The 58129-nt window shown below is 25.8% G+C and overlaps 6 protein-coding genes across 9 annotated transcripts in view; 5 read left to right on the top strand and 1 right to left on the bottom strand.

The window, feature by feature from the left end:
• Positions 1-366: 366 nt before the first annotated feature.
• LOC142645180 (uncharacterized) lies at positions 367-2224 on the top strand. Its single transcript, XM_075820814.1, has 2 exons — positions 367-1238; positions 1317-2224. Exons 1-2 carry the CDS (start codon positions 368-370, stop codon positions 2138-2140), a joined length of 1695 nt encoding a protein of 564 aa, XP_075676929.1. The 5' UTR covers position 367; the 3' UTR covers positions 2141-2224.
• Positions 2225-6589: 4365 nt separating this feature from the next.
• On the top strand, positions 6590-13969 carry LOC142645179 (uncharacterized). Its single transcript, XM_075820813.1, has 2 exons — positions 6590-7079; positions 12419-13969. Exons 1-2 carry the CDS (start codon positions 6629-6631, stop codon positions 13948-13950), a joined length of 1983 nt encoding a protein of 660 aa, XP_075676928.1. The 5' UTR covers positions 6590-6628; the 3' UTR covers positions 13951-13969.
• A 5003-nt stretch (positions 13970-18972) lies between these two features.
• LOC142645204 (uncharacterized) lies at positions 18973-22050 on the top strand. 4 transcript variants are annotated; one of them, XM_075820934.1, is made up of 3 exons: positions 18973-20788; positions 21203-21302; positions 21405-22050. In XM_075820934.1, the coding sequence occupies exon 1, from the start codon at positions 19005-19007 to the stop codon at positions 20463-20465; it is 1461 nt and encodes a 486-aa protein (XP_075677049.1). In that variant the 5' UTR covers positions 18973-19004; the 3' UTR covers positions 20466-20788; positions 21203-21302; positions 21405-22050. The 4 variants fall into 4 exon arrangements, with proteins under 4 accessions (XP_075677049.1, XP_075677051.1, XP_075677050.1 ...); XM_075820936.1 differs by having other exon boundaries at positions 21203-21277; XM_075820935.1 differs by having other exon boundaries at positions 18973-20760.
• Positions 22051-38246: 16196 nt separating this feature from the next.
• LOC142645211 (uncharacterized) lies at positions 38247-39208 on the bottom strand. Its single transcript, XM_075820945.1, has 2 exons — positions 39015-39208; positions 38247-38931 (listed from the first exon to the last, which is right to left on the bottom strand). The coding sequence occupies exons 1-2, from the start codon at positions 39080-39082 to the stop codon at positions 38625-38627; spliced, it is 375 nt and encodes a 124-aa protein (XP_075677060.1). The 5' UTR covers positions 39083-39208; the 3' UTR covers positions 38247-38624.
• Positions 39209-43296: 4088 nt separating this feature from the next.
• On the top strand, positions 43297-47730 carry LOC113795257 (uncharacterized). Its single transcript, XM_027345449.2, has 9 exons — positions 43297-43757; positions 43831-44956; positions 45031-45188; positions 45683-45749; positions 45907-45984; positions 46114-46874; positions 46958-46985; positions 47092-47192; positions 47284-47730. Exons 1-9 carry the CDS (start codon positions 43593-43595, stop codon positions 47401-47403), a joined length of 2604 nt encoding a protein of 867 aa, XP_027201250.2. The 5' UTR covers positions 43297-43592; the 3' UTR covers positions 47404-47730.
• Positions 47731-57406: 9676 nt separating this feature from the next.
• Positions 57407-58129, top strand: part of LOC113795267 (uncharacterized) — a 13010-nt gene continuing 12287 nt past the window's right edge. The window contains exon 1 of the mRNA XM_075820897.1: positions 57407-58129. This exon is cut by the window's right edge and continues 1518 nt beyond it. The gene's annotated coding sequence lies outside the window, so the exon portion shown is untranslated.

Consider the following 58129-nt stretch of genomic DNA (forward strand, 5'->3'; position numbering starts at 1 on the left):
TCAAAAAGGAAAACAAACAAGCAAAACAAATCTTATATCGACAAAATCATATTTTAGAAAATAGGTCGATCGCATTATCAATTTTATTATCTGTTATTTTTTTCCTATTTTTTTGTCAATTAAAAATTTTGTAAAATTTTTGTAAATTTTTTTTGTTTTTTAAAAAATTACAGAAAAAAAAAAGAAGCTAAGATTCTAACAGAGTGAAAAACCGAATTTTTCAAAAAAAATTAATTAAATTTTTGTAAAAAAAATTACAAAAATTACAAAAAAATTCTAGAAATTCGTCTTTCACTATAAAAATTTATTTAATAAAATTGTTTATTCAATGCTTTATTGATTTTTTTTTTTGATTGATTGAAAAAAAATGTCAACAAGTGTTAATATAGCCGCCATTATCTTATTATTGATTCAAACATCAACAACATTTGCAAACGATGGTGATTTATGGTTTCCAAAAGAATTACCCGAAGAAAAACTTGTTAAATGTGGTTTGGAATATGAAATATATGGATTATCCATTGTTAATGATTATATATTTCAATTTGAAAAATGTTCAGTTATTATTTATCCACCACCATTGAATAAATATTTTATTGAAAATTTTAATCATTTAAATTTAGAAATGGGTTATCGTTTTACATTCGATGAATTACAACCAAATTGGCAACCAAATTATTGTGAATATGCAAAAAAATCCATAAATATACCACAATATTCATTGATACGATTAAGAATACCAAACAATATACATAGATATCATATTTTATTATATTTTACAGGCATTTTTCATACAAATCAATCAAATCAATATTATTTATATGATTTTGATCAAAATTTACATATGGAAAATAAACGTAAATTTTATCGTAATTTTGTACATTATTCATTTATAAGTGATGGTAATGAACAATTTTTATTACATAATGAATTACAAGATGATCAATATGAAATAATAAAAGATCCATTAATACATATGGATAATATTACAATGGGTAAAATTTGTATTATGAAAATGGATAATGATGATGATGATGATAGTGATAGTTCATCAAATTATTATGCTATTAAAAGACAAAAAAATGAAAAATGTGATGAAAAAATTCGTACATTAACCCGATCATTATTGAAAACAATACATTTATCATATACAATAGATGGTGATATATATCTGTTATCATTACAAGATAATCTAGTATTAATAATTGAACCGAAATTTTTAAAAACAGAAAATTTAGGTAAAGAATTTATTTTACAAAAAAAATTATTACCCGAATATTTTGTTTGTAAATCTAAACCAATCCATGTGATTCAAGCACCAACCGTACGACCAAAAAAAACTACAACAACAGCAACAACAAAAACAACTACAACAACAACAACAACAACAGCAACAACAACAGTAGAATCAATAACAACAACAGCACCAACTGTAGAATCAAAAACAACAACAACAAAAATCGTAGAATCGAAAACAACAGCAGCACCAACCGTAGAATCAAAAACAACAACAACAGCAGCACCAACTGTAGAATCAAAAACAACAACACCAATCGCAAAATCAAAAACCACAACAACACCAATCGCAAAATCAAAAACAACAACAACACCAATCGCAAAATCAAAAACAACAACAACACCAATCGCAAAATCAAAAACAACAACAACACCAATCGCAAAATCAAAAACAACAACAACACCAATCGCAAAATCAAAAACAACAACAACACCAATCGCAAAATCAAAAACAACAACAACACCAATCGCAAAATCAAAAACAACAACAACAATAACAATTATAACAAATGAATTACAATCGGATAAAAATTTTTTAATGATAATATTATGGATTATAATTATAATAATTTGTATTTTTATTGGAATATTTATTTATTTTAAATGGAAAAACAAGTTCAAAAATGTTAAATTACAAACAAAAACAACGTCATTACCAAAAACACCATTATCACCCACAATAACAACAACATCATCATCATCATTGAATGTTATTGAACGAAAGAAAGGTAAAAATAAACGAAAAAAAGATATTCGTACAAGAACAATTCGATCTGATCTTGACACTTATTCCACCACCACCACCACCACCACTACCACACCACGATCGACAGAACTAAATTAATAATTAAATAATTAACTAATTAATTAATTAATCATTGTTTTCTCGATTATAATTTAAAATTAATAAATTAAATTTAAATTTAAATTTTATTATAATTTATAATTTTCAAAATCCAAAATCACTATAAAAATTCATTGAAATTTTTTTACAAACATAGTATTTTTATTTATTTAAAAGTTTTGTTTTGATTATTTTTTATTTTTATTTGATTTCAAAATCAACACACTGGTGCCCAATAAGGAATTTTGTTTTGATCAATCGAGATATTAATGAAAATAATGCCAACAAGTGTTAATATAGTCGCCATTTTTATTATCATCCTGTTATTTCAATCAACATTTGCATCCGATGATAATTTATGGTTTCCAAAAGAATTTCCCATGAATAAATTAGTAAAATGTGGTTTGGAACATGAAATGTATGGATTATCCATTGTTAATGATCATATATTTCAATTTGAAAAATGTTCAGTTATTATTTATCCACCACCATTGAATCAATATTTTATTGAAAATTTTAATCAATTAAATTTAGAAAATGGTTATCGTTTTACATTCGATGAAATACAACCAAATTGGCGACCAAATTATTGTCAATATGCAAAACAATCAATCAATATACCACAATATTCATTGATACGTTTGAAAATATCAAACAATAAACATGGATATGATATACTATTATATTTTACCGGTCAATTTCATAAAAATCAATCAAATCAATATTATTTATATGATTTTAATCAAAATTTACATTTGGAAAGTAAACGTAAATTTTATCGTAATTCTGTTCATTATTTACTTATTACTGATGGTTATGAACAATTTATATTACAAAATGAATTACAAGATGATCAATATGAAATAATAAATGATGGATTAATACAAATGAACAATACAATGGGTAAAGTTTGTATTTTGAATAGAGATAATGATGGCTCATCAAACAATTATTTTATTATTAAAAGACAATCAAATAAACAATGTGATAAAAAAATTCGTACATTAACTCGATCATTATTGAAAACAATACATTTATCATTTACATTAAATGGTGATATATATCTGTTATCATTACAAGATAATCTATTATTAATAATTGAACCAAAATTTTTACAATCAGAAAATATAGGTAAAGATTTTATTTTACAAAAAAAATTATTATCCAATTTTTTGATTTGTAAATCAAAACCATCGATTAAATTACCAACAGTACAACCATCAATAATTACAACTACAATATCGAAAATAACAACAACAACTACAGCTAAAGAATTAAATTTTTTTGAAAATTTTTTAAATATAATATTATTGATTATAATTATAATTAGTTGTATGTTTTGTGGAATATTTATCTGTTTTAAATGTAATAAGAAATCTAATAAATATATTGTATCACAAAGAAAAACAACGAAATTATCACATAAAGAATCATTATTATCACGATCATCACTATCATCATCATCAGGTATTGAAGAAAAGAAAAGTGAAAGTGTTAATAAAACAATTCGTTCTGATATTGGCACTAAGTCCAACAGCACAGAAAAAACGAACTAAATTAATTTAATAGTTTTTTTTTCTTTGATGATAATTAAATTTTTAAACAAAATTAAAAATTTTACTATAAAAATTCATTGAAAATTTTTTATAAACATTGTAATTTTTTTAATTTATTTAAAAGTTTTTTGCTTTGTAAATTGTGATTTATAAAAAAAATTATGACAACTAGTGTGAATATAGTCGTTATCCTAACGTTATTGTTTCGGTCAACATTTACAACCGATAGTGATTTATGGTTTCCAAAAGAATTTCCCCATGAACAATTTATTAAATGCGGTATGGATCATGAAATGTTTGGTTTTTCAATTGTCGATGCACATATTTATCAATTTGATAAATGTTCAGTTATAATTTATCCACCACCATTATATAAATATATAGATGAACATCTGAATCAATTTAATTTAGAAAATGGTTATCGTTATCAATTTGATAAAATACAACCAAATTGGCAACCAAATTATTGTCAACAAGCAAAACAATCAATAATTAAACCACAATATTCATTAATACGTTTGAATGTACCGAATAATGAACATGATAAACATATTTTATTATATTTTACTGGATTATTAAGCAAAAATGAAACAAATCTTTATTATGCATATGATTTTGATTTACATTTGAATGTTATAAAAAATAGTGACACTTTTTTTCGATCATATACAAAATATTTATTTATAAATAATGGTAATGAAATATTTTTCATTGAAAATGAATATAAAAAAGATGAATTTGATATTACAAAAGATAAAGTTATTGGATTTAATAGTATTTATTTGGGTACTATTTGTATTAAAAAATCAACTGGCGATGATAAAAACAAGAATATTATTTATAGGCAAAAATCTAAACGTTGTGAACCAGATTCAATAAGACAATATACTGAATCATTATTAAAAAATATTGATTTATCATTTACATTTAATGAAAAATTAACGTTAATATCGACAAAAGATAAAATTGTTTTACAAACAAATGTTGATTATCTGAATATAAATAGTAAAAAAAAAGAATTTTCATTGGAAATAATATCATTATCGAATTATTTTGTTTGTAAAACTAAATCAATAGATGAAAAAATAACATTAAAACCAATAATAACAACTGAAATAAAGGAATTAAAAACAAAAAATAAATTATTAATAATATTGATTCCAATTATAATTATAATTATTTGTTTATTTATTGGAATATTTATTTATTTTAAACCATGGAAAAAGAAATTAAATAATTCTAAATTACCAAAAACAACAACAACAACAACAACATCGTCAACAACAAAAACAACAACAACAACAGCAACTCCATTATTTTCACCATCAAAATCAGCATTGAAGAATAATATTGGTAAAAAGAAAATTCGTAAAGAATTTCTTGCCAAAACAATTCGATCTAATTTAAGTCCATAAAATTACCAATTATAATTTAATTTTAAAAATTAAAATTTTTTTTGCACTATAAAAATTCATTGAAAATTTTTAACAAACATTGTAATTTTTAATTTATTTTAAAGTTTTTGCTTTGTAAATTGTGATTTATAAAAAAAATTATGACAACTAGTGTGAATATAGTCGTTATCCTCACGTTATTGTTTCGATCAACATTCGCAACCGATAGTGATTTATGGTTTCCAAAAGAATTTCCCCATGAACAATTGATTAAATGTGGTATGGATCATGAAATGTATGGTTTTTCAATTGTCGATGCACATATATATCAATTTGATAAATGTTCAGTTATAATTTATCCACCACCATTATATAAATATATAGATGAACATCTGAATCAATTTAATTTAGAAAATGGTTATCGTTATCAATTTGATAAAATACAACCAAATTGGCAACCAAATTATTGTCAACAAGCAAAACAATCAATAATTAAACCACAATATTCATTAATACGTTTAAATGTACCGAATAATGAACATGATAAACATATTTTATTATATTTTACCGGTTTATTGAACAAAAATGAAACAAATCTTTATTATGCATATGATTTTGATTTACATTTGAATAGTATAAAAAAATTTTTTTGTTCATATGCAAAATATTTATTTATTAATAATGGTAATGAAATATTTTTCATTGAAAATGAATATAAAAAAGATAAATTTGATATTACAAAAGATAAAGTTCTTGGATTTGATTGGTTTTATTTCGGTACTATTTGTATTAAAAAATCTACTGGCGATGATAAAAATAAGAATATTATTTACAGGCATGAAATATCAAAACCTTGTGAACCGGATTCAACAAGACAATATACAGAATCATTATTGAAAAATATTGATTTATCATTTACATTTAATGAAAAATTAATGTTAATTTCGACAAAAGATAAAATTGTTTTACAAACAAATGTTGATTATTTGAATAGAAGTAGTAAAAAAAAAGAATTTTCATTGGAAATAATATCATTAACAAATTATTTTGTTTGTAAAACTAAACAAATAGTTGAAAAAATAACATTACAACCAATTACAATGACAACTGAAATAAAGGAATTAAAAACAAAAAATAAATTATTAATAATATTGATTCCAATTATAATTATAATTTTATGTTTATTTATTGGAATATTTTTCTATTTTAAACCATGGAAAAAGAAATTGAATAATTCTAAATTACCAAAAACAACAACAACAGCAACAACATCGTCAACAACAAAAACAACAACAACAACAGCAACAACAGCAACTCCATTATTTTCACCATCAAAATCAGCATTGAAGAATAATATTGGTAAAAAGAAAATTCGTAAAGAATTTCTTGCAAAAACAATTAGATCAAATTTAAGTCCATAAAATTACCAATTATAATTTAATTTTAAAAATTAAAATTTTTTTTTTTGCACTATAAAAATTCATTGAAAATTTTTAACAAACATTGTAATTTTTATTTATTTAAAAGTTTTGAAAATAATGACAAGTGTTGAAATAGTCGCCATTATTGTTCTGATCATAACGTTATTGATTCAAACAACATTTGAAACTGATGGTGATTTATGGTTTCCAAAAGAATTTCCCAATGATAAATTAGTAAAATGTGGTTTGGATCATGAAATGTATGGATTATCCATAGTGGATGATTATATATTTCAATTTGATAAATGTTCAGTTATTATTTATCCACCACCAATTGATAAATATTTAAATAAAAATTTAACTGAATTAAATTTAGAAAATGGTTATCATTATCAATTTAATGAAATACAACCAAATTGGTGGCCAAGTTATTGTGAACAAGCAAAACGATCAATAATTACACCACAATATGTATTAATACGTTTAAATGTACCGAATAAAGAATATAATAATCATATTTTTATCTATTTTACCGGATTATTAAGTCAAAATGAAACAAATCTTTATTATATATGTAAAAACATACAAAAATACGACTTGTCAAGTGAGAGTCAAAAACCAGACTGATTCATTTTTATTCATTTCTTTTAAAGTATTTTAAATAAATTCTTTTCATAAATAACGTGATGTTTTTCATCCATTTACATCCCCCCGCTTTAAGATTGTAGATTAGGGGAAATTTTGATTATTACAATAGTGTTTTGGGTATTATACAATAATTTTTTTTTGTTTTTGTTTAAATGACAGAAATAAATGATATTACATTTGTATGTTGAATAAGAAATTATGTATTAATAATTTTTATAATTGTTATGGATGTAATTGTTATTTTTATCGTTAAAAGAAAGAAATGTTATTTTGATGTACATTTTTTTTATCATGAATAGTACTGGTTGATTCTTTTATTTTTTTTTTTTTTTAATATTTTTTTTTTATATTCTTTTGATATTTTTTTTTTTTTATATTCTTTTGATTTTTTTTTTTTTTTTTTTTTTTAATATTCTTTTGATATTTTTTTTTATAATTTTTTTATTTATGTTTTTTTTTTGTGTTTGTGGTTTTTTTTTTTTAATAATTTCTTTTATCTAACTTAACTTTACAACTTTCTAGATTACTAACTAACAACAAGATTTGTCATTCTAATCAACTGACTAGTTTCATTATTACTATCTCTTTTTTTAACTAAAAATTGATCATAATTGAATAAAACAAAGGACTTTGATTTTGATTATTAATCTATCTATTGATTCTTCATGTTAAAAACTAAAAAGGTCATCTTTTTCTCTAAACTGCAAATTTAATTGAGAAATTGTTATTTTTTTTCTAAACTATTACTAATTATCGTTGCTACGCATAAACGAAACGCTAACATTCTGTACATTATTTAAATGTCTGTTTTGTTTGTGTTTTTGTTATGAATGTTGAACAATTTTTTTCACTTAACAGATTGCAGTTTTGTGTAAAACAATTTCATTGTAGTTGCCATATCGATGGTGAATTGAATTGAATTCATTTTAAAATCGTTGGTTTTAAAAAATTTGACAATTTGTATTTTAATTTTTTCTTCATTCTTTTCGAATTAATTTCATATGCTTCTTGCCCGTTAGAAAATAAAATGATTCGTTAGTTGCTTCTTGGGTACTTATTGCCCGTTAGAAAAAGAATGGATCTTTATATATTTTTAGGTGCTTCTTGCCCGTTAGAAAAAAAAATTAGTTCTTCGGCATTCTAAATAATCATTCAGCATTGATAGATCTTGAGGAATGTCACGGAATCAACTTAAATAATATTCTTCAAAGGTATTTTTCCACAAATTTTCGACAATTGATGTACTTATTGTAATTTACATTAGCACCATAGTGGATTGAAATTGATTGTTATTGATAATGAACAACATTGTTTCACAATAAGGTCAAGAATAGATCATAAACACATTCAAAAAAAATAGGCAGTTAAAACTTGATAATATTTGGACAACTTATTTGTGGTAGTTAAATTATCATCGGTTAAAACTTCAAACACTATTTTTTTTTTAACGGTTGAATCGGATTGTGTTCTGCAAATTTAGACATAATATTCCATCCAAATTTTTTCTGATGTTATCAACAACAAATGATTTTTTTTTTCTTCAAGTTATGCTGGCCATGTTATGTAATGCACATTGAGATGTTAATTTGTTATCTGTTTTAAAATTGGTGCACGAGTTTGATTACAATTTTCAAATGCTGCAAATGCCACCAAACAGATAACAAGATCATGTTCATCAAATCTTTGTAAAACCACAACATTTTCGAGATTCTGATTGTTATTTGACAATAGTTGAAGGGGGAATAGATAAATTTCAAATATTAGAAATTTGATTCGGATTATGGAAGGTATAATAAATTTGATCATTAAATTTATGTTTTAGTTGCTGTTTCTGGATATGATTTTTTTTATGGATCATATGATTGATGATGTAATAGTTATTATTGTTGATTAGATTTTGTATCAATCAATGATAATTGTTTTGTGAATTTTTGAATTAATAACTTGAAATAATTGATGATGAACAACATTTGTGTTCTATTATATTCACCATAAACACATTCAATGTGTGTATTTACATTGATAATGTTTGAAGCACTTGTAATGATTAAGCTGCTCTTGGTCAAACAGTTTTTTCAACAATGTATACTGATTTAATTTTCAATCGATTCAGTTAACCACATAGCTACCGGAAACAAAGCTATAATTTCACCGGAATTATGTTTGGAATATTTCATTCAAATATTTAATGCAAAGCAAATAATTTTGTTGTAATGGCCATATTATCTGGAAGAGGGATATTACTTTTTTCTTATATAACCGAATAAATAACAAATTCATGTGCAACCAGAATTTTGATTGTCGTACCACCATATTTTTTTAAAGTTCAAATTGCTGTTGATGATGAATTTGTTGAATCATTTTTTTTTTGTGGATTTTTGTGATTAATGTTGTAATTGTTGTGGTTGAATCTGATTAATAACAGTTTAGCCATCATCATTTTGTTGCCAAATTTTCATTTTCATTTTGTTTTGTTGTTGAATAATGATAAAGTAATAATACTCGAATCACTTTGAAAATTTGAAAATCATTTCGAATTACATATTTTATAATGTATGTACGAATACAATGATTTTTTTTCTCGGAACTTTGTTTTCAAATATTTTGATTTGTTGTTCATATTTTCTTTGATTTAGAAAAGGCATTTGATGATGTTATTACACGTGCTAAATGTTCATCTTCACGTAGATAATTTGCATTTAGATAATATAATGTATTATGCTGTGATTGTTGTTTGATGGAACGAATGATATTTTATTGTTATTATTATTATTATTATCATGCATCAATCATTAATTGATTGCTATTGGTGTTGATCTGATCAGCTTGAATCACTTGTTGTGGTTGTTGTTTGACAACATTATGAACGATGACAAGATAAAGGACAGTAAATTTGTTGTTTTAATTGTTATTATTATTATTATTATTTTTCAATTTACATTTGATTGATAATTATTGAATCGGGTATGTTTGATCAACACCGAATATTTTTTTTTTTTGTTCAACGGCTAATAGGCGGTTGAGAATGTATCCGAATCTTGTTGCGATTTTTTTTTTTGTTTTAGTTGCAATATAGAAAATATTCTTGAAGTAATTCTGGAAAAGATTTGCGAACCAATCAATAGATTTGGTTGTCGTTGATAATAATTGTTTTCTCATTCAAATACTACTGTTGATCATTATCGATAGTAATAACAAATTTCAAGCACAGCAATCATATTGATAATGTAAAAACTTCAAAGAAATAAGAACAGCAAATAATAGTTGCCAACCTTCATCCCCCCATTTGTGAAATGTCATCTGATTGATCGGATTTAAAATTCGTTTTTTTTTTTTTTTGCAACATGTGTCACATAATTTCTGGAATAAAAAAAGTGATGAATCAAATATTTCATCTTCGTTAAAAAAAAACCACATATACGAATCATATCCGATTATTCTTGTCGGTTGTCTGATTTTGAATCATTGTTAGTCATGAATACATCTGAAAATGATTTAAAATTTTCTAAACATAATTTATGAAATATCTTCAGCCAATATTGGTAATAATTTTTATTGTATTCGATATTCATATTTGTCCACCATGTTTATTATGGTTAATTTGAATTTCGTCATCGTATAGTTTATTTTGACAACTTTCAATAAAAATTTTGAAATGTTTGAGATAAAATTACTCATGGATATCATTCGATGTATTCATACATGAAATATGCATTCGATTTTTTTTTTTTTTTATAACAGTTTCAATTGTTCAATACCATTTCCTTCATTATCGAGTTGTCCAACCATATTCTTGACAAATAATATTATGATGTTAAACCATCGGTTACAATGATATGATGGAAGAAATCAAAATTATGATGTTCTTTAGTCATTTCGGATACTTTAATGTTGACATTGAATTCGATAGATTATTATTAAAATTTATAATCAAGTATAGATTCTGAAATAATTTGATAATTTCTTGAATATATTTTAAAGATAAAATTTAGATTTTGACCATTATGATGATGATGTTGATACATCTTGGTTCAATGATAGTGGATTATTCAATGAAATTGAAATGGGTATTTTGATTAATTAATTCACTTTGGAGAAAACAGGTAGTAAACAATCGATTGTTTTTTTTTTTTTTTTTTTTTGTTTATTCGGTTCTCCGTATGTGACATGTAAAAAAAATTTGATAGTAAATTTGCCCTTAGTTGTTTTCATTTTCACCTCTCTGTTTGCTGTTGATCATCATGATCTTAACATTGTTAACAAGGGCATTTTAATTAAGATCCAAATGGAATATTCAATAAGGTCATAAATCTATCAATTGCTTGATGCATTTCTCAGCGATTCATCGGTTTAAAATTCTTTTTTTTTCAGAATATACTGAATTAAGCACAAGATAAAAACGAAATTCACTGTAGATGAGTGTGACTTATGAGTCAACAATGATCATCAAAATAAACAGTGAAGCTGATGAGGTGGTTTAATTTGATTTTTTTTTTTTTGTGTTATGGAACTTATTGAATTGAGCACAAGATAAAAGGAAATTCACTGTAGATTAATGTGACTATGAGTCAGCAATGACTGTCGATTTTGGTAGTGAAGTTGGTGAGATGAATAGATTTGGTTATTTGTATTTGTAAAAAAATGTTTATGAATGAATGTCATTTGAATGTCAAATGTGTCACCAAAATTTTATGTTAATATAAAATAACTTTTTTATGAGTTGGTGATGATGGGTTTTGAGTTTGTTGGCCACGTGGTTTTATCCAACGTGGAAATTGTTTTTCATGCATAAGTTGGTATCGAATAATTATTTTTTTTTTTAAAAAAATGGATAGGTATTGGGAAATATTGGATTTTTTTCTCTGACACATTCTTCCCCCCACTTGGATAGCTGTTTTCTAAGAAAAAAAAAAAAAAAAAAGAAAAGAGAAAAAAAAATAGAAAGAAAAAAGAAAAGGGAGAGAAGAAAAAAAAAAAAAAACTCATTTGGGAAAGTGTAGTTTATTTTATTAAAAAAAAGAATCATATCTTAGCTGATGGATTGGAAATCCTGATGAAAAATTCATCTGAAATGATGAAATGGACCAAGGGTAATTGTGAGGTTTCGGTGAAATAATCCTACTGGCTTGTAAAAACATACAAAAATACGACTTGTCAAGTGAGAGTCAAAAACCAGACTGATTCATTTTTATTCATTTCTTTTAAAGTATTTTAAATAAATTCTTTTCATAAATAACGTGATGTTTTTCATCCATTTACATATACATGATTTTGATACACGATTAGGTGAAGAAAAAAATAGTTATCAATATAAAAGACCATTAACAAAATTTATATTTATAAATAATGGTTATGAAATATTTTTTATTGAAAATGAAAATTCAGAATATGAATTTGAATTGAACAAAGATAGATTTATTGGAAAGGATAGTGTTTATATGGGTACTGTTTGTATTGATAATAAAACAAATATTAATGCTTATGAATATTATAATCATTATAATAACAGTAACAATAATAATCAACATGATATTTATCGAAGAATACCGCAAATATGTGAACCGGATTCAATTAGAAATTATACACATTCATTATTTGAATATATTGATTCATCATTTACATATAATGGAAAATTATTTTTTATATCAACCGAAAAACAATTTATTTTAAAAACTGATATTGAATTTTTAGATTTAGGTAATGAACATAAAGTATTTCCTGCCGAAAGGATAACATTTTCAAAATTTTTTACTTGTAAAACGAAACCAACAATTAAATCAACAACATTACAACAATCAAATATAACATTAATAACAACAACAATGATGACAATAATAACAACTACTGAATCATATTTGGATAATAATTTATTAATTATAATTATAATTATAATTATTATTTCAATTATAATTATTTGTATTTTGATTGGAATATTTATATATTTTAAACAAAAAAAGAAATTAAAAGATACTGTTGAAACATCATCGGAAGAATCAGCATCATTAACAAAATCAAAATCAATAATACCTGAAACAACAACAAATTTACAACTAACACTAACAACAACAACAACAACATCGAAATTACCACCGACACCAACAACCGCAACATCAAAATTAACACCACCATATCCACCACCACCACCAACATCTAAATTACAGCCGACAATATCAAAATCAAAATCAAATATAATACCATTAAAATCAAGATCAAAAATAATACCATTTTTCATAAAATCAATATTATCACGTAAAGCACCATCAAAAATAACACCAGTATTATCAAAAACAACAAAATCACCTGAAGCAACATCAAAAATAACACCAGTATCACCATTATCACGGAAAGAAACATCAAAAATAATACGACCATTATCATGGAAAGAAACATCAAAAATAATACGACCATTATCATGGAAAGAAACATCAAAAATAATAAGACCATTATCATGGAAAGCAACAACAAAAATAACACCAGTATCACCATTATCATGGAAAGCAACATCAAAAATAACAGCACCATTATCACGGAAAGCAATATCAAAAATAACAGCACCATTATCACGGAAAGCAATATCAAAAATAACAGCACCCACAACAACAACAACATCATCATCAAAAACAGAATCAGTATCAACATCAAGATCAAAATCATTATCATCGGATGTTTTAAGAAAGAAAAAACAAAAAGATCTTCATATGGATACAGTTAGATCCAGTTTTGATCCGATGAATCATTTCAAACATATACCTAAAAAAAGTAAAAAAAATAAATATTATCCTCGAATATAACGAATTTTTTTACAACAAAAAAAAATTGTAATAAACAAAAATAAAAATTTAATTACAAAATTTTTAAAAATTTATATTTTTTGATGAAATATTCTAGAAGTTTAGTTTTCCGCTATAAAAATTCATTGAAAATTTTTTACAAACATTGTAATTTTTATTTTAAAAGTTTTGTAAATTGGTGTAATTGAAAGAATTAAGAAACAATGACAACAACAACATCGACTAATGTAAAAATAGTCGCCATTATTGTTATTATCATGTTATTATTATTGATTCAATCAACAATGGAAACTGATGGTGATTTATGGTTTCCAAAACAATTTCCAAAAGATAAATTAATAAAATGTGGTCTTGATTATGAAATGTATGGATTATCCATAGTGGATGATTATATATTTCAATTTGAAAAATGTTCAGTTATTATTTATCCACCACCAATATATAAATATTTTAATGAAAATTTTACAAAATTAAAATTAGAAAATGGTTATCGTTATCAATTTGATGAAATACAACCAGATTGGCTGGAAAATTATTGTCAATATGCTAAACGATCGATTATAATACCACAATATTCATTAATACGTTTACGAGTACAGGAAGAAAAACAACATTATAATCATATTTTATTATATTTTATCGGTCAATATCATTTGAATCAATCGATTCAATCATATGCATATGATTTTGATCAGAATTATGATATAAAAAAACGTTCAATATTTCATAGACAATATGTACAATATTTATTTATAAATAATGGTAATGAACATTTTTTATTACATAATGAATTACAAGATGATTGTTATGATTTATCAAAAGATATAATATTTGGTAAAGGTGGTTATTCATTTGGTGATATTTGTATTGAACCATTGAATGAAAACACAACAACAACAACAACCGAACAATCAAAAAATTATGAATATATTATTCTAAGACAAAAAAATCAACAATGTAAACCAAAAATTCGTAAATTAACCCATTCATTACTAAAACAAATTCATATATCATTTACAATAAATGGTAATCTATATCTTATTTCTAAACAAGATCAAATTGTATTGATTGTTGATGAAAATTTTTTAAAAATAGAAAATATTTATACTGAATATTTATTGGATAAATTATTTTATAATGATTTTTTTATTGGTTGTCATTCAATAAAACCAATTATCGAAACAGAATCATATTTTGGTAAAAAATATTATTCAATATTATTATTATTAATAATGATAATTATTTGTATTTTGATTGGAATATTTATATATTTGAGAAGAAATTATCGTTCGGATACTATGAAAAAATCATTACAAAGAAAAAAATCCATTTCAAAATCATCATCAACATCATTATCATCGAATGTTGATAAAAAGAAAAATCAGATGGAAAGTTTTCTTAAAAAAACAATGAGATCTGATTTGGAAATTACCGAAAAAACTACTCCCACCACCGACAGTGTTACCAATACAAAAATCACCAACAAACCACCGGCCAAGAACATCGCTAAGAGCGTGGACAAGAACACCGCAAAGGATACCGGCAAAGACACTGACAAAAAAATCACCAACGCCGGAATAAAAGACACCAATAATAGCGACAAAGATCGTGACATTAGCGCAAAAATCACTAAAGCAGCTACCGATACTGTTAAAAATATTGGTACAACAGCAGCCAATACTGGTAAAAAAATCTATAAAATTAGATTAAAATTTGTAAAAAAGAAAATAAATAAATAAAATGAAACTAAAAAATAAAAAAAAATTTGTAATTCTATCCAAAATTTGATTAAAATTTGTTCGAGAAAAATTTTAATTGAAATTTTCCCACTATAAAAGTAGACGAAATTTGTTTGAAATAAAATCAATCAAAGTTTTGAATTTTATTACTTGTTTTTGTTTGTTTTATCAATATTTTTATTTGTGAAATTTTTTTTTGTTGTAAAAAGGCCTATTATTACAAATCGATCTGAAATTGTTAACAAATATTATGACTAAAAATTTGAATATAATTTTGGCCATTATATTAATAATATTTTATTTACAAACAACATTATCAAATAAAGATATTGATATTGTAAAATTATGGTTTCCAACAAAATTACCTGAAGAAAAATCCGTTGTATGCGGTCTTGATTATGATATTAGTGGAATATCAGTTGTTGATGATTATTTATTTCAATTTCAAAAATGTGCTGTTATTATTTATCCACCACCATTAGAAAAATATTTAGATGAATCATTTAATCATTTAAAATTAGATAATGGTTATCGTTATTTATTTAAAGAAGTATTAGTAAATGAAGAATTAATAATGTGTTCATCTAAATCCGATACACCAATGTTTTCAATGATTCGTAGAAAAACAACCAATGATGAACGATATGATCATGTTTTGGTATATCGTCATCAATATCATAAAGTAGATATATATGATCTTGAAAAATATCTTGATGAAAATCCTATCCATCCAAATTATGATGATGATTCAAATTCAATAATGAAAATAGTGACTGATGGTGAGGAATTTTATCGTCTAGTAAATGATCAATATGAACATAAAGCATATCGAATATTAGGTGATGAAGCAACTGAAAAAAAAGTTATTGATTTTGGTATTTTTTGTGTTAAAAAAAATAATAATAGTGATGGTTATTCTATTTTAAAAACTGATTTTGATAGTTGTGGTGAAGAGAATTTAAATTTAACAAGAGCAATAATTGAAAATATTTATATAACATTTGCTGCACATAAAAAAGCAATAATATTTACCGGACATGAAAATATGGTTTTAATATTTGATATAAAATTATTTTTACCAAACAATAATGATGAATTACCATTGGAAATAAAAACAAAGAAAGATTTTTTAATTTGTAGTCGATCTGATCAACCGAAAACCGAAAAAACAAAAATAATGAAATTTTTAAAAGATAATATATTTATTATAATACCAGTTATAAGTGTTATTTTAATTATAATAATTGGTGGTATTATATTTACTGTTTATATGAAACGTAAAAAGAAAAATCCAATCAATAAAAAAGATGCCTTAATGAAATCTAAATCATCATTATTAACAACAACAGGTTTAAATAAAAAAACTACAACTAGTAATACATTTAGTTCAAAGATTTTTAACAAGATTACAAGTATCACAATTCCAACTAACAATAGTATCACAACAACAACAACTGGTAAAACTATTAATCGATAATCGATTATTATCGATTTTTTGATTTTTTATTAAACAAAACAAACAATTAAAAAAACATTCACCCTTTAATGGAATTGAATTTTTTTTTAATACTTCTCTTTTATTGAATTTAAACAACAAAAACAACAACAACAACAACAAACAAACAAAAATATTTGTAAATTGATTGCAAAAATTGAAATTAAAATTTATTAAAAAAACAGAACAAAACAGAAATTTTTAATTAATTTTCTTTTCACTATAAAAAAGTGGGCAAAAAAAATTTCTTTGACGAATCAAGTGTTGAATTTCTTCTTTCGAAAAAATAACTAATTACAAATCTATGATGACTATGAATATTGTTTTGGCCATTTTGTTGTTGTTGTATTTTCAAACAACATTATCCGATAATGATCAATTAGCAAAATTATGGTTTCCAACAAAATTACCCGAAGAAAAACTTGTTAAATGTGGTCTTGATTATGATATTTATGGAATATCAATAGTCGATGATTATTTATATCAATTTCAAAAATGTTCAGTGATAATTTATCCACCACCATTGAAAAAATATTTAAATAAATCAATGAATCATTTAAATCTGGATAATGGTTATTATTATTCATTTGAAGAATTATTATCTGGTGTTCATACAAGATTATGTGCAGAAGCAAGTCAATCATCATCATCTGAAATATCAACATTTTCATTAATACATAGAAAATTATCAGATGATGAATTGAATGATCATATTTTATTATATCATATTAATTATCAACATAAAATAGAAATATTTGATCTTAGTAAAAATATTAATAGTCATATTGATTATAATGTACATTATAAAGAAAATTATAAAGAACAATCAAAAATTAAATTATTAACAAATGGTTATGAACAATATCGTTTACAAAATGATCATTATGATGCATATCGTTTACGTGGTGATCCATCAACCGATAAAAAAACTATTGATTATGGTTTTGTTTGTATCAGGAAAACTGATAAGGATAAATATTTTATTTCCAAAACTGAATATGATAATTGTGAAAAGCTGAATTTAAATTTAACACAATCATTATTGAATAATATACATTTATCATTTAGTGTTTATAAAAAATTAATAATGATTTCACAACAAGATAACCATGTTTTAATAACCGATATAAAATTATTTGAACCAAAAAATTCGGATGAAGAATTTCAATTACAAATAAAATCGATGAATGATTTTTTTGTTTGTAGTAGTAGACCTAAACAAAATAATAATACAAATAATACAAGCAACGAAATAATGTTTAAAGATAATATTTTTATTATAATACCTGTTATTATAATCATTATTATTATTATTATTATAATCGCAACTGTTGTTTATATAAAAAAATATAAAAAGAAAAAACTAAACAAAAAAAATATATTAATGAAATCTAAATCATCATTAACATCATGTGTTGGTGCAAAAATTGATAATAAATTGGATACAGATAATACTTCAGATACGCTAAGTTTAAAGATTTTAAACAAAATTAATAATAATACATTTCCAACAAACAAAAGTATCACAATAAGATCACCAACAACAACCGCTAAAACTATCAATCGATAATGATTATTTTACCCCAATAGATTACAATCAGAAAAGAAAAATTGATTAAAATTTTTATGAATTTTTTTAATTTTTTTTTCTTCAACAGAATAAATATTCGCAAATTAAATGAATTTTTTTTCCCTACTATAAATGTTGAGAAAATTTATTTATTCGCGAATAAAATCAATCAAGTTTTGAATTTATTTTTTGTTGTTATTATTATTATTTTTTTGAAATTTTGAAAGTGCTACTAAATCAATCGAAAAAAATGACTAAAACAAGTTCAACTATTTCTGTCATCATTCTTATGCTGATATTTCGATCAACATTTGCAGCATCCGATGTTGATTATTTGTTTCCAAAAGAATTTCCCGAAGAAAGATTAGTTAAATGTGGTTTAAAGCATGATATATTTGGAATTTCCATACTCGATGGTTATCTATATCAATTTGGAAGATGTTCAATGGTTATTTATCCACCACCATTGGATCAATATTTGGATGAAAATTTGGAACATATAAATTTCGATAATGGTTATCGATATAATTACAGTGAAATTATACCGAAAACAAAAGCAGACATATGTATGATGGCAGGTCCTGAAGTTCAGGATGAAGAAGGTCCAATTTTATTATTAAATCATCTGAAAATGCCAAACGATGGACGTAATCAACATAATAAAAAACAGAGAGAACAACATGATAATCATTATATATTATATTTTGTTGGAAAGGTTAATGGCAAATGGGCATATCGTACATATGATTTCAATACAATCACTTACCAAGATTGCAGAATATTCTCTGAGGGAAGCGAATATCATCACATAATGCTCACTAATGGTGATGAAGTAAAGCAAATAGTTAATGAGATGTTGAAACTCGATGGTTATGGTTTAAGAGGAGATCCTTTAACTAATAACGAAGGTGTTGTACACGGTTATATGTGTATGAGACAAGCTGATGATGGTATAAATTATATAATAAAGTTAAAACTTTTTCATTATGATTGTGAAAAGTCACAATTACAAATAGCTGAATCATTTGTCAAAAAAATTTCCTTTACAATAACTGCACATAACAAAGTAATATTTATTTCGAAGATCGAACAAAGAATGTATATTACCAATATTACATTTGTACAATGGACGCATAGAACAGAAGAATTTTATTTAGAAGTAAAACCATTGAAAGATTTTTTTGTTTGTAGTAAATCACCATCAAAAATTACACATGAACCAATTGTAGTGATCAAAACAACAACTACCATTGAACCATTTGAATCAAAATTAAAAAGAAATATGCATATTATAATACCGGTAATAATTGTTCTGTTCCTTATCGGTATTCTTGTTGCTGCTATTGTGGCTTCTAAAAATCCGGCAGTAAGAAATGCAATACATACAATTAGAACTAGACTATCGACAAGAGTTACTAAAAAAAGAGATCCATTTAATGCAACTATTAGATCCAAATTGAGTAATAGTACTCTCACCATCAGCAGCAGTAAAACCAAAAATCAACCATCATTATCATTGTTAGAAACAAAAAAGAAAAATAAATTCGATAAAACTATTAGATCTGCATACAGTGATCGTCATCTTTCAAGCACATCCACTAACACTGATAAAAACAATCAATCATTATTATCGTTGAAAACAAAAAAGAAAGATAAATTCAATAAAACAATTAGATCTGTATTCAGTTATCCTCATCTTTCAAGCCATTAATGGTGACACACTAAAGGTCCCATTACACGAGCGCAATTGCCTCAGAGATTTTACTTGAGATGTGGGCGGAGCGAGATGGCCTCATCGGTCGGTCTCATTCGAGCTATTACACGGTCAAATGTTGTTGTTGAGATCGTTCTTCGTTGCGACACCAAGAATAATAATTTCTTGTTTCGTCGTAATGTTAATGAACGGAAAATTGACGCAAAGCATTCAAATTGTTTTCAAATTTATCTTTCTGTTTATTTTGATTTATTTTTGATTTCCGTTTGTTCTTTATTCGTTGTTTAATAAGGTATAATAATTAATTTCTCTATAAAAAGGTATTTTTATTTATTCAAATTGATTCAATTCAATTCAATTTATTGAAAAGACGTTTATCCGAGATTTCGGATATTCACGTCGAATAAAAAAGTTACAAAAAATTAATTTTAAAATTTACAATTAATGTGTGTGTTGCCTTGGTATAGATAAATGTATTTATTCAAATTAAAAAAAAAACTTCAATTATAATTTTGGTTCTGTTTTCGTTCTGTTTATCTCGTTCGTTCGTTTTATCAACGCTTCACAGTTCTTGATGATGGATTATTAAAATTAATCTTTTTTAAACTTTTTTATTCGACGTAAATATCCGAAATCTCGGATAAGCGTCTTTTCAATAATTGAATTGAATTGAATTGAAGAATAATAATTTCTTGTTTCGTCGTAATGTTAATGAACGGAAAATTGACGCAAAGCATTCGAATTGTTTTCAAATTTATCTTTCTGTTTATTTTTGGTTTCCGTTTGTTCTTTATTCGTTGTTTAATAAGGTATAATAATTTATTTATAAAAAAGGTATTTTTATTCATTCTAATTATAAAAAAAAACTTAAATTATGATTGCTAATTTGTTTTCGTTATGTTTATCTCGTTCGTTCGTTTTATCTTCACATCACAGTTCTTGATGGATTGTGAAGAACGAAGAATTGGAAGAAGTTATGGTGCTTTTTGGACTGATTTTGTTATCATCCTCTTGAAAAAAGAAAAGAATTTGGTACAATAGATGGTTTGTTAATCGAAAGAGATATTTTCGAATTCGCATCATCGACCAATATCTTCTGTGCCAAAGATAATCTTCGAAATATCCATTATCAATTGAAAATAAATAAATAATAATCCATTATCAATTGAAAATATATAAGAATCGGTGGAAACAATTCAAAAAATTAATTTGAATTGCTTAAAAAAATAAACATTATATATTTCGTAAAAACTTTTTCTTGTTTTTTATGCAACTTTTCCGAAAACTTCCCAAAATCTCAACTTTTTTGTGATCGACACAGGCCTACTTGGCTGTGGCGGTCGATGAAAAAACTCATTCGAGCTGAGGCACAGCAAAAACATAGGAACTTTTTTTTCTGCAGACGGCCTCAACACAATTTATGCTGGCCGCCTCAGCGGCAATTGCGCTCGTGTAATGGGACCTTAAATGTTACCAGAAAGTCTGCTGTCGCTAGACGAGCCAATAACACTAATTAATAAAAATAAAATAAATCAAATTCAAAATCGTTTACTGCAGTAGTTTTTATTATTATTATTATTACAATTCAACATTTGTATATCGTTTAACATGTTTGCTAACCGATGCTTTGAGAAAATCCTAATCAAAGCCAAAAGAATTTTTTCAACATTGTTCGCAAATTAAAATGTTCTAGAAAAAAAATTTAATAAGAATTTTTTTTTCTACTATAAAAGTCAATAAAATTTATTCATGAATAAAGTTTTGAATTTTATCATTATTATTTTTGAAATTTTCAAAAGTGTTACTAAATCCGATTGAAAAAAAATGACTAAAACAAGGGTAAATATTTCTGTCATCATTCTTATGCTGATATTTCGATCAACATTTGCATCCGATGTTAATGTGTTGTTTCCAAAAGAATTTCCTAAAGAAAGATTAGTTCAATGTGGTTTAGAGCATGATATATTTGGAATTTCCATACTTGATGGTTATCTATATCAATTTGGAAGATGTTCAATGGTTATTTATCCACCACCATTGGATCAATATTTGGATGAAAATTTGGAACATATAAAATTCGATAATGGTTATCGTTATAATTACAGTGAAATTATACCGACAACAAAAGCAGACATATGTTCAATGGCAGCTGCTGAAGTTCACGATGACCGTGATCCAATTTTATTAATAAATCATCTGAAAATGCCAAACGATGGACGTAATCAACATAATAAAAAACAGAGAGAACAACATGATAATCATTATATATTATATTTTGTTGGAAAGGTTAATGGCAATTGGACATATCGTACATATGATTTCAATACACTCACTTACGAAGCTTGCAAAATATTCTCTGAGGGACCCGAATATTATCACATAATGCTCACTAATGGTGATGAAGTAAAGCAAATAGTTAATGAGATGTTGAAACTCGATGGTTATGGTTTAAAAGGAGATCCTTTAACTAATAACGAAGGTGTTGTACACGGTTATATGTGTATGAGACAAGCTGATGATGGTGTAAATTATATAATAACGTTAAAATTTATGCATTCTGATTGTGAAAAGTCACAATTAAAAATAGCTGAATCATTTGTCAAAAAAATTTCCTTTACAATAACTGCACATAACAAAGTAATATTTATTGCGAAGATCGAACAAAGAATGTATATTACCAATATTACATTTGTACAATTTTCGCATAGAACAGAAGAATTTCATTTAGAAGTAAAACCATTGAAAGATTTTTTTGTTTGTAGTAAATCACCATCAAAAATTACAGATGAACCAATTACAAAAACATCGAATACTACTAATATCACTGAATCAAACAAACCGAAAGCAAAAAGCGAAATTTTAATAATAATACCTATAATAATTGTAATTGTTTTTATTAGTATTATTATTGGTATTATTATTTTCAATTTGAAACGTAAAAAGAAAATTAAAAAAATCAATAATAATGATATAATGAAAGCTAAATCATCATCAAAGCTATTGTTAAATGTAACTAAAAATTTGGATAATAAAAAAGCTATTCGATCCAATCATGGTAACAGCAGCAGTAGTACTATAAGTACAACCTCCACCACCACCACCACCGCCGCTAGCATCACTACAAGTAAAACAAATATTCAATCATTATTGTTGAAAGGAAATTTGACTAAAAATAAAGATATTAGTACAAATAAACATTAATAATAGTTCAAAGAACAAAACAACGTGTTGAACATCACCAATAAAACCAAAAAATCAATCATTATATCGATGAATTAAAAATTTTTATTCCTAAAATGAAATATTTGAATAACAATCACAATAAAAAACAAACACAAATAATATTTCAAAAAAAAAAAATACATTCAAATTCAAAATAATAATAAAAAAAAATTATAAACACTATTCAAATACAATCTTCTATTATTCATAATTTATAATTTGTAATTTTTATTATAAATATGGCCAAAGAGATTTATGATGGAGGTGCCAGGTAAAACAAATATCAAATTAAATAATATTTACAATCAATTGAACAATGCAAAAAACTTTGACCAAAAAAAATAACTGAATTTATCGGTTTTGATTATTACAAATTATTTCATTCAATTAATTAATTATTTTTCTTTTCGAATTATTTATATGCTAACAATATTTAATTGTTTATAATAGTCAAAAATGTTGTTGTTGTTGTTGTTGTTGTTAATAATCATGGATTTTAATTGAATTTTGTAAAAAAAAATAAATAAAAATTCTTTGTTTACAAATTAAATGTTCGAGAAAAAAATTTTCAACTTTTCAATAATAATGAATTTTTTTCTACTATAAATGTTGAGAAAATTTATTTGAATAAAGTCAATCAAGTTTTGAATTTATTTTTTTTTGTTGTTATTATTATTATTATTTTTTTGAAATTTTGAAACTGCGACTTATCTATCGAAAAAAAAACAACAAGAAATGACTTTAACAAGTGTAAATATTTCTGTCATCATTCTTATGCTGATATTTCGATCAACATTTGCAGCATCCGATGTTGATTATTTGTTTCCAAAAGAATTTCCCAAAGAAAGATTAGTTCAATGTGGTTTAAAGCATGATTTATTTGGAATTTCCATACTTGATGGATATTTATATCAACTTGGAAGATGTTCAATGGTTATTTATCCACCACCATTGGATCAATATTTGGATGAAAATTTGGAACATATAAATTTCGATAATGGTTATCGATATAATTACAGTGAAATTATACCGAAAACAAAAGCAGACATATGTATGATGGCAGGTCCTGAAGTTCAGGATGAAGAAGGTCCAATTTTATTATTAAATCATCTGAAAATGCCAAACGATGGACGTAATCAACATAATAAAAAACAGAGAGAACAACATGATAATCATTATATATTATATTTTGTTGGAAAGGTTAATGGCAAATGGGCATATCGTACATATGATTTCAATACAATCACTTACCAAGATTGCAGAATATTCTCTGAGGGAAGCGAATATCATCACATAATGCTCACTAATGGTGATGAAGTAAAGCAAATAGTTAATGAGATGTTGCAACTCGATGGTTATCGTTTAAGAGGAGATCCTTTAACTAATAACGAAGGTGTTGAACACGGTTATATGTGCATGAGACAAGCTGATGATGGTGTAAATTATATAATAACGTTAAAATTTATGCATTCTGATTGTGAAAAGTCACAATTAAAAATAGCTGAATCATTTGTCAAAAAAATTTCCTTTACATTAACTGCATATAACAAAGTAATATTTATTTCGAAGAGCGAACAAAGAATGTATATTACCAATATTACATTTGTACAATGGACGCATAGAACAGAAGAATTTCATTTAGAAGTAAAACCATTGAAAGATTTTTTTGTTTGTAGTAAATCACCAAAAATTACATATGGACCAATTGTGGAGATAAAAACAACAACTACCATTGAACCATTCGAATCAAAATTGAAAAGAAATATGCATATTATAATACCGGTAATAATTGTTCTGGTCCTTATCGGTATTCTTGTTGCTGCTACTGTTGCTTCAAAAAATCCGGCAGTAAGAAGTGCAATACATACAATTCGATCTAGACTATCGACAAGAGTTACTAAAAAAAGAGATATATTCAATAAAACTATTAGATCCAAATTGAGTAATAGTACTCTTACCACCAGCAGCAGTAGTAAAACCAACAATCAATCATCATCATCGTTGGGAATTAAAAAGAAAGATAAATTCAATAAAACTATTAGATCTGCATACAGTGATCCTCATCTTTTAAGCAAAACAAGTAAAACTAACAATTTTTCTAAAATTATATTGAAATTTAAATGAAATGATGAAATTTTTAATTTTCTAATTTAAAAAAAAAAATAAATAAATAAATTCTATGAATTAAATTTTATTAAAAAAAAAGTTTTTTTGTAGTTTTTTTTAATTACAATTCAATATTTGTACATCCCGTTTAACGGGAAATAATTTGTACATAATGTTAGAGTAAGCAAGAAATTAATTGTTCCCAAATCAAGTGTTCTAGAAAAAAAAAATTTCCAATAATAAGAATATTTTTCACTATAAAATTTGTTAGAATTTTTATTCGAAAATAGAGTCAATCAAGTTTTAAATTTTTTTATTATTTAAAACTTTGAAAGTACGACTAGAATGACTTTAACAAGTGTGAATATTTCTGTCATCATCCTAATGCTGATATTTCAATCAACATTTGCATCAGATTCTCATTTGTTGTTTCCAAAAGAATTTCCCAAAGAAAGATTAGTTAAATGTGGTTTTGATCATGAAATATATGGAATTTCTATACTCGATGATTATTTATATCAACTTGGAAGATGTTCAATGGTTATTTATCCACCACCATTGGATCAATATTTGGATGAAAATTTGGATCATTTAAAATTTGATAATGGTTATCGATATAATTACAGTGAAATTATATCGAAAACATCGGTAGACATTTGTGAAATGGCAACAAGTGTAGATATTTACGATAACAATGAACCAATTTTGTTATTGAATCATTTGAAAATGCCCGATGATAATCGTAATCAACATAATGAAATAGCAAGAGAATTACATGATAATCATTATATGTTATATTTTATTGGATCAATTAATGATCAATGGGTATATCGTATATATGATTTTGATACAGTTACATTTGAAAATTGTTCACAATCAACTACAGAAATAGGATTTCATTATATAATGTTTACTGATGGTAATGAAATATTTCATTCACTAAATGAAAAATTAATGCCAGAAATTTTTGCCTTGAAAGGCGATTGTATAACAAATACACAGAGTTTGGTAAATGGTTTTATTTGTATTCGTCAAACTGATAATGGTAAAAGTTATTTAATATCAACAAAAATTCGTTATCAAGAATGTGAACTATTGAATGTAAAATTAACAAAATCATTTTTGAATACAATTTCATTTACATTCACTGCATTCAACAAAATAATAATGATTTCAAAAAATGATGAAAGAGTTTTAATTACTGATATTACATTTTTAAGATGGAGAAATAGAGATGAACATCCATTACAAATAAAATCATTAAATGATTTTTTTTATTTGTAATAATTTACCAAATGATGCGATTATAAATGGAGAAAAAACATCAAGTACAACTGAATCATTCGGATCGAAATTAAAAAGTAAAATTTTTATAATAATACCTGTTGTAATTGTAATCGTTATTATTATTATTGGTATTATAATTATCGTTATTTATATGAAACGACATAAAAAAATTAAAAAATCAATTGATATAGCGAAAGCTAAATCACCATTATTGTTGAATGTTACAAAGGATTTTTCATCCATTAGTTCCAAGCTTAGTAACATCAGTGTCCAAACAACCAACACCAGTGACACTAGTAAAACCAACATTCAATCATTATCACCGAAAGAAATTCCTCAAATTTTTGATCCTAAATGTAATTAACACGTTCAAAAAATACAATAATAATAATATTCAGAAAAAAAATACAACCAAATAAATTAAAAATCATAAACACACACACTATTTAGTTATTTTCATTTTGAAATTTGATTTTTTGTTATATGGTTATGATGACCAGGAAACATCAAATAAATCGATCAAAGGTTAACACGTTTGGAAAAACACATTGAACAAGCGAGCGTGTTAACAATGCAAAAAAGGTGATTGTTTGCAAATTAAATGTTCTAGAAAAAAAAATTATCGAATAATAAGAATTTTTTTTCACTATAAAAGTTAACAACATTTATTCATGAATAAAGTCGATCAAGTTTTGAATTTTATTATTTTTATTTCAAAATTTTGAAAGTGTGACTAATAAGCGATCAACAACAAAAAAAATGGCTACAACAAGTGTGAATTTTTCTGTCATCATCCTGATACTAATATTTCAATCAACATTTGCATCAGATTCTCATTTGTTGTTTCCCGAAGAATTTCCCAAAGAAAGATTAGTTAAATGTGGTTTTGATCATGAAATATATGGAATTTCTATACTCGATGGTTATTTATATCAATTTGAACGATGTGCAATGATTATTTATCCACCACCATTGAATCAACGATTGAATGAAAATTTGGATCATTTAAAATTCGATAATGGTTATCGATATAATTACAGTGAAATTATACCGATAACAAAAGCAAACATTTGTGAAATGGCATCACTTGTAAATATTTACGAAAACAATGCACCAATTTTTTTATTAAATCATTTGATAATGCCAAACAATACTCATAATCAACAAAATAAAAAAGAAAGAGAACAACATGATAATCATTATATATTATATTTTGTTGGAGCAATTTATGGCCAATGGGTATATCGTACATATGATTTCAATACAATGACTTATGAAGGTTGTCAACAATGGACTGATGAAAATGAATTTCATTATATAATGCTCACTAATGGTAATGAAGTAATGCAAATAGTTAATGATAGATTTATGAAAGAGGCTTATGCTTTAAAAGGAGATTGTATAACTAATACACAAGGTAAAGAACATGGTTACATTTGTATGAGACAAGCTGATGATGGTAAAAATTATCTAATATCATTAAAATTTAATTTTCAAGAATGTGAAGAATCAAATTTACAATTAGCTGCATCAATTATGGATTCAATTGCATTTACATTGACTGCATATAACAAAATAATATTTATTTCAAAAATTGAACAAAAAGTTTATATTACCGATTTTGCATTTTTACAATGGTTAAATAGAAATGAACTTTTATTACAAATAAAATCATTAAAAGATTTTTTCATTTGTACTGAACAAAAAAATCCTACAAATATTCAACCATCTAAACAAGAAAATACTACTACTACCAAAGAAGAAAAACCAAAAATAATTACAAAGTTTAAAAACAAAATTTTCATAATAATAACTGTTTTGATTGTTATTATTGTTATTTTGATTAATGGTATTATTATCGTTATTTATATGAATCGTGATGAAAAAATTAAAAAATCAAATGTTAAAATGAAAACAAAATCATTATTATCATTAAATCTTATTACAAATAAAGAAAAATATAGAAATACTATTAGATCAAAGTTAAGTCAAAGTAATAGTGAAACAAGTAGCAGTGATAAATCGAATTCAATTGAATCATCATTATTAATGAGTAAAAAATATATTACAAAAAATAAAGAAAAATTCATAAAAATGATTAGTCCAAAGCTTAGTAAAAGTACACCGGACACAAGTAAAACTAACATTCAATCATTATCGTTTGGAAAAAATGTTATAAAAAATAAATTTTTTATAAATATTAGTCCAAAGCTTAGTAAAAGCATCAGTCCAACCACCACCACCACCACCAGTAAAACCAACATTCAATCAACAACATTATCGTGGAAAAGAAATTTTAATAAAATTATTAGTCCTCCTCCCAAGCTTATTAGTAACAGTACAACAAGTAAAACAAGTATCAAATCATTATCGTTTGGAAAAAATGTTACAAAAAATAAAATTATCAGTCCAAAGCTTTGTAAAACCAGTCCAAGCACCACCAGTAAAACCAGAATTCAATCATTATCATCGATGAAAAAAAAATCAAAAAAAATTTTTAAAAATCCTAAATGAAATTGAACGCAACAACCGAAAACGCAATAATATTACAACAAAATACAAATAATTACAAAAAAAAAAAATCATCAAATTAAATGTTCTATAAATTATTTTTTTAATTTTTCAATAATAATAATAAATTTTTTTCACCATAAAAGGTTATGAATTATTTTTTTAATTTTGAAATTTGAAAAGTGCGATTAAATCGATCGAAAACAACAACAAAAAATGACTAAAACAAGTGCGAATATTTCTGTCATCATTATATTGCTGATATTTCGATCTACATTTGCATCGGATGCTGATTTTTTGTTTCCAAAAGAATTTCCCAAAGAAAGATTAGTTAAATGTGGTTTAAAGCATGATTTATTTGGAATTTCCATACTCAATGGATATTTATATCAACTTGGAAGATGTTCATTGGTTATTTATCCACCACCATTGGATCAATATTTGGATGAAAATTTGGAACATATAAAATTCGATAATGGTTATCGATATAATTACAGTGAAATTATACCGACAACAAAAGCAGACATATGTATGATGGCAGGTCCTGAAGTTGACGATGACCATGGTCCAATTTTATTATTAAATCATATGAAAATGCCAAACGATGGACGTAATCAACATAATAAAAAACAGAGAGAACAACATGATAATCATTATATATTATATTTTGTTGGAAAGATTAATGGCGTATGGGCATATTGTACATATGATTTCAATACAATCACTTACCAAGATATCAAAATATTCTCTGAGGGAAGCGAATATCATCACATAATGCTCACTAACGGTGATGAAGTAAAGCACATAGTTAATGAGATGTTGAAACTCGATGGTTATGGCTTAAGAGGAGATTCTTTAACTAATAACGAAGGTGTTGTACACGGTTATATGTGCATGAGACAAGCTGATGATGGTATAAATTATATAATAAAGTTAAAACTTTTTCATTATGATTGTGAAAAGTCACAATTAAAAATAGCTGAATCATTTGTCAAAAAAATTTCCTTTACATTAACTGCATATAACAAAGTAATATTTATTTCGAAGAGCGAACAAAGAATGTATATTACCAATATTACATTTGTACAATGGACGCATAGAACAGAAGAATTTCATTTAGAAGTAAAACCATTGAAAGATTTTTTTGTTTGTAGTAAATCACCAAAAATTACATATGGACCAATTGTGGAGATAAAAACAACAACTACCATTGAACCATTCGAATCAAAATTGAAAAGAAATATGCATATTATAATACCGGTAATAATTGTTCTGGTCCTTATCGGTATTCTTGTTGCTGCTACTGTTGCTTCAAAAAATCCGGCAGTAAGAAGTGCAATACATACAATTCGATCTAGACTATCGACAAGAGTTACTAAAAAAAGAGATATATTCAATAAAACTATTAGATCCAAATTGAGTAATAGTACTCTTACCACCAGCAGCAGTAGTAAAACCAACAATCAATCATCATCATCGTTGGGAATTAAAAAGAAAGATAAATTCAATAAAACTATTAGATCTGCATACAGTGATCCTCATCTTTTAAGCAAAACAAGTAAAACTAACAATTTTTCTAAAATTATATTGAAATTTAAATGAAATGATGAAATTTTTAATTTTCTAATTTAAAAAAAAAATAAATAAATAAATTCTATGAATTAAATTTTATTAAAAAAAAAGTTTTTTTGTAGTTTTTTTTAATTACAATTCAATATTTGTACATCCCGTTTAACGGGAAATAATTTGTACATAATGTTAGAGTAAGCAAGAAATTAATTGTTCCCAAATCAAGTGTTCTAGAAAAAAAAAATTTCCAATAATAAGAATATTTTTCACTATAAAATTTGTTAGAATTTTTATTCGAAAATAGAGTCAATCAAGTTTTAAATTTTTTTATTATTTAAAACTTTGAAAGTACGACTAGAATGACTTTAACAAGTGTGAATATTTCTGTCATCATCCTAATGCTGATATTTCAATCAACATTTGCATCTGATTCTCATTTGTTGTTTCCAAAAGAATTTCCCAAAGAAAGATTAGTTAAATGTGGTTTTGATCATGAAATATATGGAATTTCTATACTCGATGATTATTTATATCAACTTGGAAGATGTTCAATGGTTATTTATCCACCACCATTGGATCAATATTTGGATGAAAATTTGGATCATTTAAAATTTGATAATGGTTATCGATATAATTACAGTGAAATTATATCGAAAACATCGGTAGACATTTGTGAAATGGCAACAAGTGTAGATATTTACGATAACAATGAACCAATTTTGTTATTGAATCATTTGAAAATGCCCGATGATAATCGTAATCAACATAATGAAAAAGCGAGAGAACTACATGATAATCATTATATGTTATATTTTATTGGATCAATTAATGACCAATGGGTATATCGTATATATGATTTTGATACAGTTACATTTGAAAATTGTTCACAATCAACTACAGAAATAGGATTTCATTATATAATGTTTACTGATGGTAATGAAATATTTCATTCACTAAATGAAAAATTAATGCCAGAAATTTTTGCCTTGAAAGGCGATTGTATAACAAATACACAGAGTTTGGTAAATGGTTTTATTTGTATTCGTCAAACTGATAATGGTAAAAGTTATTTAATATCAACAAAAATTCGTTATCAAGAATGTGAACTATTGAATGTAAAATTAACAAAATCATTTTTGAATACAATTTCATTTACATTCACTGCATTCAACAAAATAATAATGATTTCAAAAAATGATGAAAGAGTTTTAATTACTGATATTACATTTTTAAGATGGAGAAATAGAGATGAACATCCATTACAAATAAAATCATTAAATGATTTTTTTATTTGTAATAATTTACCAAATGATGCGATTATAAATGGAGAAAAAACATCAAGTACAACTGAATCATTCGGATCGAAATTAAAAAGTAAAATTTTTATAATAATACCTGTTGTAATTGTAATCGTTATTATTATTATTGGTATTATAATTATCGTTATTTATATGAAACGACATAAAAAAATTAAAAAATCAATTGATATAGCGAAAGCTAAATCACCATTATTGTTGAATGTTACAAAGGATTTTTCATCCATTAGTTCCAAGCTTAGTAACATCAGTGTCCAAACAACCAACACCAGTGACACTAGTAAAACCAACATTCAATCATTATCACCGAAAGAAATTCCTCAAATTTTTGATCCTAAATGTAATTAACACGTTCAAAAAATACAATAATAATAATATTCAGAAAAAAAATACAACCAAATAAATTAAAAATCATAAACACACACACTATTTAGTTATTTTCATTTTGAAATTTGATTTTTTGTTATATGGTTATGATGACCAGGAAACATCAAATAAATCGATCAAAGGTTAACACGTTTGGAAAAACACATTGAACAAGCGAGCGTGTTAACAATGCAAAAAAAGGTGATTGTTTGCAAATTAAATGTTCTAGAAAAAAAAATTATCGAATAATAAGAATTTTTTTTCACTATAAAAGTTAACAACATTTATTCATGAATAAAGTCGATCAAGTTTTGAATTTTATTATTTTTATTTCAAAATTTTGAAAGTGTGACTAATAAGCGATCAACAACAAAAAAAATGGCTACAACAAGTGTGAATTTTTCTGTCATCATCCTGATACTAATATTTCAATCAACATTTGCATCAGATTCTCATTTGTTGTTTCCCGAAGAATTTCCCAAAGAAAGATTAGTTAAATGTGGTTTTGATCATGAAATATATGGAATTTCTATACTCGATGGTTATTTATATCAATTTGAACGATGTGCAATGATTATTTATCCACCACCATTGAATCAACGATTGAATGAAAATTTGGATCATTTAAAATTCGATAATGGTTATCGATATAATTACAGTGAAATTATACCGATAACAAAAGCAAACATTTGTGAAATGGCATCACTTGTAAATATTTACGAAAACAATGCACCAATTTTTTTATTAAATCATTTGATAATGCCAAACAATACTCATAATCAACAAAATAAAAAAGCAAGAGAACAACATGATAATCATTATATATTATATTTTGTTGGAGCAATTTATGGCCAATGGGTATATCGTACATATGATTTCAATACAATGACTTATGAAGGTTGTCAACAATGGACTGATGAAAATGAATTTCATTATATAATGCTCACTAATGGTAATGAAGTAATGCAAATAGTTAATGATAGATTTATGAAAGAGGCTTATGCTTTAAAAGGAGATTGTATAACTAATACACAAGGTAAAGAACATGGTTACATTTGTATGAGACAAGCTGATGATGGTAAAAATTATCTAATATCATTAAAATTCAGTTTTCATGAATGTGAAGAATCAAATTTACAATTAGCTGCATCAATTATGGATTCAATTGCATTTACATTGACTGCATATAACAAAATAGCATTTATTTCGAAGATTGAACAAAAAGTTTATATTACCGATTTTGCATTTTTACAATGGTTAAATAGAAATGAACTTTTATTACAAATAAAATCATTAAAAGATTTTTTTATTTGTACTGAACAAAAAAATCCTACAAATATTCAACCATCTAAACAAGAAAATACTACTACCAAAGAAGAAAAACCAAAAATATTTACAAAGTTTAAAAACAAAATTTTTATAATAATAACTGTTTTGATTGTTATTATTGTTATTTTGATTAATGGTATTATTATCGTTATTTATATGAATCGTGATGAAAAAATTAAAAAATCAAATGTTAAAATGAAAACAAAATCATTATTATCATTAAATCTTATTACAAATAAAGAAAAATATAGAAATACTATTAGATCAAAGTTAAGTCAAAGTAATAGTGAAACAAGTAGCAGTGATAAATCGAATTCAATTGAATCATCATTATTAATGAGTAAAAAATATATTACAAAAAATAAAGAAAAATTCATAAAAATGATTAGTCCAAAGCTTAGTAAAAGTACACCGGACACAAGTAAAACTAACATTCAATCATTATCGTTTGGAAAAAATGTTATAAAAAATAAATTTTTTATAAATAAAAATATTAGTCCAAAGCTTAGTAAAAGCATCAGTCCAACCACCACCACCACCACCAGTAAAACCAACATTCAATCAACAACATTATCGTGGAAAAGAAATTTTAATAAAATTATTAGTCCTCCTCCCAAGCTTATTAGTAACAGTACAACAAGTAAAACAAGTATCAAATCATTATCGTTTGGAAAAAATGTTACAAAAAATAAAATTATTAGTCCAAAGCTTAGTAAAACTAGTCCAAGCACCACCAGTAAAACCAGAATTCAATCATTATCATCGATGAAAAAAAAATCAAAAAAAATTTTTAAAAATCCTAAATGAAATTGAACGCAACAACCGAAAACGCAATAATATTACAACAAAATACAAATAATTACAAAAAAAAAAAATCATCAAATTAAATGTTCTATAAATTATTTTTTTAATTTTTCAATAATAATAATAAATTTTTTTCACCATAAAAGGTTATGAATTATTTTTTTAATTTTGAAATTTGAAAAGTGCGATTAAATCGATCGAAAACAACAACAAAAAATGACTAAAACAAGTGCGAATATTTCTGTCATCATTATATTGCTGATATTTCGATCTACATTTGCATCGGATGCTGATTTTTTGTTTCCAAAAGAATTTCCCGAAGAAAGATTAGTTAAATGTGGTTTAAAGCATGATTTATTTGGAATTTCCATACTCAATGGATATTTATATCAACTTGGAAGATGTTCATTGGTTATTTATCCACCACCATTGGATCAATATTTGGATGAAAATTTGGAACATATAAAATTCGATAATGGTTATCGATATAATTACAGTGAAATTATACCGACAACAAAAGCAGACATATGTATGATGGCAAGTCCTGAAGTTGACGATGACCATGGTCCAATTTTATTATTAAATCATATGAAAATGCCAAACGATGGACGTAATCAACATAATAAAAAACAGAGAGAACAACATGATAATCATTATATATTATATTTTGTTGGAAAGATTAATGGCGTATGGGCATATTGTACATATGATTTCAATACAATCACTTACCAAGATATCAAAATATTCTCTGAGGGAAGCGAATATCATCACATAATGCTCACTAACGGTGATGAAGTAAAGCACATAGTTAATGAGATGTTGAAACTCGATGGTTATGGCTTAAGAGGAGATTCTTTAACTAATAACGAAGGTGTTGTACACGGTTATATGTGCATGAGACAAGCTGATGATGGTATAAATTATATAATAAAGTTAAAACTTTTTCATTATGATTGTGAAAAGTCACAATTAAAAATAGCTGAATCATTTGTCAAAAAAATTTCCTTTACAATAACTGCACATAACAAAGTAATATTTATTTCGAAGATCGAACAAAGAATGTATATTACCAATATTACATTTGTACAATGGACGCATAGAACAGAAGAATTTTATTTAGAAGTAAAACAATTGAAAGATTTTTTTGTTTGTAGTAAATCACCATCAAAAATTACACATGAACCAATTGTAGTGATCAAAACAACAACTACCATTGAACCATTTGAATCAAAAATGAAAAGAAATATGCATATTATAATACCGGTAATAATTGTTCTAGTCCTTATCTGTATTCTTATTGCTGCTATTATTTGTTCGGATAATCCAGAAAATACAATACAAACAAATCATTCGATTAGACAAGTATCAACAAAAGTTACTGAAAAAAAAGAAAAATTTAATAATAACAAGTGTGTGTTGCCGGCCTTCGGCCAGCAGCACGCACACTTGCTTCAGCCCGTAGATTCTGGCAGATGAGCGGCTACGCCGCCCATCTCCCAAATCTTTGGCTGAAGTTTTGTTCTTTTGCGATCGATCCAACTATTTATTCATTCGATACAATCAATTATTTGTTTTCTATCCATTTGTTTCGGGTTTCACCGAAAATCGGTCCAAAAAAATATTGGAAAAAATCACCAAAGATAGCCACTAATATTGGCGCTTCACTTAGTTCCTCTCGGAAAACCTAATTGCACAAACCTAACCTAACCTGATTAAGGCCGCGGTCCCATAATAATGAGACCGGGGCCTAAGCGTTAACAATTGTTTCTATCCCGAGGCAATTCATGTTGCGCACAAAGTTGCGCACATTGACTTTTTCTGCAGACCCTTTCTATCACATTTGTGTATTAAAAATTTCCTAACACCTTTCTCTGATGGTCTCACTCTCGAGAAGCTTCGCTTCTCGTGTTTATTAATAAGATACTATTAAACCAAAATCAAGTAATAATAGTATTCCGAAAACCACCAACAACATTACAACCAGCAGCAGCAGCAGCAGCAGCAGTAAAACCGACAATCAATCATTATCATCGTTGGAAACAAAAAAGAAAAATAAATTCAATAAAACAATTAGATCTGTATTGAGTAATCCTGATCTTATAAGAACAGCTCGTAAGAAAATTCCAAATCGAATTAGCAGAATTAGATTAAAATTTCGATGATTGAGATTTTATTATTTTTTTATGGGTTTCTAACTGGAAAAAAAACATTTTGTACATGACGTTTTTCTATGGATTTTTTTCCTTTTTTCAAGAAAATTGAACAGATTCCAGAAAAGTTTTTTATTATTATTTTACATTTTTCAAAAATAATTAATTTGATGAATATTCATCCGATGTTTGAATCGATATAACCATATATGCAATTAATGATAATGTATATAAAAGAAAAAATTTTAAATCAATTTGAAATAAATGATAAATATTTAAATGAAAATCATTCAAATAAACATAACCAAATTCCATAATGTACATTTGTTTGAGGAAAAATTTTTTCTTTTGATTTTTCAATGAAATTTTTATCATTGAATTTTTCTGCTTTCGATTCGTTTGTTGTTGTCGTTGATGATTGCTGTTATCGTTGTTGTCATTACCTCGATGATAATCAATATTTCCAATTATAAACATATTTTTCCTTGTAAAATTTTTTCGACATAACATATCGATTATTTGTTTAAATAAATTTTCAATACAATAATCTAAATGAATAATATAGATTATGTATGGAAATACAATCATCATATAAAATATAAACATAATAAATTCATTATGATCAATAAAATAAAAAAATGTACCAACAACATCGATAAATGTACTTAGAAAAAATAATGTCATTGGTAATGATAATAATTTACTTGTAATACGATTATAAATGGCTAATAATTGTATATTTTTAAATAATTTTTTTTGTAAATTATCATCATTAATGTGATTATTATCATTCAATAAATCATTTTGTATTGATTTCAATTGTATAAATGTTGCATATTTTACATAAAAAACAATAATCCATGCATAATAATAAATAAAATTCATATAAAATATTAATATTAATATTTTTAACATTGTAATTGTTGATATTTTTTCAATATTATTTATTAATAATATTGAATATGATAAACAAATTGTAAAAAATAATAATATAATTAATATGAAAACTTGTAATGAATTTTTTCTACAATGATAAACATTTATAAATAATTTATAACGAAATAATTGATTAAATTTTTGATAATTATTTATAATAAAAATAAAATGTAATATTAACTCGTTCGCTACCAGCGCTTGAGAAACAAATCTTTAACCACAGCCCATTGAATTTTTTTATAATAGAACTTTGAATGGCAATGATTTTAAAACCAACGCATATTTGTAAAAATAATTATATAAGAAATTTGAAAAAATCTAATCGATAAATAAATGTAAAATCTTAAACGACGAGTATTTGCATTTATGTAAAAACAAAAACGACGCAAATTTGATCAAATGTGAATACAAAAACCAAGCATATTCGATCTAATGCAAAAACAAAAACGACGCATTTTTGATCAAATGTGAATACAAAAACCAAGCATATTCGATCTAATGTAAAAACAAAAACGACGCAAATTCGATCAAATGTGAATACTAAAACCAAGCATATTTGCTTAAATGTAAATACAAAAACGACGCATATTTGCGTCGTCGGGCTCAAAATAAAGAACTAAAACGACGCACATATGCGTCGCTGGTAGCGAACCTGTTAAATAAACATTCATATTATATTGATAAAGTTGTTTTAAAACAATTAATAAAATTTTTGTACGTTTTACTTGCCAATCAATATTCATCATTGCTGTATATAATTGTTTTGTTATTGAACAATAAATAAATATTATATGCATTAAATGATTATAAATAATATTCATTATAATTTGCCATCGTTTTTTTGCATCAAATTGTATAATTACATTACTGTTTTATTACCAGAAAAAAAAACAACAGAAAATTCAAGTTTAAAAATCAAAGATCAAAGATCAAAATTATAGTTTTCTTACCCGAAAAAGATGGCCATCCATCGTAAAAGATAATTATGTTGTTGTTGTTGTTGTTGATTGTCGTCCATTTTGTTATTTCATCAACTTGTTTGCTGTTGCTTGTTGCTTGTTTCGTTACGATTTGATATTTGATTCTGATCGAATGGCAAAATTTTTTCCTTTTTTTCTTTCACATTTTCTTTCTTCGTAATAATCGTTTTTGTTTTTAACCACTTGATTATCTTGGTTGCCATCGGTTACCATTGAGTAATTAGTAAATTAATTCATTTTAATTACAATAAAAAAACATTGAAAAAAAAACAACAAAAACAAAAAATTATTGATCTTTTGAAGGTGAAAATTTTATTTAATTATTCATTCATTCATTTTTGTAAATTGAAAATTGTTGAACAGAAGAAAAAAATACAGAATTTTTTACTATTCTTTACGAATAGTCAATTTCAAATGAAAATATGGTATATCTTCTTCCGAACTTGTTTCATTATCCGGTGAAAATAATGATGTTGATGATTGTTTTTCCGTAGTTTTCATTATCAATTCTTCTTCTTTCTTATTGTTGATATCAATAGGATTGATTTTATCCAATGATTCTATTGATTTTTTTTGTTTGATTAAAATTTTTGGTTGAAATTCTGGTGATTTAGGTAGTGGTGGTGGACCATCGATTTCATCATTAATTTTTATCAAATTTAAAGTCGGGGTTAATTTTTTCTCCATTTTCAAATATGGTTCCTTCATGCCAATGTTGTTGTTATTTTCTAATGATTTTTTAAAAATGGTTGGCTGATTAGGTAAACTTTCATCAGCTGTTGTTGTTGTTGTTGTTATTGATGTTTTTGTTGTTGTTGTTTTAGAATTCAATAGACGTTGTGTTTTTTGTTGTTGTTGTTGTTTTTTATACCAAGATGTCAATAAAAATAATGAAAATAATATAATCAATAAAATTAAAACAACACTAATAAGTATAACAATAATACGTATTGTATTTTTTGATGATTTTCCCGATTCTTCAACATTATTATCATCATTATTAATAACATTTATATTATCATTACAATCAAAATAATTATAAAGTGTTTGATTTGTATTTTTAATCAAATTAATTTGATTAAATGTTTTCAATAATAATTTTAAATTCTTATTATTATTATTATTATGATTATAATATGCGAAATAATCTATATCTTGTAATTGATATAATTGATTATTTGAATGATCAATAAAATTCCATTGATAACTATCAAAAAAATGTATTAAAATTTTTTTCGTTAATAAATAACAAAATGATTCCTTATTAGATTCACATTGAATTTTACCAAGTTCATTATATTTTATCGTTTTTGATGTATCATATTGATTTTCAAACAATAATAATCGATATTGATTATCATTATCTTTATCATTATCTTTTTCAAAAATCAATAAACGATTATAATCAATATCGACTATAAATAATTTTTTCTTTAAAGACCAATAAATAGGATCCATTTTACTTAATATTAGATAATTATTTTCATTTAAAATATATGCTGTTATATTTTCATAATTTTCATTTTGTATTAGAAAAAAATAATTTGTTGATTGTGTAAACATCATTTGTATTTGTTCAATATGTTTTAATGGAAATATTTTCCGTGTATTTTTAATAAGAATTTTTTCACTTCGAATATTTTTATAATTCCATTTTATTATTTTATTATTCTTTTTGGTTTTTATTCGTGATAAACGATGTAGATATGAATCATCTGTAATCAACCATAATTGGCTATATTTTCGATGATAATTTATTGATAATATTTTGGATGAAAAACGATCATCCAGATATGTACAAATCTTATGATTATATTTAGGTAATGATAATGATGTTTGTGAACAAGAATTATTTATCATCATCATCAACATCGCCAGCATTATTGTTATTATGAAAATCATAATTGCCAGGTTTTTCTGATTCACTTGGTTCACAAATTTTAACACAAAACAAATCAAAATCTTTCGCTTACTTTATGATTAGCCATTTAAAAATAAGAAAAAAAAACAAAACAAATATAAAAATTAAATTAAAATTTTAAATTAGATGATTGTTTTGATAAATAAAATTAAAAAAAATAGATGGCGACACGTGTTTCAGAAATTTGTAATTTTGTGATCTTGTAATTTTTTTTTTGGAACTTATACTGACATCTGTTGTTCAAAGTTTGAATCATTTTTTTGTTTGTTTGAAAATTAAAAGAAATTAGAATTTATTTTTTAATTTTTTTTTTGGTTGGAAAAATAAATTTTGTAAAAAATCGATTGGTGATGTGTGTGTGTGTGTGTGTGTCAATTTTTGGTTTTAATGGTTATGCTTGTTGGAATAGTGTTGCTTGTAGCAGCAGTGGGAATAGTAGTGCTAGTACCGATTGTGTTAGTAGTCTTGGATCCTAATATTTTACCATCAATCTTTAATTTTGATTTAGAAATCATTTTATCAAATGGTTTTTTAGCTTTGTTCTTTTTTTTACGAATCATAATAAAAGTAATAACGGCAATAATAATAATAACCAATACAATTACACCGACTATTATAAAAATTAAAATATTTGATTTATATTTTTCACAAAAGAAAAAATCATTTAATGATTTTACTTGTAATGGATATTGTGGTTTTGTTATACTATCATTCATTTTAAAATCTAAAAATTCAACATCAGTTAATAAAACAAGATTATCTTTTGTCGATATCATTATTATTTTTCCATTTACAGTAAATGATAATGAAATTGATTTCAATAATGAATGTGTTAAATTTACATTATCCTTTGAACAATCATCCCATGGTATTCTTGAAATGAAATAATTTTTTTTATCATCTTTATTAATACAAATAAAATCATATTTAATATGATCCATTTTTGTAAATGGATCACCCATTAATTCATAACGTTTTTCTACAGCCGTATTATGTATTACAAAATGTTCTTGTCCGGAGCCCTTAGCTATTAATATATAAAGTGTATTATCACGAACTTTTATTTTATCTTTACCAATAGTATTTTGTAAATCAAAATCATGTACTTGATATTTCATTGTTCCATCAATAACGGCAAAAAAATATATTAATACATGTTTTGCTTCATATTCTGGTCTTGTCCAATATGTCAATACTAACCATGGTGTATTGACGGCTTTTTTTGCCATTTCACAATAATTTGGTTTCCAATCTGGTTGTATTTCTTCGAATGTATAACGATAACCATTTTCTAATTTTAATTTTTTAAAATCTTTATCTAAATATTTATCTAATGGTGGTGGATAAATAATAACTGCACATTTTTCTAATTGAAATAAATAATTATCGATTATTGATAAACCAAACATTTCATGATCTAAACCACATTCAATTAATTTATCATTGGGAAATTCTTTTGGAAACCATAAATCATTATCATTTGCTAATGTTATTGATCGAAATAATATTAATATTTTTATAACAATAATGATGGCTATATTGACGTAAGTTGACATTTTTTTTCTATGGTTCAAATATGGTTTTACAAAACAAAAAATTAACAATTTTTAAAAAAATAAATTCACAAACAAATTACAATATGGAAATTAATTTTACAGATTTTTATACAAGGGACAAAAAAAAATCATTGCAGAAAATTCTGTTTAAAGAATTTTCTTTCGATTAAATTATAATTTGTTTTTAATTACAAATTTTATTACAAAAAAAAATTACAAACGCCATCTAATGGCTTCGAATTGCATTGAATAAAATGATAATTATCTTTTTTTTTGAAAATTGCCCAACAAAAATCGAAATAGAGAGAAAATGTTGAATGAAATTATATTATAATTATTGAACATTGTTAACACATTGGTATCTTGAATGATTGAATCATTGTAATGGCATTGATTTCAAGGATTTTTTTTCCTTGTTGCTTGATTCACAAATAGCCGGTTGCACAATTTGTATGTAATTCGTTCATTTCTTGAGTCACATAGATGATAATGATAATTTTCAAGTTTTTAAAGATTTTTTTAATTTGTTTATTTCAAAGTTTTTTTCTGAAATTTTGAACAAAAATTTTCCTCATTCTCATCATCATTATTAGTCTACGCAATGTGATTATCAATCGGTTGTTCAATCAATCGATCGATCGATCGATCAATTCAATTATGATAATAAACATCAAATGAATGAATGAATGAATGAATGATTCATCACATAAAAATGATAATTAGTAACGATATCGATAATGTGTTGTGAATCCAAGTTTCAGCTTTAGTTTTTTCGTTTGTTTGTTTGGGTAGTGGTGATGTTTATATTTGCATCAGTCATCATCATCATTATTATTCAGGATGCAACAATCACCATCAAACAAACAAACAAAATGATAATGATCATAGCAGCAGCTGAAATTTCATAATTCGATGAAAAATATTCTGATAGTGGTGAGAGAACAGAAAAAAAGGCTTGAATTTTCGCTTTCGTTTTGTCAAAGTATTTGTGCTGTTTTCGTTGATTTTTAGCGATTTTTGATTTTTGATTTTTGATTCTTGACGATTGATTCCACTATTTTGCTATTGTTTATGATGGATCGATTCAAAAGATCAATTCTACAAATTTTATTATTATCATCAATGATGATGATGATACATTGCGTTGATGGACGATCCAACAATTTCGATGATTATAATGAAGAATCTAATGGTGATGATGATAATGATCATTTGTATTCAACCATCAATTGTAATGTAATTAATTATTTATTTTTGTTGTTACAAATTCGAGAAAATTTTTTCTTATTACCTTTATTGATTTTCATAGATTGGTGATAAATATGATTATGTAATGGCAACCCAGAGTAGATTATTCAATGATAATGATAATGAATATATACAGATTAAAACACGAATAGAATTAAAATGTTTAATGAAAACAAATTGGCTGAATCAAACTGATAATCAATTAAGAAATGGACAAATATTTGAAGCAAATATTCGTCAAATGCAACCGATTCGTATAAAAAATTCATCACCATCAAAAAATAATAATAATAATAAAAATGGCCAACTACAGATGGCATCATTGTTTGCAACATTAAAAAATTTAAATGAAATAACCAATGCGACTGATAATAGCGGTGGTGGTGGTGGTGATAATGATCGTAAACAACCAAATCTAAAAGTTGGTGCTGTTAATGGTTTTTTCACTGATTTAGCAAAACGTTTTGGTGATTGGTTTATTGAATTGATGCAGAAATTTTTTCAATATTTACAAACAATAATGTCGAACAAAAATCGTCGAAAATCCGGATCAGTTCCGGTAAATTTTTATCAATGCAGTAGTCAAAATAAAAGTAATGAAAGTAAAATTACAACAAGAAAACCCGAATCAAGTCGAATTCGAAGAAATACCGAACAATCATCAATGCCAATAGATTTGGAACAATTCACAAGTGATTATAGTGAAATGTATCGTCATCCATTTCAATTTGTACAATTAATGGATGGATCAATACAGAATATTAAATTATCCGAATTGGATAAAGATCCTAATGTAATACAATTTAAAAAATTTATAATCCGTTCATTTGGAACACAATTAGATGAACGTAAAAAACGTATTATTGAAATAGATGAATTAGGTACACATTATTGTCATTATCAAATGGAATTTGATGAACCTGATGTTAATAATGAACAATATTTAAATCAAAGATCATCATCATCGAAAAAACATCATTCAAAACGATCATATGAAGATGATCATATTGTTTCAATAATGAGACAATTTAAAAGTGATGATATTATTGTTAAACGACATAATAATCGTTTACCGAAATCTCGTTCATATATTGATGATAATCTAAAATCCGAATCTGTCATGAATTTTATGGATTTTAATGTACAAGAAATACAACTTGTACGTAATAATATGGTTGTTGCTTCAGGTTTGAATTGGAAATTTTAAATTGAAAAAAATTAACTTATTTCTGAATAATTTTCCTTTTTTCTTGAATTTAAGGTGGATATTTTCAAGGTTTTATGCCAATATTAACACCAACAACACCGACAACAAAAAATGATGATCGTTCAAAACGTTCAACAAAATTTGATAAACATGATTTAATCGATAAATATTTACGTAAACATTTGGATTTAAATATGCAATATTCAATGGTGGTTAGTATAACACATAAAAACATGACATATTTCTCATAGGTGTTTATTTGCCATAGGAAAAACCAAAAACAAACATTGTTTTGGTTTTCATTGAACCCAGGCAAACAGAGAAAAATACATTAATTTTGATTTGATTCCATATTCATTCATTCATTCATTTTTTCCTTTTTCTGTACTGTTTTTTTTTTTGCTTACGATTGCTGAAATATTCTGGCAAATGTCTTGACATTGTTTGTTTGTTTGTTTGCTTGTGTCTGTACCGGATTTGGATGTGATGACGTTTTTTTTTTTTTGGTTGCAAACTGAAAATTAATGAATGAACTGCTGCTGCTGCTGTCGACATTTTCTCCCTTAACATCTAACCTGGCCGTGTTGTTGTTGCTGTTGCCCTACTCCTTATCTGACGTCGTCGTTGTTGTATTTGTTGGTAAACATTCATCATCATCTTATTCGGTGTTTTTTGTTTGTTTGTTTGCTGTGGCAAACAATTCCAGAGACTAAATAGTACAAACAATTCAAAACAACGGAAACAAAGAAATCGTCGTTCAATAATAGAATCAGGTAATAGAATCAGGGAAACTAAAAGAAGAAGAATATTATTGATCCAAATGAATATTGTGGAAAAGAAAGAGGACGCCATACTCCTTTGCTTTTTTTTCATTCATTTTAATGTTTGCTTCTTTCGTTTCGTTTCTTTCTTTCTTTCGGGTTAAAACAGATCCATCATCAATGGAAACACCACCAACACCACCAGCAACAATAATTAATTATGTTGACAGAATTGTCAAACATTTTGGTTTGTTTGTTTGTTTTTTTTAATGATAATGTTTTTTGTTGTTGTTGATGATGATTCTCACAATGAAAATTGTTTTTTTTTCTTCTGTCTTTTTTTAAATCATTAAACATCCCATACACAAACATTTAGAAAATCTAGAACAACAACAACAACGAACAAAACGTGAAACAAATAATGACAAAGAATCGACACAGAATTCAACATTAAATAATAATGTTGTTTGCCAGCAACGATCATCATCAACATCAACAAATTTAAAATGGCAACGAAGACAAAATGAAATGAATGAAGCGTATGATAATGAAATCGATACCGGTAAAGTTTTGATTGATAAAAATCACAATGATGATAATGGCGATGATGATGAAAAACTACTTGAATGTTATGAATATAAAAGTTTTGGTACAAATTTTATAAATGCAAATTTTAATCGTAGTATTATAACACGATTATCAAATAGTAAAAGAGATAATAATGATCAAACAACAAAAATAGAAGAATTTGAAACTAGATATAAAATTGCAGCAAGTTTGTTTGGTATTGATTTAATTGATGGCCAGATTAATTTATCAAAAAAATCAAATAATGATTCATGGCTGATATTGAATTTATTCGGTTCAACATATGAAAATCTAAATCTTTGTGAAATACGTAATAAAGATTATAGTCAATCCGGTATAATACCATTATTTGTTGAAGATATTTGGTTTAAAACAAATATTGCCATAAAAATTCATTATAAATTAAATTTAAAATTAGATATACCATTTTTAAATTGTAATAATCAACCAAAAAATAATGAAATCATAAAACGTGTTATAAATGATGAATTAGAATTGAAACAAAATGCTATGATGGAATTTGCTGTAGTAGCTGAAGCTAATTTTCTTGTAAGTTTTTTTTTACTTATAGAGAAATTTCATTAGTTTTTTCAATTTTTTTGTCATCCCTTCTTCTAAATCACAAACAACAGATTGTAAATGCTAAAATGCGATTAAATGGTTCGTATGAAAAAGTCCTTAAAAAAATGTTTTGATTCAATGACCATTAAAATGGTCATTTCATTTTCATTGCTTTTTTTCATTGTTGTTCAAAAACAAACATCAGGAAAATTTGATATGGATTCTATGGTCGATTTTACTGGCGCTTGTTTATCGGCTAAAACATTTGTCAAACCAATGGATATTGTTGGTGATATTCAGTACGAGGTAAACATCATTTTGTTGTTTGTTTGTTTTGCTGGCTTGTGTTAAGGAATTTTCATTTTTCTTCTCCTTCTTTTTCTTCCTTTCTTAAAAGTTTTATCATCCTATATGCGGTGAATGGATGATGGATCATTGGAAACCAAAACCATTGTCCTGGAAATTGAATAAGGATTATCACCGATCATGGTCAACGCCAAATAATACATGTGTTTGATGATGAATTTGATGATGAAGAATTTTTTGTTTCTGTCTAACCGAAATACTCAATCAACAACAACAACGACAGACATCTTATTTTCTTTTTTCTTTTTTCCAAGTCTGAGTTTGTTATTTGTTGTTGTTGTTGTTTTTTAAGCCATAATAATAAAATGTCTTCAAAGGAAAAACAACAACAATAATAACCCGGATCAAGAAAACAAGCAATCTAATCTCTCAATGTCTCTCTCTTTCAAAACACTTGATTTGATCGAAAAAAAATTTTTATTTTCCAAAAAAAATTGCCAAAAAAATCGAATGAAATAAAATTTTTTATCAGAAATTTTTTCTTGGAAAAAAAAATTCCCGACAATAATCTTTATGGAAATTTTCTTTTGGTTGCAGCAGTTTTTGATTCAAACAGAACAGAAAATCATCAATGATTTGTTTCAATTATAAATATCTTCTATGGGACGAACAAAGACAAAAAAAAATAGTAATTATAAAAAGAAATTTTCTTACTTATATAATTTTTGTTTTTTTTTTTTTGCTTGTAAATTCAATTTTCTCGACTAAAGTTTAGTTTTTAGATAAAAAAATAGTCAATCGTTTTAATGTGGTACGCACACACAATAGAAAGATAATTTCCATTCCATTTCATTTCAGTGCGAATAAATAAATAAATAAAAAAGCTAAATTGAGAAAAAAAAGAAAAGAAGAAAATTAGAATAAAGACCGATTTTCACCCAGAAAAAACAAAGCGAAAAGCGAAACAAAGAAGAAGAAGAAAAAACTTTTCGTTAATGGTGTAATTTGTTATTATGCGTAAATTTTTTTCGTTTGCCTTGGTTTGTTTTTTGTTTCCCCATTCCCACACATTGGTTCCCAAATAAACTAAACCTAGTATATATAAAAAAAATGACTATATGAAATTGGATTGAATCGAATTGTTAGTGTAGTGAGAAAAAAATGGAATGAAAAAAAAGCAGAAACTAAATGTAAAGACCTTACCGGGAAATTGAAATCAGTGGCTGCCTGGTTATCATTTTAGTTTCGTTTGTTTTTTGTCGCATTTTTTTCTTCTTTTTCTTCTTCATTCAAGTTGTAATAAAAGTGTGCGTAAATCCTTTTTGGACTTTCCATTGGAAAATGAATGAAAGGATTCTCTCTCTCTCTCTCTCTCTCTCTCTCTCTCTCTCTCTCTCTCTCTCTCTCTCTCTCTCTCTCTCTCTCTCTCTCTCTCTCTCTCTCTCTCTCTCTCTCTCTCTCTCTCTCTCTCTCTCTCTCTCTCTCTCTCTCTCTCTCTCTCTCTCTCTCTCTCTCTCTCTCTCTCTCTCTCTCTCTCTCTCTCTCTCTCTCTCTCTCTCTCTCTCTCTCTCTCTCTCTCTCTCTCTCTCTCTCTCTCTCTCTCTCTCTCTCTCTCTCTCTCTCTCTCTCTCTCTTTTTCTGTAGTTTACTTTGTCAAATTATCATTATTGTTATTTTGGGTAGTTATCATTGTTTGCATACAAAAAAAAAAGAAAAAAAAGATTCTATGTGTGTGTGTGAGTGTGAATTCTGAAAATTCTGTGAATTCCAATTCTGCATTTTAATTCTCTTTTTAAAGTGTTTGTTTGTTTGTAGAATGTGTCACATATACCCGATTTTTTTGTGAATAAAAAACAAAACAACAAAAACATATTTGAATTTCCGAACATTTTCATTTTGGTGTTTTTAATCCAACCAGAGAAAAAGAGAGAGGATGAGAAATTTGTCATCGCAAATTGAATTGCAAGATTGAGAAGAAAAAAACAACAACAGCAGAAAATTTTGAAAAGTTTTCTTTCGAGAATAGAATGATGATGATGATTTTGATAAACCAGAAAAGAAATGTGTTTGTCGAATAATAAAAAAATTGAAAATGAAAAGAAAAATTTTTGTTTGTTTGTTTTGATATTCAGAACACGTTGTTTTTGATAAAGAGAAAAGAAACGCATCCATAACACATCTATCCACTTAGCATATTGACGTGTACGTGTGTGTGTGTGTGTGTGTTTGGTTGATCAAATCGATTCAATTGATTCTAAACAAAAGAGAAAAGGAAAAAAAATCAAAGATGATGCTTTCCAAACATCTGAATACGGGATTTTTTTTTTTTTTTTGTTTTTTTTTTGTTTTTTGGTTATTTGTTATTTGACTTTTGACAATTCAAATCATGAAACACTTGTAAAGAAAAATTTCTACAAGATGCTCGTTTGTTTTGGAAAATAATGAGGAAAAAAGTCTAGTTATTTTTTCCCATTGCAAAGTGAGAATTCAAAAAAAAATTCTAATTTAAATGTTATTAACTTTTTTTTCTTCTTCTTGAATTTTAACACTTAAGAATCTATGATGAGAGAAGAAAAATTCCTTCATTCCTTCATTCATTCATGAATCGATTGAATCGATCGATTCAAATGAAAAAGCAAAAAATCAATAAAAATGAATTTCAAAAATGGATAATGATTGGATTGATGAGGAAAATGTTAAACAAGTATGATTGGTTGGTTTCCAAGAGAAAAAACAAAGAAAAAAATTGTACACTTGAGAAAATCGGTTGAGTGATCCATCATCAGAGCCAAAAAAAAAAAAGAAAAAAAAAATAGAGTAAGTAAACCATCATCATCATCATCATCATCATTATCATCATCAACATAATCATTGGAGAATATTCTTTCTATCTGGTTGAATTCTATCAAATATCGCATACATCTTAAATGTGACAATTTTCTTCTTCTTTTTTCCCAGAATTTTTTTTTTGTCTCCTGCTTAAGTCAAGAGATATACCACCACCACTACAGATAGATGGAAAAAAAGTATCTATGAAGAGAGTGAGAGATTAAATGAAACTTTTTCATTCATTCATTCATTCACTATAAATGTGTCACATTTTGGGGAAAATGAAGATTGACCAAAAAACAGAGAAAAAACTTAAAAGACTAACGACGACAAAAACAATTAAGCATTAATATTTATAAGAAGAATGTAGTGTTGGTAACAAAAAAAAAAAAAAAAAAAAAAATAGAGAATCATAAATTTTTACAAGAAACAAACAAACAAACAGGAACAAAGATGAACGAAATATATCAACAACAACACTCCAAACCAACCAAATAGGAAAAAAAGCCAACGAAAAACAAAACAAAAGTGGAAATGCGAAATGGAAAAATATGCAAATTATGATTCTCTCTGTGTGTCGTCGTTTTGGTTGGCTTTGACCAATCCAATCCAAAACAAAACAAAACAAAACAGGAGAAAAAAAAATTGACTTTTTTTTTGACTTTCTTCTTTTCAATAAATTATTCATCATCATATGATGGCAATGATGATAGAATTGAATTCATTTAATGATTTTTTTCTTTTTGTTTGTAACATTGTTTTTCTGTATCAACAAAATAGGTTAGTCGCTGTTACCGTTACTGCTGCTACTGCTGTTGATGATGATCTGCTTGACATTGAATTCGGTTAAGTTTGAATTTTTCATTTATAGTTTGTTTTAAAGTTTAAAACAAACGAAAAGAAAAAATAGCAGCGGAAAACAATCAAACACCCGATTTGTGTAGTTTTAGCTAGAATTTAATCATTTTTTTTTTTTTTTTTTTTGTTTCTCTTCTTCTATTTAAATTAACGATATTCAATGAAAGAATCGTGAATAAACAAGATGAACGAAAGAGAGAGAGAGAGAGAGAGAGAGAGAGAGAGAGAGATTGAAAAATTCAATTAAAATCATCATCATTCATTCATTCACACGCGTTTTTTTTTGTTGTTGTTGTCGTTGAATTGATGCTTGAAGCAAATCATTGATAGTAAATTATTTTTGTATATATAATAGTTAACGCTGATTTATAGAATTGTAATTTAGAAACTGATAACCAAAAAAAAAGTAAAGTAACCTAGAGGAAAGAAAAAAAAATACATTGTATATTAATGAAGTAAGGGAGAGAGAAGAGAGAAAATTGAATTTTCAATCAAGTTTTTCCATTTATCTTTTTGATGATAAAAATCTTCAGAATGAGATTTTTAGTCAGGTTTTGTAATTGATATTAACAGAATAATAATGATGATGATGATTTACACTCTCCCTGAACTTAACTTCTTTCCATAAGTAATCAAAATTCAATTTTGAAATGAAAACAGAATAGAGAACCACTTGACGATTATAGAAAAAGAGAGAGAGAGAGAGAGAGAGAGAGAGAGAGAGAGAGAGAGAGAGAGAGAGAGAGAATTCTTGATTGATTTTTGCTTTTCTTTGATTATCACCATCATCATCATCATTATTTTTTCATCCACACTGCCTGTTCTGGCAGTTGATGTTTGTTTCTGATAGTATTTACGAATTTGACGCCACTTGACAATCCACTAAACAACTAATAGCAGCAGCAGCAGCTGAACAAAATGTTTTAAAAGTGGATAATCGATCGATCGATATATTTAGATCAGTGAAAAAAGACGAAACAAAATCGAAAATGTAGATCCTGATACGATGATAAAATGTACAGAATCTTATTCTTATAGTGAAATAAGAATTGAAAGTAAATGAAAAAAAAGGAAAAAAAATCGATCATGATGTGTTGTGTGTGTATGGAAAATGTCAGTCAGTCAGTCAGTCAATCACTTGTCAATCACACAGTATTAGATTACAGAAAAATTTTTTTTTCAAATTTGAATTTTGAATTCTTATCCATCTTGTTTTTTCATTTGTGTGCGTGCATTATAGATTGGTTATTTTTATTTTTTTTTTTTTTTTGATCGTAAAAAATTCCAATAAAACATCGTTAACACAAAAAACAATGGAATCATGGATCTTATTACCATCATTTATCGAAAAAACAAAACAAAATTACATAAAGAATATATATTGAATGCTGTTCTTTTACAAATAAAAATAATTGTAATGGAAACTTTTTTATTCTTAACATCTTCGTACTGGTAATAAAATTATTAATATTTTCTTTTTTGATGGCCTCCCCAAAAAAAAAAAAAACAGAATGACAATATCGATTCTTATCTTTATTCCTCGGGTTTATTTTATTAGCCCTGAATGTCCATTTTTGATTTCTTTCTTTTTTTTTGATTCGATTTTTGTTTTGGTTGTTGTTTGGACTATGAAAAAGAATCCATTTATGTTTATTATTATATTTGTAGGGAAAATATAATAAGAAAAAGAAAAAAGAATACCAAGAATATCATAAATGGAAAAAAAAAGTTAGGAAAATTACATTTTCTAGTAAAACATTTCGAATGAAAATAGTCATTGATATTGATATTTTCAATGCAAGAATGTTGATCATCAACATCGTATTTAGGAACATTTTTATTGTATTTTGTTCATTTTGATTATATGCGTAGGTTGCTAGATATGAACGAAAAAAATGTATGATAAACAAAACAGAATCCCAAACAACAACAACGAAAAACCATTTTGTATTGCATAAATGAAATGAACGAATGAAAAGAAAAGAAAAAAAACGATTTTGATCATAATCAGAATCGATTGATATTCGTCGTCGTCGTCGTCATCGATATCGATATCGATAATAATAAAATGATATTAGAAAAATTCTTTTTCATTTCTTTTCATTTGATGCAATCTATCGTTATCGTTTTTGGATATAAAAAGATGTGTGATGCACATGTAATTTTTATCGGTAGTCGAAAATGAAAATGAACGAAAATAAAACATTAACATGTTCGGCAATAAATATGAACAACAACAACAACAACAAGAGCAACAACAACAACAACAAAGGTTTACGAAGAAGAAGAAGAAAAAAAAGTATTATGGATGATGTTAAGAGAGCGAAATGAACAAACATTTTAATAATAATAATATCGATATGTGTGGGTGATATTCCTATTTTTGTAAACTTGGTTATTCTGTCGACTTTTAATATTTTTTTTTACTTTACTTTACTTTTTTATTTTGCAAAGTTTATTCCGGCTTTTTTTGGTGTGAATGTTTATGTGTGTTTGATAAATGTTCAACAACAACAACAACGACAACAACAACAACGATAATAATAAGGATAACTACAACAACAACAAACTATGACATTTTTTTTATCGTCAAAAAATTTTTTTTCCCAACAACAATAATAATAAGACGATGACAATGTAGAAAATAATTCATTCATAAACATTCATACAGTAAACAACAACAACAACAACAGAAGCAACAAAGCTACCGTTGTAATGATGATTATGATGATGATAATAATCAACAACAACAACAATAACGACAACAACAACAACAACAAACGATGATGATGGAAAATAACATTCATAAAGATATCTTTGGGATCTTTTGAAAAATTATTATCATTAAATACATTGCCTTTTAGAACAGAGAGAATAGAATGTAGGAAAAAAAATGATGTGATCGTCTTCTTCGTCGTCATCATCATCGTTGATGATGATGAAAAAATAATAATGAGAAGAAGAAAAAAAATGCATTACAGTAAAGCTCATATTTCAGGGGGCTGCTATTATCATTATCATCATCATCATTGCCACATCAATCGTGACTTGGCTTACTTTTTTTTTCTTCTATTATTTTTTGGTTTGGTTGGTGGTTTTGTTGTGGCAATGATGATGTGGGATTCTACCGAAACAAAAAAAAATTTTCATATTCTGTTGGATCCTTGACTTTCTTTTCTTTTCCTTTTATCGAATGATAAGTAATGTCTATGTTAGAGAAAAGAAAAATAGGTCCAATATTGATGATGATGATGGCCTAGATCTTAGACTTGTTGTTGTTGTTGTTGTTGTTTTTGGCATCGATTAGATTAGATCATAAAGAATGAAATGAAAAAATGAAAAATGAAAATCGAATGGATATTGATGATGTTTCTGTCTGTGTGTTATCATTGTTTTTTTTCTAATATCATTCGATGGATGAATGAATGAATGAATGAATGTAAATTAACATTGTGCATATTCTGTTTAAACATCCCAATAATGATCCATTTGATATAAAGTTTGAAATAATGAAAAAATATCAGAAAAAAGTTTTTCTTTGTTTCATTCGTTTTTTCATGGTCGATGAATCGATAATCAAATCGATGAGCGATCCAAAAAAAATTGGACTATTTTAAACAGGAGAGAGAGAGAGAGAGAGAGAGAGAGAGAGAGAGAGAGAGAGAGAGAGAGAGAGAGAGAGAGAGAGAGAGAGAGAAGTTTGTCATACTCAGTCAAACTACAACGAAAGACCATTTTTGATTCTTGGATTAAAAAGCACCAGAAAAAAATGATGATGATGACGATGATATTCAACAAAAAAAAACGAAGAGAAAAAAACTTTAAAATCATCAATAATGGTTATCTATCTATAGAGAGACAAAGAAAGAGAAAAATCGATCATCGATAATGATTTATAACCATGTTTACTGAATAAAATCTTATGTGTTATGTAATGTTTTCTTTGGTTTAAAGGTCAAATGAAACTTTTTTTTTCTTTTCTTCAAAAAAACACAGAATCACAGAATTGAGGTGTTATGTTTTGATTGTATCATCAAAATTACTATTTTTTTGAAAAAAAAGAAACATTAAAAACATATTGCAGGAAAATGCAGTGTTTTCCTAGTGTAATGTTGGAAAAAATGGATTCTTTCTTTCTTTATTTCTTTGAACAACAATAAAAACCGATTGACGATGTTAATTTATTCGACCAAAGAAAAGAAAATTTGTAAGGAAAAAGAAAAGCGGAATAAAGAAAAAGTTTATTTTTCCATTCATTTTGTTTTGGGTATTTTTTTCATTCAACGAAAAAAAATGTAAAGTTTGTTTTTCTTCCTATTCTTCAATTGTTAGTTTGGCTAAACATTCATTGTGTGTGTGTAACATGTTGTTAACACTTTCGTCGTCGTTGTTGTTGTTGTTGTTGCCAGAATTCAAATAAGGTTGTGCAAAATTGTTTGAGAGAAATGCAAATCTGATTATTATTTTCAAAAATGATGATGATGATGATGAGAGTTTTGTTATTTTCCTGTTTGATTCTATTGAACAAACTTTTTTTCTGTTGAAAATGTTTTACCAATAGATTTTTTTCTCCATTTTCTTGTTTTGTTTTGTATTCGTTCATTGAGACATGGAATGTGTTTTGCAAACAATCGCAATTTTTTTTTTTCATTGAAAATTGTATGCAAAATTGTATCAAAAGTAAAATGCAAATATTGAGACATACAAGGTATTTTGCTTTCGTAATTTTTTTTTCTAGCTAAAAATGCATAGAATGTTTCAAGGAATTTTGGGTAAGAAATAAAAAAAAATTCAAAAGATTCTTCTATGTTTTTTAAGAGAAAAAAAAGCACCTATTTGATGAAAGAATCTTTTCCTTTTTTACTGAGAAACAAAAAAATGTTTGTAAACACAAATACAGTTGGAAAAAAATTTTGATTTAAAAAATTGTCATTTAGATTCGCATTCGCAGATAATTGTCGCCTACGCTTTTTAAATGTTTGTGTAATTTGAAACCATTCGTTCGTTGATGGAATGGATAGAATATTTTTCATCCAAAACACACACACACACACACACACATTACCGAAAACGAGAATATTCGGTATTCATTTCTATTTCAGGGTTTTTTAAATTGAGATGATAAAAAAACAAAACAAACAGAAAAATTAGCCAGTGTTTTTTTTTGGAAAGAAAAAACGGATGTCCGTCGGTAAGGAGAAATGGTTTTGGTGTGAATTTAACAGTGAAAAAATTTAATTCCGATTCAAACAATTAAAAAAAATGGAAAAAATTTCATGACAGAAACGGAAATTATATAGATTTTTTTTTTTTTTGGAATCAGGGTAAGCAAGTAAATGGATATATGAAATTTTGGAAAATGGAAAAAAATGACAACAAACAAGAATTCTAAACCAACGTTTCAACCCGAATGATAATTATTATTATCAACATTAAAAATAGAAAATGAAAAAACAAAAAACAAGAAAAGAATCTTTGGTATGTGCACGAATTCAATTGTCATCATCATCAACAACAACAGTCGAGAAAATGAAAGAATCACAAGAGAAAAAAATCGTTGTTGTTTTTTTCTGGTTTTGGCTTGACTTGGCTCGGATTCCCAGTGCTGAAACCATTTTCATAATAAATAAAAGACAAAAATTGGTCCCGATCCAGAAACATGATGATGATGATGATGATGATGAAAGTGATTGGGTTTTTTTCTTTTTTGTGGAAAAAATTTACTGCTAATTAAACAAATTAGTTAGAATAAATAGAGAATGTATGTGTGATGATGATGATGATGGCATTAATTTTCATTATGTAATGTTATCGGCTTTGGCTTTTGTTTTCATTGTAAAATTCAATCAAATAATTTCTCTCTCTCTCTCTCTCTCTCTCTCTCTCTCTCTCTCTCTCTCTCTCTCTCTCTCTCTCTCTAGCTTGGATACACTTTATGATGCTAATTAATGAAGGCGAAATGAATTTATTTTCCTCCTGTCAAATTTTTCCTTATTAAACTTTTTAAAGTTTTTGTTTGTTAATTGTAACCAAGGTTGGGGAAAAAAATTGAGAAATATTTCCGAAAGAAATATTCCCAGCAATATCAAGAATATTCTCAATGTCTTTTTTCTACTTTTCTTCCATTCACAAACAAAAGACAAAACAAAAAATTTATTGAATGTTAATAATACGATTTGCAAGCAGGAAAAATATTCATTTTTATTTTTTTTCCCCCAATAAAAAACAATTTTCCATCGAATATAATCAGATTTAAAATTAAAATTTTCAAAAAAAATTCTTCGTTTTCGAAAAATATCAATATCAATAATAATGGATAATAAAGGATTACGAAGGAATTTATTTCATATTTTTTTCTCGTATTTGCATTTGCAAACAACCATTCAGAATGAATTGTTGTCTTGGTTCTTGTTGTTGAATTGCGCATGTTCAACAAACAACAACAACGATTCTGTTATATAATGTTCGTCACTTTTTTTTCAGCCAAATAAATAGTATATGAAACATATCGAATAGATTACATTCGTTATTTGGTTACCGAACCGAAATCAACTAAAATTGGACTTTGTGTAAAATTATCATCCATAGTTATTCAAGTGAAAAATTTAAGATTCATATGTGCGTTCTGTGGTCTAAAACAACGGGAAAAACTGAACAAATTTTTTTTTTTGAATTCATTACAACAACGTTTTCATCATCTTCGTTGTATCATTGAACCAAAATTCCGGATTGTTTTTTTCAATCTTTCCCTGATTCATAATCATCTTCTGTTGTGTTTGCCCAGAACCCTAACTGAATTCAAAACAGCAAAACAAAGCAAAACACTTACGGGCAATCATATTTGCTGTAAAAAAAACAAAACAAGAATCCTTGAATTAAAATCAGGAAATATACCAGAATACTATTAATTTATACAGTTTTTGTCTTCGTTGTTGTTCCAGAATTTTGTTGTTGTTGTTTTTCAAAAAAAATAAAATTTTACACTTGTTTGACTTTGTTTGTTTGCTTCTGCAAGAAAAATAAAAATAAAATCTTCAATTCAAATCAAATAGATTAAGATATTCTTTTTTGGTTGTTTAGTGTGAAATGTTCTGATTATTCTGTATACAGAGAATCACAAAGAATTCAGCCAAACAACAACAACAACAGAATAATTTTGGACAGATAACATCTTGTTGTTATCGGTTGGTTGGTAGTAGTTTTTTTTTGCTGAACTAACAAGCCAACAAAAGCAAACACACACAGAATCT

The sequence above is a fragment of the Dermatophagoides pteronyssinus genome, unplaced genomic scaffold (assembly GCF_027571235.1).
Source record: "Dermatophagoides pteronyssinus isolate colony J.1.1.1.1 unplaced genomic scaffold, Derpt_VIB-CSIC_2022.12 sq0008, whole genome shotgun sequence".
Classification (NCBI taxonomy): domain Eukaryota; kingdom Metazoa; phylum Arthropoda; class Arachnida; order Sarcoptiformes; family Pyroglyphidae; genus Dermatophagoides; species Dermatophagoides pteronyssinus.

Coding starts and splice junctions, on each gene's coding strand:
- LOC142645179 (XM_075820813.1), top strand. CDS start 6,629: ATGACAAGTGTTGAAATAGTCGCCATTATTGTTCTGATCATAACGTTA. Junction 7,080..12,418: donor AAATGAAACAAATCTTTATT/ATATATGTAAAA, acceptor TCATCCATTTAC/ATATACATGATTTTGATACA.
- LOC142645180 (XM_075820814.1), top strand. CDS start 368: ATGTCAACAAGTGTTAATATAGCCGCCATTATCTTATTATTGATTCAA. Junction 1,239..1,316: donor TTTAAAAACAGAAAATTTAG/GTAAAGAATTTA, acceptor ATGTGATTCAAG/CACCAACCGTACGACCAAAA.
- LOC142645204 (XM_075820934.1), top strand. CDS start 19,005: ATGACTAAAACAAGTTCAACTATTTCTGTCATCATTCTTATGCTGATA.
- LOC142645211 (XM_075820945.1), bottom strand. CDS start 39,082: ATGGACGACAATCAACAACAACAACAACAACATAATTATCTTTTACGA. Junction 38,932..39,014: donor TGGATGGCCATCTTTTTCGG/GTAAGAAAACTA, acceptor GTAATAAAACAG/TAATGTAATTATACAATTTG.
- LOC113795257 (XM_027345449.2), top strand. CDS start 43,593: ATGATGGATCGATTCAAAAGATCAATTCTACAAATTTTATTATTATCA. Junction 45,189..45,682: donor ATATGCAATATTCAATGGTG/GTTAGTATAACA, acceptor AAACAATTCCAG/AGACTAAATAGTACAAACAA. Junction 46,875..46,957: donor TAGCTGAAGCTAATTTTCTT/GTAAGTTTTTTT, acceptor CACAAACAACAG/ATTGTAAATGCTAAAATGCG.